The sequence below is a fragment of the Vombatus ursinus genome, unplaced genomic scaffold, assembly GCF_900497805.2.
Source record: "Vombatus ursinus unplaced genomic scaffold, bare-nosed wombat genome assembly UNPS02014175.1, whole genome shotgun sequence".
Classification (NCBI taxonomy): domain Eukaryota; kingdom Metazoa; phylum Chordata; class Mammalia; order Diprotodontia; family Vombatidae; genus Vombatus; species Vombatus ursinus.
The window spans coordinates 80,172-151,928 of NW_020953953.1; the positions used below are offsets into that span (position 1 = coordinate 80,172).

Sequence of the window (71,757 nt, forward strand, 5' to 3'; positions counted from 1 at the left end):
CAGTAGTTGTTTTACATGTAATTTTATTACCCTCATCTTTAATTTTTAGGATTTCTAATTTAGTATTTAATTATTGATTTTTAGTTTGTTCTTTTTCTAGTTTTTTTTTTTAATTGCATCCCCAAATTATTAGTTTGCTCTTTCTCTATTTTCTAAAAACTTATTTTGCACTGCTGTTTGCAGATCAAGTTCTGGGCATCTCAAAGTTTTCAATGCTTCCAAGGTGGTGTGATCCAGGGAGAGGCGTGCTTGCTCTCTCCTGGTCTTTACCCAAAAGGGGCTCTGTTGCAACGTAAGTACTATTGCTCCTCCTGGCCCTAGAAATATGACCAGGTCCTTTACTTCCCTACAGCTGTAATTTCTAGCGTTCCTCTCTGCTCTGGAACTACCAGGGCCCCTATAAATGGCCACAAACACTCCTCTCTGCCCTTGAACTACGATCCAGAAATATATACATGAAAAATATAGTTGCGACTGCTGGCCCTATGCCCACTGTCAGCTCAGGATTCTCCTATAGTCTCTTTCTAATCGGTTTTCCAATCCCCTTACCGTTTCTGAGCCGACAGCACCCAAAACGTCTACTCCTGTGGTTTCATCCTCCTCCAAGGACCACCACTCATGTTACGGTGGGGTGTGCTCCAAGGCAGGCCCTACCCTGGTGCCACAGACCTCTTCCACTCACTCCCTAAGTTGTCTTAGACTCGGAAAATGCCTCATGCCCTTTGGTTAGCCAGGTTGTTCCAAAATTTGATCTAACGCATTATTTTCAAGCTTTTTGGAGGGGAATGTCCGTAAAGTTTGGTTAGGGTGCTGCCTGTACTATGTCATCTTGACTCTCACTCACCTTCCCCAGTTGTCACTTTTTGAAGATAATATATTGATTTCTTAGAAAACCATGGAGAGTTTACTAAAAAATAAATCAATTGAAACAACTAATAACTCCAACAAAGTTACAGGATATAAAATAAATCCACATAAATCATCATCATTTCTGTGTATTACCAATAAAACCCAACAGGGAGAAAGAGAAAGAGATATTCCACATAAAATAACTGCAGAATGTATAAAATATGCAGTAGTCTACATATCAAAATACACTCAGGCATTATATGACTATAACAACAAAACACTTGCTCGCTCTCTTGGCTGAGAACATTATGTCATATTTTACAGAAAACGTTAAGGCCATTTGCCATGAACTCATTTTTCTCCCCTCCTCCTCATCTCCTATCCCTTAGGTGCCTCTGGTAGCTAACTCCTCCTACACTCCTATCTCACATGATGAAGCAGTCTCACTCCTTACCAAAGGTGACCCACCTACTTATTCAAGTGATCCCATTCCACCCAGCCTCCTCCAACGGATTACCCCTCTGTCATCCCCACACTTTCGCTCATTTTAATCTCTATTGGCTCATTTCCTATTGCCTATAAACATGCCCACATGTCAGAGTCTTCTCTGACTTTATTCTTCCATCCCTGTGAACTGTCATCCACTGTCGCTTTGGCTCTTTTGTAGCTGAACTCTGAACAGGCCATCCATAATGGCAGCCTCTCCTTTTGCTGCTCTTACTCTCTTCTTAACCCCTCACAACGCGGCTGCTGGCCTTGTCACTCCACAAAAACTACTCCAGGTCACTAGTGATGTCTAAGTTGCCGAGTCCAACGGACTTCTCTTAATCCTCGTGCTCCTTGACCTCTCTGCAGCCTTTGACCCCGGCGCTAACTCTCTTCTCCTTGATATTCTCTTCTTCCTCATTTTCCTCCCGCCTGTCTGACCTTTCCTCTTTGACGCATCCTCCTCCAGATCATGCTCTTTAGCTGTAGGCGTCCCCCAGGGTTCTGCACTGCGTCTTCTTCTCTACTCTCTCCATGCTACCGTACCTGGTGATCTCATCAACTCCCGTGGATTTAACTACCATCTTATGCTGATGATTGTCAAATCCACCCTCTCTGATGACCTCCAATCTTGTATCTCCGACTGACTTTCAGACATCTCAAGCTGGACATCCAGTAGATATCTTAAACTCAATACATCTACAACAGAATGCATGATCTTTCTCCTTAAACCTGCCCCGTTTCCCATTACTATAGAGGACACTGCCATCCTCCATTCCCTCAGTCTCACAACCTAGGAGTCACCCTGGATCCCCCAGTATCTCTTACTTCCCTTCACCCATGTCCGATACAGTGCCAAGGCCTACTGGTTTCACCTCTGCAACATCTCTCCAATACGCCCCCTTCTCTCCTGAGACACTGCCACTACTCTGGAGTAGGCCCTTATCACTTTACACCTTGATTACTGCAATAGCTGCTGGGGGGTCTATCTGACTGAAGTTCCCTCCCACTCCGATGCTGCCTCCATTCAGCCACTCAAGCAATTTTCCCAAAGCACAGGTCTGACCATACCCCTAACTCCTCAACAAACTCTAGGGACTCTCTAATGCCTCGAGGAGCAGATAAAAAATTTGGCACTCACAGCCCTTCAGGACCTACCTTTCCAGTCTTTCTACACCTTACTCCCCAAGTCATATTCCTCAACCCAGCGACACTGATCTCCTGGCAGTTCCACAAACAAAACACTGCATCTTCCAACTCCAGGTCTTTTCTCTGGCTGTCCCCTAAGTCTATGGCACTCTCCTCCACTCTGACTACTGACCTCCCTGGCTTCCTTGACTTCTTTTAATTTCCTTCTAACTAAAATCTAACCTCCTATAGAAAGCCTTCCTTAATTCCTTTTAATTCCAGTGCTTTCCCTCTTTTATGTCCTCTTTGTTCCATAGATAGCTTACTTTGCATATATTTGTTCACACATTGTCTCCCTCAATCGATTGCAAGCTACTTGAGAGCGAGGACTGTCTTTTGCCTCTTTTGGTATCCCCAGTGCTTAGCATAGTGCCTGGCACAGAGCAGGTGCTTAATAAATGTTTATTCAGTGATTATTGGTTCAGAAACAAAAACAGATCTGAATGAATGGAAAAATACTATTTATAAGAAAGTTAAACCAGTACAAAACAAATGCAAATACAACAAAAAATAATTTACTTAAGTACTTAACCAATTAAAACCCCAAATGATTATTTGTAAATTGAGTACAATAGCAATAAAATGTATCTGGACTCACAAATGGTCAGAAGTATCAAGGGAAAATTAAGAAAAAAGTGGGAAAGAGCTCTAGCTGGAGCAGATGTCAAACTACACTACAAATCAGTAATCATCACAGCTATCTGATACTGGCTAAAAAAGTAGAGATATTGAATAGAGGCACAAATCAGATATACAACATTGCAAGCCCTAAACCTAATGGTCAGTTGTTCCATGACTCCAGACACCAGCTTCTGTAATAAGGATACGCTATTTGACAAAAAATGCTAAAAAACTAGAAAGAATTGGGTATAAACCATTACCACACACTATGTAACAAAATAAGCTAAAAAAAAGATATATGATTTATACATAAAAGGTCACATCATAATTAAAGCAGAGGGGAGAAATCACCAGTTGTATCTAGGAATTCATAGTCAAAGGACAAAAAGTATTTCAAAAGACAAAATGTACTATTTTGATCACATAATTTTTTTTAAAAATTTGTTCAAGCAAAATCAATTGATCTAAGACTTGAATGGAAAGAGTTAACAGAAAAAAATCTTTGCAGCAAGCTTCTCAGATAAATGTTTTCATTTGCAAGAAAAATAAAGAATTGATTTTAATGTATAAGAATGAGACCACTGTCCAACTGATAAATGGTCAGAGTATATGAATTTGCAGTTTTCAAAAGAAGAAATCTAAGCTACCAATGGCTATTTGGGGAAAAATGACTTCAATATCTAATAATTAGAGAAATACAAATTAAAGAATATCTTGAGTTCTACCATGCGGCCATGGAACAGGTAAATTTAACCAAAAATGCGATGTTGGAGGTTGTGTGGAAAAACCAGCACATTAATACACAATTGATGGTATCTCAATTGGTCCCATTAGTTTGTAAAGCCATAGAGAAATTTGAAATATGTCCCTAGATTAACTAAACTGTATATACTTTTGGACAACTTATCACCATGTCTATAGTTATCACGATCACCGTATCGGTAGGTCTATACTTCACAAAGAACAAAGAAAGCAAGAGAACCCGTATGTACAAACATATTTATAGCACTCTTTTTGTGGTGTAAAAGACCTAGAATTTATGGAGACATCCATCAGTTGGAGAATGACTGAATATACTGTGAGGGTCTACATATATATATACACATAGATATGTATACCCCACATGTACATAGTAAATGATGTGTTAAAAATAATTTGTTAAGCAGTAACTATATGCCAGGCACTGTACTAAGTACTGGGGATTTGAAAGACAAACGAAAATACTCTATGCTCTCAAGATGCTTACGTTCTAACGAAAGAAGATAACATATAGAAGGGATTTGGGAAGCAGGATGGGGCAGTAAAGTGCCCAGCAGGATAGTGTAGCAGAAAATAAGAGGCAGACTTGGGAGAAGAATGAAGAATGACTGGCCTGGGCCCCTGCTCAAAGTGGAAGTTCTGGGAGGAACTAACCAATGGAAGGGGCCTGGGAGACAGAAAGAACTTCAAGGACAAGAAGGCTAACAGGGTTAGCAGAATTTTTGAAGCCATAAGGCAGACGAGGCATGGTAATGAAGTACAGAGAGTCAAGAGATGAAATAATGGTTATCTTGGGGCCCTCTTCAAAATGGAGCTTTCAATGGGAAAGGGGGACCAAACAGGCAGAGAGAACTTCCAGCATGAGAAGGCCACAGGAACTAAGACAACTCCCAAGGTGAGAAGGCGGCAGAAGCATGGTGGTCAAGTCCAGGGAGGGATAATCAGAATCAAGAAAAGATTGGAGGAGGGCTATCCTGAGGCTTCCCCAAAATCAAGATTTAGGGAAGGAAATCACTACTTGCAGAAAAGGACCACAGGAGTGGGAACAGGAACATCTACAAAGGAAAGTTAACAAGCCATTTTGATGTAAATGAAGATTATATGAAGAGGGACAAAATGAAATAAAACGAGAAAGGGAGTTGGAAGAATGGTTGTAGACATATTCAGAGACCAAAGAGAGATGAGTGAATTTTATTTTATAGACAATAAGAAGATAGTGAGGATTTTCGAACAAGAAAGTGTCATGGATTGGAGAGGGGAAAGACTTGAGGAGGGAGTCCCTTTGGAAAGTTGTGGAAATGGTCCCCCTATCTCAATCAAGAGGTGAAGGGCTCAGGATGCAGAATGGAATGTACATTTATGGACAAGGCCAATGTGGGGACTTTTTTTTTTTATTATGCATATGTGGTACGAGAGGTTTGTTTTTATTTTTTCAATGAGAGGAGTAGGATGAAGGAGGGAAATGAAATAAAATTTTTAGATAAAAAAGCTGTTTCAGTATTCTATGGAAAGAGTCATGAGGCTTTAAACTAAAGACCTAAGTTTATTTTATTTCTCTTTCTCCCTGTCTTCTCTTTCCTTTTACATGTGCAGAAATACATATGATATTTATCGGCATATCCATCTGTGTATCAAACATTTAGGATCTTTTGAGGGCCAACTATTTGTAAGAACTTCTGATAGCTAGTGCATTTCCACAGAAAATCAAATACTCACAAATCTGCATAAAGCAAACCCTGGTATTGTGAACGACTAGAAGTCCTTTGTACTCTGATTCTACAGGTACTCCTGGCTAAAGTGGATCTCCCTGACATAATCCAGCTGCCTGCACAGTGACACCAGTTTGTTCTATGTATGTTTTTATAGGGATACTTCTTGGTTAATTAGAATCCCTAAGGGCAGGGACAGTTTCACCCATGTTCTTGTACCCTCAGTGCTTAGCTCAGTTCCTGGCATATAAGTAGATACTTTATAAATACTTATTAACTGATTTATTAATACTGATTATTTGATTGGTTCCCAGTGCTGGTTTAGAAACGTGTCTTCAAAGCACCTCCAGGAAGTTGTGTTTGACAATCCTGACACCACAGGTCTCCCTCCTGTCCCTGAATGGTCACTGAGAGCCCTCATCTATGGCAAGACTGTAATTGTAGGGATACTTATTTGAATATGTCAGCAGCCATTACCCAAATGAGTAGAGTCGAAAAGAATAGTATCCTACCCCTAACACCAACCTCCCTGCCTGATAGGGCAAAGCTGTGTGAGAACATCTCTGTAAAGACCTGAAGGAGATATTCTCAACAGGTTCTTCTAAGAGAAATCAAGGGGCATGGGGAACACTCAAAAATGCCCACAGCTTGTGTTATTTTATAGGTCCCTCTGCCTCTGGCGTCAATTCTTGTCCTCAAGATAACAAGAACATGAATATGAATGAAAAATTCATGAGTATCATCTTCTTCTCCCAGACAGGAATTGGGGTCCTAGGGAATTCCTTTCTTACTTGTCTCTTCATCTTCATATATCTCAGTGGACATAGCCTGAGACCTATAGATACTATTCTCACCCAACTCACCTTGGCCAACTGTTTGGTACTTCTCCCTAAAGGGGTCCCTCAGATCATGGCAACTTTGGGTCTGAAGAATTTCCTTGATGACATTGGCTGTAAAATTGTCTTCTACCTTCAAAGAGTATCTCGAGGTCTTTCCCTCACCATGACCTGCCTCCTGAGTGTCTTTCAGGCCATCACCATAGCTCCTAGCAGGTACAGTTCAGTAGAGCTTAAAACCAGAGCCCCCAAGTACATAATTCCCTCCAGTCTCTTCTCTTGGACTTTCCACCTACTTTTAAATGTCTTCATTGCTTTGGGAATGAAAGGACCAAGGCACGCTGGGAACAGCACTGAAGTTCAACATTTTGAATACTGCTCTTATTTATTTACCCCAAGATATCAAGCTGTCCTGCTCTCAATCATATTCTCTTTTCCTGATGCTCTGTGTTTGGGACTCATGGCCTTTGCCAGTGGCTACATGGTATTTCTCTTGTACAGACATCATAAGAAAGTTCAACAAATTCACATTTCCTGCATTTCTGCCAGAATGTCCCCTGAGGTCAGGGCCACCCAAACCATCCTACTGCTGGTGAGTATCTTTGTCACCATGCACTCACTCAGCTCCATCTTCACAACATACATGCATTTTAGGAAAACTTCGCTCTGGCTGACACAGACCTCTGCCTTCCTGACTTTGAGTTTCCCAGTTGTTAGCCCCTATCTGCTCATCAGCAATGACTCACAAGTTCCCAGGTACTGCTATGCTCTTTGTGGGAGGAAAAGACCACATTCTGCCCTCGCAGCAGATTAGCCTCCTCTACCTAGGATGACCCTATAAAAACTCCAAGGAATGAAACCTGAATCTGTCCCTTGATATTAGACTAAGCTCCCATTTATTAGAAGCAGGTGAAGTTTGAAGTGATTGATCATGGGTGCAGGGGGTGAACAAACTCAGACTAATGATTCTCGGGGCTATTGTTCCTAATGGAATCCCTAGAATCCTAGAATATCATATGTGAAGGTACCTACTATTAGGCCTATACCCCATAGAAATCAACATAAGCAAAAGGATCTATATCTACAATAATATTTGCGGTTGTTTATTTCATGGCAGCCTAAATTGGAATCTAACATAGTGTCATACCTATTGGGGAATGGCCAAACAAATTGTAGCATAATATAATAGTGGAATATTCTTATGCAATAAGAATTGGCAAAAGGTACCATTTCAGAGGATGTTGAGAAGACCCTGCAGAAATGATGCAGGGGAAAGGAAACAGAATCAGAACAATTTATATAATGATAAAGACATTATGGAGAAAATTGTTTTTAAAAGACTTTACATCTCTAGTCAAATCAATGATCAACCACACATCCAGAAGACTGGAAATAAAACATGCCACTCACCTCTTATCAAAGAGGTAAGGAATTTAAAATGCAGTAAGAAAAATACATTTTTTAGACATGGCCAATATAGGAATTTGTTTTGCTAGACAATGCATTTAAGTATTTAAGGCATTGCTTTTCAGGGCTTGAAAAAATTTGCTCATTGGAGGTGAGGTTCAGAGTAGGGATAGATAAATAAGAGAAAAATGAACAAAATATCATGGTACGGAGAGGGTGAGGTCTACAGGGTGGAGGGATTTAATGATATTAAAACAGAATATAAAAATGGATGTCCCTAAGAAAGCTTATACAACCTTATCCCTAAGAATGTCATGTAAAACAACCCTGACAATCTGTCACCCACACACAGATCGAAAACCTTTTGAGACCGGAATCCCACTAACTCGTGAAGCAAGTTGTTCCTTTTTGGAATAGATTCAAGTAACAGACAATGCATATTTAACCACCAGGTGGCAGCATGAGCTACTACTCTTACCCACCCAACCGGAGAAGTGTTCATCTGGGATTCCCGACTTCTTCCCACCCTGAGGTGCCACACACTCGGTAGTTGTGTGCTCCAACCCCCGGCGCAGGAAGTGCCAAGGTTTCCAAAAGTTCTCAGCTCCACCTCCCCGCGTGGCTACACTCACGGTCTCAACAGTCCAGGGGCCAGGTGGCTGAGGCGGATTAAACTCATCCAAATTAACTCTCCAACACACACTTACTGGTCTCTGTTCCTCCTCCCTGAGTCTTCTGTGTTTGTCAAGTAAACTGGTCATAACGGAAATGACTTCTCCAAAAGAATAGATGGAACATGCTTAACCGGATGGAGCACTTTTACTTTGTAAACCCGTAAATGAACAAATAAACCAAAATCTTTGTAAAAGGAATAAAGATCCATATCTATAAAACATCTACTGTCCTTCTGTATTCCTGCCGATTCTCACAGACTGATGTCTCCCTAAACGAGAGAGAGAGAGAGAGAAAGGTAGATTTATATAGACTACATACATACACACACACACACACACACACACATACACACACACATATATATATGTGTAAATATATGTTTTAAGGACGGCATATTTTGTTTTATTTAGTCACAGAAAAAAGCCATGCCTTCTATGAGTTACCCACGGTGTATAGAAAATCCCATATAATTTCCAAGTAATACGTGACTCGTAGTGTCCAGTAGGGCCAGTGGCACAGGCATTGGCCAGGCCCTGCTTCAACCTCTGCTAAGATATACTGGTTGTTGTCCTTCATTTTCGAAGAGAACCAAAATGACATCACCATGTTGGAGTCATGGTCCAGAGTGACCAACTGTGACTGATCAGACCAGTATGAGCTTGGAATGTTCTACCAGCAGTCAGGCACAAATAGCCTGTGTGAACCATTGGGTTGGACTCTCTAAGTCTGCATATCTTGTGTTTCTCTTGAGCTGTTCCAATCCTGCTTTGTTCACAGAGCACAGCACCTTTTCTGATGTGGGCACGCCATGCTGAGCGATCCTGAGATATATACCTGGAGAGTGGTAAGAACAGTAAGAATTTCCTTAGATGGGAGCTGGTACAAAAGCTTATAAACCTTATAAAATAGAGCTAATAAAATAGGGAGGGAAAGGGAGTCAGAAAAGAATGGTTGGAAAAGATAAGATTGACATGCCTGAGGTCACATAGACCCTGTCCTAACTATTTCCTGGGTAATGATTTGGGGATAAAATCCATCACAGGGAGGGTGTTCACTGCTCCTTTGAACAAAAGGAGACCCTCACCTTGGATGGCTGCTCTGAGATTGGGATCAGGAATCAACCTCACTGAGAGAAACAGAGTAAGGCACAGAAAGTCTGTCCGCTGGCTACAGGTATTACTGATTCCAATTTTGTATCATGTATCCTTTCTGTATATTTGATAACTCTACCCTTGCCACATATACACACACATTTATTGGAATATGTGTATAGTTTTACATATGTTTATATTTATACATAAAATACACACCCATATACACATGGTTAAATTAGTATATATGTTATATACACACACATTTTTAAAAAAATTTATACATAACACACACACACACACACACACACACACACACAATACTAGTTTATGCCAAGTTAGCCATTTGTATCATTTGCTATGTGGACTTAGCACTGAGCCACCCTGCAGATTTGGAGGCACCACTGGGAAGGTGAAAATAATTGCTAGGTATAATAAGGAGAAGAGAAAGTGCAAAGATTCTATCTCCTGTCTTCAGCGGCGGCCTGATATTAGCTCACTGTGTCTTGTGGCACAAGAGCTACGGACGTTTTATGTTTTTTTTGGTTTTGTTTTTGTTTTTGAGAAATTGCTCTGATAGTATAAAAAGGAGAAACTGAAAACCAAGAGGCAGGGTTCTAAAGATAGAAAACCTTTCCAAGCCTTTAAAACATAGTTATAACTCCATAAGTCTTGGAGGAGACTCGGACTGTTGCTCTGAGTCCCTTGGAAGTGAACTTTCTTTTTTGGGGGGTGGGGGGAGTTTGTCTTACTGTCTTCATTTGGTTATGGGAGAAACATCTTCTCTTTGAATTTGTGTATCAGGTTACTACTGCCACAACATAGAAACTATAAAGGTAAAAACCTAAGTCTTATTATGCTTAAGCACAGGCTCCTGAACAAAGATTAGGATTCTAAAGAGGTTTTTTATAGAAAAAAAATTACATCAGAAAGACAGAGAAATCATTTTTGACACATGGCAGTCTTGTACATGCTTTTAGGTCATAACGGCTGAACAAACTGAGTTAAACAGAATCATAATCTCATACAATCTCTAAGGAAACAAACATAGTTAAATGGATTTTGTAGGCAAACTTAAGTCGGGTTATCAGGTTATCATTTAGAGGCTTCAAAATGGGCTGATTGGAAGGGGAGATTTACAGGCCTCAAAAATAACTACTGAGTCAGGAAAACCTTCCAGCCCTCAAGCAAGTGTAACTACTTTGGGAGTCCTTGACCCCCTTTTTGGCTTCTTCTTTGAGGAATGTTTGAGACCTTAAGTAAATTTTCACATCCCATGGGACAGGTTTCAGCCAGCACAATAACCTATCTAGGAGAAATGGCCCTGAAGCCCCCTCCCCAGTAATAAAAATTAATTTAAAAAATCAAAATAAAAAATTCTTACAACAATTTCATGAGTTAGTTTGTTGCAGAAATCAAACGTATGCAGCCAAAAATTCTGCATTCTTTATCTGGTTATCTGGCTACAATTAGTTATTCTTGTGGTCTGATTAGCTACAGAAAAGAATGGTAGAGTGGCAGCTAGGTGGCGCATTGGATAGAGCCCCAGCCCTGAAATCAGGAGGACCTGAGTTCAAATTCGGCATCAAACCAAACACTTGACACTTACTAGCTGTGTGACCCTGGGCAAGTCACTTAACCCAATTGCCTTAAAAAAAATAGTAGAAGGAGAAGGAGAGGGGATTACAAGTTTCTAAGGATCTAAATAACATCAAAGGATACCGCTTTATCCTGACATTTTAATTCTGGCTGGGTTAAAATGTAAAAAAGACAAATGTGAATATAGGGAAGGATGGAATAATTTCCCCTCTCTCATCTTCACTTGTAACTCATGAATAATCTTTATAGATGAATTTCCAAATTCTGGTGGAAGCCAGTATTGAAATTTATGCTGAGTCAATCTAAGGAACTCCATTTTAAATCCCTGTTTAGTCTACCCACCTGCCAGCACATAGGAAAGGGCAGTCTCATGCATTTTGATCCCCTTTCTTTGTCCCTTTCCTTATCTAGTCATTCAGTCTGACTCTTTGTGATGACCCCATGGACCACAGCATTCCAGGCCCTTCTGGCCTCCACTGTCTCCCAAACGCTGTCCAAGATCATGCTTGTTGCTTCCATGACACTATATCCACTTCACTTTCTGCTGTCTCCCAACATGAGGGGCTTTTCCAATGAGTCTGTCTTCTCAGGTAAGAAGCTTTGGCTTCAGTATTTGACCTTCCAGTGAATAGTCTGAATTCATTTCTTTAAGTATTGAGTGATTTGACCTCCTTGCTGTCCAATGGATTCTCAAAAGTCTTCTCCAGCACCATGATTTGAAAGCATCAAGTCTGAAGCACTCAGCTATCCTTAAAGTCCAATCCTCACAACCATACATAGTCACAGGAAAGAACGTAGCTTTGACCATACAGACCTTTGTCAGCAAAGTGATGTCTCTACTTTAGTCTGCTGTCCAGATTTGCCATAGCTTTCCTTCCAAGGAGCAAGTGTCTTTTAATCTCATGGCTGTAGTCACTGTCTGCAGAGATCTTTGAGTCCAAGAATAAATCTGACAGTTTCCATTTCTTTTCCCTCTATTTGCCAGAAAGTAATGGGACCAGTTTTCATGATCTTAGTTTTTTCAATTCGAAGCTTCAGGTCAGCTTTTACACCTTCCTCTTCACCCCCATCAAGAGGCTTCTGAATTCTTCTTCACTTTCTGCCATGAGAGTGGGATTGTCTGCACATCTGAGATTGCTGATATTTCTCCTGGCAACCTAAATTCTGGATGTTGAGTCTAAAAGACACATGTCATCTAGACAGTCTAGTATTTCACATGATGTACTCTGCATAGGCTAAGTAAATACAGTGACAATACACAGTATTGTCATTCTCCTTTTCCAATCTTAAACTAATCAATTGTTGCATGTTAACTGTTGCTTTTTGACTCACATACAGGTTTCTGAGGAGACAAGTAAGATGTCCTGGTATTCCTTTCCTTCGAAGGATTTTTTTTTTTCTGGAACTCCCTTGCTTTCTTCAAAATCCAGCAAATGTTGGCAATTTTGTCTCTAGCTCCTCTGCCTCTTTGAAAACCAGCCTGTTCTTCTGGTAGTTCTCAGTTCATGTATTGCTAAAGCCTGGCTTGCAGAACCTAACCATAATCTTCCTGGCATGTGAAGCATCATTGAGCAATTTGAACATTCTTTGGCATTGCCTTTCTTTACACTTGGGACATAAACTCATCTTTTCTAATCCAGTGACCTCTGTTGAGTTCTCCAAATTTGTTGGCATATTGAGTACAGCACTTCAACAATCTCATTTTTTAGGATTTTAAATAGCTCAGCTGGAATTTTATTACCTCTACTAGCACAGACTTGTACTACTGTGATGTTGAATGGATTGCCTTGGATACAAACAGATATCATTCTGTCATTTTGGGGATTACAGCCCAGGACTGCTTTTTTTCACTCTTTTACTGACAATAAGGAATACTCCATTTCTTCTAAGGGATTCTTACTCACAGGAGTATATGCAGTGATCACCTAAATTAAATTCCCCCATTCTTGTCCACTTAAGTTCACTGGCACCTAAGATGTCAAGAGGTCAATGTCTTTCCATCTCCTGTCTGATCACATCCAGCTTACCTTGGTTCATACGTCTTATGTTCCAGGTTTTGTGCAATATTGATCTTTACAGCATCAGACTTGCATCATCAGAAACATCCACAGGTGAGCTCCCTTTTGGCTTTGGCTCAGTCATTTTATTAGTACTGGAACTATTTGTAGTTATCCTTCTCTCTTCCACAGTAGTGGGTTGGACACCTTCCAAATGGAGGAACTCATCTTCTGCTGTCTTACCTTTTTTATGATTTTTTTTGCCTTTTCTCAGTGAGGCAATCACGGCTAAGTGACTTGCCCAGGGTCACACAGCTAGAAAGTGTCAAGCATCTGAGGCTGGATTTGAACACAGGTCCTCCTGACTCCAAGGCTGGAGCTCAATCCACTGCACCACCTAACTGCTCCCCACCCCAATCTCTTTTTGAACTCAGGAAGACTCCAGTTCAGATGCTCATGATCTAATTTCATGGTGGTATCCACTAGAAGTTCAGTGCTTTCTCAAGCAAGGGGACAGTCAAAGTGGGATCAAAGTTGAAAGAAAGATCCTGAGGTTGCTGAAGCAACCTCCTTTTACCTCGATACAGCAATTGTAGACAAATATTTGAAGTGTTTTTACATGGAGGAGGAATAAAATTTGTTCCATTTGGCCAGAACAGATAGAACCAGGAGCAAAGAAAGAAAAAATTAAAGGGTCTAGGGTTGGTTTGCTAGAAGAGCAAACATTACAGCTGTTTGGACTGTGCCGAAATGGAACAGTCTGCTTAGAGGGGTAGTAAGTTGTGTCTCATTGATCTTATTCAAGCAGAGGCCGTGTAATCCACACAATCACGAAGTTGGAATTGACCTCAGAGGTCATCTAGTTCACACCCATACATGAAAGGCATCGCCACCATAAAATACCCAACGAGAAATCACCTATCCTCCCCTTGAATTTCTCTTAAAAGACCTCCTGTTGAGTGTCTTATAAAAAGGAATTCTTTTTTTAGTATAATTTAGACTAAATAGATTTGTGTTGAATTCCCTTCTAATTCTCAAATGCTGTGATTCTGTGCATGTATCGTTGCCAGTGCCAGGACACTGAATAGAAAATTAAAAAAAAAAAAAGGCATCCTGGGGTTCTTGAGACATTGTCTAATGGCCAGGCCAAATGGAAATTTGTAGACACCAAATGGAAAAACAAACCCCTAGGTTCTGTGTACAGACACTCAGGCTGCAAAAAGGACTGAGACCTGAGTCCGGAGTTACTGAGAATCAATTATGAATTGGGACCTTTTTTGTAATTCCTATTGCCCACTGACAGAAGGAATGGCCTTCTATCCATCTATCTGTTATATCTGATAGATATTCTATCTATCTAGCCTTTATGTGAGCCTCATGGTTCAAAGGGTCCACCTGAGTCTGTGATAATCTGCAGGGATGTCTCAGGATAGCAGGCATGTTATTGTGTATCGCTGCTTTTACTGGCTCCGTGCAAAGAGTAAAACTTCTGGATACAGTAAGCATGTTCTATCTGATCCTGTGAAGAGGCTGCTTCCATTGTGACAAGTTCACTTGACTCGGACCCAGTGAAATTCAACTAGCTCAGGGAGAAGGAAAAGCAGCAAAGGCCTTAAGGTGCAGACTTCAGAGTTAACTTGGCTTAGTTAAATCCCTATTAACCACCCTGCTTAGAAGGATGACCGAGTGATGCCTCAAAGAGTGGTGAAGCCTCACCAGCTGGTGAAATTAAGAAAGAGGTTGTTTACTCTCTGAGAACTCTTACAAATAAGGAGGGATGAGATACATAGGGAATTAAATAAGAACAATACCCACAATTCTGTTATCTTGGTGATGTTTCCAGTGTGCTTTCATCCATTAATTCCCCAAGGCACAAAGAAATTTAAAAGCATATAGAGATTCCCACAGAAAATACCTGAGAGGATAATGTACTTTGAGGCTCTAGCTTTAAGCTCTGGCCAACCAGAGTAATTGGGACTGTTGGTGCTGGTATGAAAGCCATTCAACAGGGCAGGCCATGCTGAGGGAAAGACCTCAAGCTTACTCTGTGAAGATAGAAGACAATTTTACAAACAGTCATGCAGGTCTTTGAATCTGAAATTTTTCAGACCCAAAGCCATTTTTTTTTTTTTTTTGAGGAATGTCACATGGGAGAAGCAACAAACAGTTGACCAAAGTCAATTGGGTAAAAATTATGTGCATAGATCTCAGTCTACATTCACAGAGAAAGCCAAATAAGACTGGAAAAATAAGAAAGGGGCTCTGTAGAACCCCATTTCCTGTTTGGAAGAAGAAAATACTCAGGACAATGTCATTAGGACTCATGTTTTTGATATCTTGGGGAGAAGAAATGGCACCAGAGTCAGAGACTAATAGAAAAACACAAGTCAATGGCATTTGCCAACACTGCCCTCTCACTCCTGTTTAGAAGAAGCTGCTGAAGACGTCTTCAGTTAGTGACACAGGGTGTTCACTTGTCACAAGGATTGAGAGAGTAGGGGTTGGAATTTGCAAGTAATAGGGAAATGAGTCTAAGAAGTAGCTTGAGAGAGATCTTATGAGGAAGGCAGATGATTAGAAGGTTTCAGTCCTTTCCTGTAAGCCATCCCAACCTCATGGAAGGCAGAGTTCAAAGACTCAACTTCACAAGTGAAAAATCAGGAGGTGTGACTAGAGGGTTCCCTGGAAAAAAAAACCTGGAGTTAACTGCAGATCCAATAGAAATCAATGATGAGTTTAAAGTCTGACTGTGCTATAAATATTCAAGAGAACTGGGAACTTATAGGGGAGGTGGTAGGGTAGGGGATCATTCGCCTTCCTCCAATTTGGTTTTTTTTCTTTTTTAATTCTCAATTTGATTTTTAAAACTTTTTCAAGATGTTATTTTTAAGTAATTTGTTCTTCCCGGTACCCTGCTTCAAATCCCACAATAGATATCTACTTAGACCAGCAAACAAATCCCCATGTTATCCATGTCTGAAATGTGTGTATTTCTAGATTTTGAGCACTTCACCTCTCTGTCCAGAGGTGAGTAGCCTACATTATCATTAAGTTAATCAGAGTTCTAAAATCTTTTAGACTTGTTTTTCTCTACAATGTTATTCACACCCTCAGTTCATTAAGGTCTTCTCAGGTGCCTCTGAAATAGTCCATTTCATCATTTCTTACAACACAATAATATTCCCTTACAGTCATATGAAACAGTTAGTTTAGCTGTTCTCCAATAGGAAAATCTCTCCTTAGTTTCCAATTTTGGGCTATCAAATAGATTCTTATTTCTTTGACTTCTTTGTACTACAGGCTTAGTATTGATATAGCTGGGCAGTTTGGCAACTTTCTGGAAATAGTTCCAAATTGTTTTCAAGAATGGCTGGAGCCTAATTGAGAGGATGGCCATCAACTGGGGAATGCCTGAGTAAGTTGTGGTATATGAATGTGATGGAATACTATTGTGCTATGAGAAATGATGAACAAGCTGACTTCAGAAAAACCTGAAAAGACTTGTATGGTCTGATGCTGAGTGAAGTGAGCAGAACCAAAAGGACGTTGTACACAATAACAGCCACGCTGTGTGATGACTAATGTTGATAAACTTAACCCTTCCCAGCAATACAAGGATCTAAAACATCTCCAGAGGCCTCATGATAGAAAATGCTATCCACATCCAAAGAAAGAGCTATGGAAGCTGAATTACTATTTTTTTTTCTTCTCTTCTGTTGAGTTTTGTTTCCTCTTTCTGATGGTTCCTCCTATTGGTTTTAATTTTTACTTACAACATCACTAATGTGAAAATATGTTTAATATGAATGTAAATGTATAGCCTATTGTGGTGGGGAGGAAGGGAGGGAAATTCTAAACTCAAAAGCATATGGAAGTAATTATTGATAAATCAAAATAAATTAATAAAAAAAGGAGGAAAAAAAAAAGAATGGCTGTACCCATTCATGATTTCACTCTTTCCATAGTCCCTCCAATATTTAGTTATTTATTGACTTTTATTCTTACAAAAACTAATCGGGTCCTTATATATTTTGTAATGAGACTTCATCAGAGAAATTTGTTGCAAATCTTTTTTTGTTACCTGTTTCCTTTTTGGAGCAACTAGGTGGCTCAGCGGATGGAGTTCTGGACCTTAAGTCAGCAAGATTCATGTTCCTGAGTTCAAATCTGGCCTCAGACACTTACTAGCTGTGTGAACCTAAGCAGGTCACTTCACCCTGTTGGCCTCAGTTTCCTCATCTGTAAAATGAACTGGAGAAGGAAATGGCAAACCACTGCAGTATTTCTGCCAAGAAGAACCCAAACGGGGTCCCGAAGAGTCTGACACGACTTCCCTTTTGATTTTCCCTACATCAGATTCTTTGTGTAAAACCTTTGAAATCTCTCATAATCAAAACCGTCCTTTGTATCTCGGGTTCGTGCATGTGGCTTGCTTTGCCTCGGCTCCTCCATCCGCAGACTGGAAAGGTAATTGTCCTCGCTCCTCCTCTGTCCGCCCCGATTCTTTCCCGGGCTCCCTCATCCTTCGGAGCTCATCTCGGCACCTGCTGTTGCCCGGCTGGGGAGCCTGGACCTCGAGGCGCACGTGGCCTCGAGGAGGGCCGCCCTCGAAGACCTGGAGGTCCCCCACCCCGGCCTAAACTCTGTTGCTGCAGAGCGGCCTCCTCCCTTCCCCTCCTGTGGCTGAGCCCTCCGGTCGGGCCCTCGCGGAGCTCGAACCCCATCCACGTGGCGGCTTCTGCTCGGGCCTAGACGAGGGCTCAGAGCTGCCATCGGCGCCTGCGCTGGATTCAGCCCCGCCAGCGCCATGCCCTCGGATCTCCGCCTGCCGGGCCTCCTTCCGGGGCATCTCCCCTCCTTAGACTGTAAGCGCCTTGAGGGCAGGGCCCGCCTTCTTCATATTTACATGCTTAGCAGTGCTTGTCACATGGTAGGCCCGTAATAAATGTTTATCGACGACTGACGTTGTCCACTTTGATTTTAAAAAGCAAGAGGAAAGCGAAATGACAGCGATCAAAAGTGCATTAAAAACTGGCACCGCTCCAAGCCACTCAAGGTTCCCAACCCCCCGTGCGCAGACTCAGGAGCTGGTGGAGCTAAGCCCTCTGGGAAATGAAGTCCACTTCCCTCTCGCAGGGCGGCCTACGGAGTTGAGGCCACACCTTCATATACCTAGACTCCGATTCCCAGAATGCCTCGGAAGGCCCTAGGTGGAATGTGGATGGAGGCGAAGCCAGATGCATTGTGGGAAATGGTCTTTCTCCTGGGCCCGCCTCCTAACCCTTGTTCCTGTGGCTACTTCTGAGAGGAGGAGCCCTGGGGAGGAGGGCGGGAATGAGTGAGTGCGCATGACTGCTCCAGCCCCTCCAGGCTGAGGGAGGGGAGAGTGCAGTGCGCACGCGTAGCGCCGTCCTGCCGACCCCACCCCCACCCACCTCCTCATGTCCCGCCACGTTAGTACGCATGCGCTCAGCAATCGCGGCCTGTGGGCCGTGCAGTTTCTAGTGGACCCGCAGCGTGGACCCGTGAGTACCGGGGTGGACGTGCGTGTGCGCGTGTCAGCGTGTCACTGTGTGTTCGTGTGGCAGGCCAGTGGTGTCTGTGGGAATGTGACCTGGAGCTGCGCGTGCCCGGGCACGAGCGTGCGTGGCTGTGATCACGCTTGGGAGGGGGTGTATGGGGGGCATGCGCGCGCGCGCACACACACACTCTTCATATGATCCCCGTTTTACAGATGAGGAAACTGAGGCAGGCAGGGTTAGTGGCCTGCCCAGGGTGTCTCAGCCCCGGCTGCCCACAGGGTTTGTGGGGATGGACACCTGGAGGCCCCGCCCCCAGAGGGGTTCCCCGAGGGGGAGGGCGGGGGCTGCCCACGCTGGTAAGGGGGCTGGAGACCTGCATTTCTGAAGACCCTACTGTGTGCTGGCTCTGGGCTGAGGCCAGACAGAGGACCCCCCAGGACAGTGACCGTGGGGTCCCGGGGGCTCTCTCCAAGTGTTTCTGGTGGTCATGCCCCCCGTGAAGTGGGCTCTGTGCCCGGAGGCCGTGACAGCTTCAGGAGCCCCTGAGTAACCCGTGGGATGGGGGTGCCTTGGCCCCCCAGACTTACCTGTGGGATGGGGTTCCTTGGCCCCCTGAGTTACCCGTGGGATGAGGTTTCTTGGCCCCCCCAAGTTACCCGTGGGATGAGGTTTCTTGGCCCCCCGAGTTACCCGTGGGATGGGGTTCCTTGGCCCCCCAGACTTACCTGTGGGATGGGGTTCCTTGGCCCCCCCTGAGATACCCATGGGATGGGGTTTCTTGGCCCCCTGAGTTACCCGTGGGATGGGGTTCCTTGGCCCCCCGGGTTACCCATGGGATGAGGTTCCTTGACCCCCCTAGTTACCCGTGGGATGAGGTTTCTTGGCCCCCCTGAAGCATAGCCAGCAGCCCCTCAGGGAGAGAAGGAGCTGAGCCTCCTAGTGCTGGTCCTAGCCAACCTAATCTTGGTTTTGAGCCCCTAGGCCCGAGCTCTAAGGGGAAGTGAAGATGGTGGACCAGAGCCCCAAGAAAGGACACCTGCCCACAAAAAGACACCTGTCCTGAGGCCTTGGGTGCTGCTATGCCCGATCATGGTGGCTGGGAGAAAGGATCTGAGGGGTCAGAAGGTGGAGACAACAGCAGGGAGCCATCATTGACCATGGAAGACGTGGACCTCATGCTTGAGAAGAGAGGTGAAAATCATTTATGTGGTGGGTAGTGGTGAGTCAGCCAGTAAACGTCGATTAGGCACCTACTGGGTGAGGAGCGTGCTCGTGCAAGCACCCACTGCGCGTCCACCTCCCACCTCCTGGCTGGTCCACAGGCCTGGAACGTTCTCTCTCCTCACCGCTACCTTCTGTGGTGTGTCTCCTGTGCCGCCTTCAGCTTGAGACCTTTGCTGACCCTACAGTGGTGAGGCTTCCGCTCCAGAAATGGTTTGTCTGTTTTGTTTTGTTGGACCTCCCCCTGCCCCCTGCAATGCCTGCAGGCAATGACCTACCTGCACCGAGTAGGGCGCAGGTGTTTGGTAAGTGATGAGTGCATTGAATTGATTTCCAATCTAATTCAGTCGAGTAAGCATTTATTAAGTGCCTCCTGTGTGCCAGGCACTGTGCTGTGCTTGGGGATACGATGAATTAAAAAGACAGTTCCTGCCCTTGGGGAGCTCACAGTCTAAAGGAGGAGACACATCACAAAAGGAGGCAGGAGAGGAGAGTGGCAGGGGTGGGACACCAGGGGGTCCCCCGCGTGGGACATCTTGCTGTGTGGAGTTGACGGGCAGCCAATGCCGAGAAGAGTCCGGTTTCTGCCTCTGTCGAAGGAAGGCGTTGGGACGAGGTTGGAACGCTGCCCTCCAGCCCTCCAGGAAGAGAAGGCTGAGGGAGGTAGGGGTCGGTCAAGGCTAGAGTCAGCATTGTGGCGATGCGCTTGTCCTGGGGAGCACCTCTTGTTCTGAAACGGGACTGGGCAGTGGACGCAGAGTGGAGTGAGATAGATTCCTCTGAGACGGGAAGGGGAGAAGGGGAGAAGGGACCTCAAGGGAAAACACAGGGAGGCCGATGGGCACGTCAGACGGCTTTGTCCTTGGATAAAACAGGAAACCGCTTCTGGTTCCACATTCAGGCATTTCCAACTCTCCGTGACCCCTGCGGACTTGTCTATGAGGTTTTCTTGGCAGAGGCACTGGAGTGGTTTGCCATTTCCTTCTCCGCTGTGTCTCCATTTTATAGATGAGGAACTAAAGCAAATAAGGGTTAAGTGACTTGCCCAGGGTCACGTAGCTACTGTCTGAGACTGGATTTGAATTCACATCTTCCCAACTCTGCCACCTAGCTGCCCCTTCTGGGGAAGAGGGCTCAGACTGGGCATCGTGGCTGTTGGCAGTGCCCAGCACGGGCAGTCATGGATTGTCCTGCTCCATACAGTTTCCCGGCTTTGTCAGCAGAGCATGGTAAGCTCAGGAGCAGGGGTGGAATAAAGCAGTGAGCTGAAGGAGTGTGGTGCAGATAGGGCCGAAGGGCTTGAGGGTGCTCGTGAGGGCCTTCGGTAAAGGAGTTGTAGGGAAGGGTTGAGGGGCAGCTGGGTGGCTTAGTGCACAGAGCGCTGGGCCTGGAGTCAGGAAGACCTCAGTTCTAATCCAGTCTCAGACACTTCCTAGCTGTGGGACCCTGGGCAAGTCACTTCACCTGTTGGCCTCGGTTTCCTCATCTGTGAAGGGAACTGGAGAAGGAAATGGCAGACCACTCCAGGATCTCTGCCAAGAAGACCCCAGATGGAGTCACGAAGAGTCAGACTGAGCAACAGCAATGGGGCAGGGTTGAGCCGTCCCGAGACTTCTTTCTGTTGACACGGTCAAGTATCTTCCAGGCCCAGCCCTTCCCCTGGACAGGCCTATGGCGGCAGTGGCGGAGGAAGAGGAGGAGGAGGAGGAGGAAGAAAAGGCCTCCGGGCTCCTGGCAGCCAGCTTGCAGGTGAGCACTACTTCCATCCCCTCTCACATCCCTTCACGTGAATGCGTTTCTTTCCCTTGTCTTAAATGCTGTTAGATTGCCCATGGCCTCTTAAGGATTTGTACCCCAAGGACTCTCCTGCAGGAGCCTCTGGCTCTTTGTGTGCAAACGTTGGTGCTGGAATGTCCTAAGGTGGAAGTGAGTGCATTTCAGAAGGAAGGTGAATCGTTGCACCCAAAAGCCCCTTCTAGCTCTGGAGATATTTTAAGACAAAGATAGTCAAGGAAAGGGTGTTTAAGATGAAAAACATTTCACTCCCTGCTTTCTGAGAAGTTGGATTCTATTAAAGGCTACACATACACACAGATGAGAGGGACAGAGACACATCAGGGGAGGAGAAGACCGTATGGGAGATTGAGACTGGGCACCTAGGTGGCACAGTGAATAGAGCACCAGCCCTGCAGTCAGCAGGACCTGAGTTCAAATCTGACCTCAGACACTTGGCACTTGCTAGCTTTGTGACCTTGGGCAAGTCACTTAACCCCAATTGCCTCACCCTCCCCCCCCCAAATAAAAGAGATTGAGAGAAAAGCATGAGGTAAGAGAGAAAGATGCTGGATAGACAGAAAGAAGGCTCTGTCTTCAGACCCTCATTGTGGCTCTGCACAGCTAGAGTGTTGTGCTGTTTCTGCCCTCGTGTTTTAGGGAGGCCATGGAGAAGCAGGAGTGTTGGGAGGGCACCATCTTGAATGGTGGGTTCATTGAAGAAATGGTATATTTCCATTAGAGAAGAGAATATTTAGGGGAAATATGGTGGCCCACCTTATTGGAGAGTTCTTAAAAGAAATCTGCCGGCTCTCAAGGGAGTTTGACCTCACTGTGCAGAAAGGCAAAACCAAGATGGTGGAAGCCTGTTATCCAGACTCAAATATGCCATTTTCTGGCCTTGCCATAGGATTAGTTCCTAAATACGTATAGTTTGGACAAATAATGCAGATGGGACATATCCTCAACCCAGAACTGAGCAGGAAGAATCGAGAGTGGGCCGGATGGCATCAGAGAAATTGTACTCTGCTCTTTATGGCCCCTGAGCTTCCTGAAACAAAACACGTCTTGTGTTACCAATGGTTTTCTGGTGATGCTGTTACCATGAATCACAGAGCACCTCAGTCTCTGAAGAATGAAGAGGAATGGTCAGCCAAAGGACAGCGGAGGGAAATAGGATGTTTTTGTTTTTGTTTTTGTTTTTTAGGCAATTGTGGTTAAGTAACTTGCCCAGGGTCACCCAGCTAGTAAGTGTCAAGTGTTTGGTCTGAGGCCGGATTTGAACTCAGGTCCTCCTGACAGTGGATAGAGCTGGTGCTGTATCCACTGCACCACCTAGCTGCCCCAAGGGAAATAGGATGTTTTAAAAGGCGTATTGAACAGCATCCAAAAACACGTAAGTGGGAAATGAGTCTGTCTAAACCAAGGGGGCAGGTGTGCCTCTAGAGACTCATGATAGAAGAAAAGTGGGGTCATAGGTGTCATCAGCTGAGAGAGAGCCCCCAACACACACACACACACACACACACACACACACACACACACACACACACACAGTTTGGCACTCAAAGTCCCTCATAACCAGGCTCCCTCCTACCTCTCCAGTCTTCTCTCATCGTACTCCCTAGCACATACTCTTGGATCCAGTGTCCCCAGCCTCCTGGCCGTCCCATAAACAAGACCCTCCATCCCTCAGCCCCAGGCATGTTCTGTGGCTGTGCACCATACCCGGAATGCTCTCTCTCTTCTGCTCCGATCGCTGGCCTCCCTGGCTTCCTTCAAGTCCCAACCAAAATCCCATCTCCTAGCCCTCGTGACTCCAGGGCCTTGCCCCTGGTTATCCTGTGTGTAGCTTACTTGTACATATTTGTTATCTTCTCCCAGGTCCTTCAGGGCAGGGACTGTTTTTTATCTCATTGTATGCCCAGTGCTTGGCACTGTGCCTGGCACTTGCCAGGTACGCCAGTTGCTTAATAAATCTTTATTGACTAACCAACATGTATATTTTGGAGGAAATCCTTCCTTCAGTGCTCTGTACACAGTAGACGGTCTAAAAATGTTTGTTAAACTAACACGGAGTGCAGAATGACCCTAGATCTATATTGTTCAGAGGAAACAGTGACTTGTGGGGGTGGGGGTGAGGTGGGAGGGCCACAGTGTTGTGGAGTGGGGAGAACTCCAAGCGTGATAATGCCATTTTGTGCTCTGCTAACTGCTGAGCCAGTCTGCCGTCATGCCCAGTCATGGCGAATGAGTGCTGTAATGTTGCTGATCGAACTTTGATTGTGATGGCTGACACTAGTGTTGTGTGTCTAACTGTAAGATGCAGGTCGTTTATTCTGATTGTGTGAGTTGGGCCTGTAGGAGTCAAGTGCATGATCTCCTGGCGGCTCATTGGGAAAGAGGATTTGTAAGGGTTTCCTGGAGCATCTCATAAAACTGCACGCTGGGGAGCCTGGTACAAAGAAGGCGTATGATAAGTAGTAATCATTCGTTGTTTGCCATGAGATACTCTTAGCCCTCCATGCTGTAAAAACCTCTGCCTCTCTGTCCGTCCGTCTCCGTGGCTCTGGTGACCTGGTGTAAGGAATAATATTTTTGACTCAGGAATCAGTGACCTTCAAGGACGTGGCCGTGCACTTCACCTGGGAGGAGTGGAGACTTCTGAAGCCTGCTCAGAGGGCCCTGTACAGAAACGTGATGCTGGAGACCTTGGAGCACCTTTTCTCCCTAGGTAAGCAGACCTATCCCTGTAGACAAGCCCCCTTGGACCCCTAGTCAGATTCCTGGAGTGTCTCTGTGCCCTCCTTGCTGTAGGCTCTGGGCCGTCTGAGATGCTTACTTGAGTTTAGACTTGTAGAGCGACATTCACGACCATGTAGTGTGGGAGGAGATTCAAAATCCTTTCTGGCCAGTGGACAGAATGTTTCTATTGCCTGTTTTCAAGTCAAAAGTCTTTCGCCTAAATGGGAATCCCACAGCAGCTCCCCTCCTCCCCGTCCCTCCCTGCTGGTCAGAGATTCTTGCTTATGTCCCGGGGGAGGGAGGAGAACGCGTCTTCCGGGCGACCATCCCTCCCTTCTGTCCCACGTCCTCCAAGGCCTTCCTCTGGTGCTTGGCCTGGCGCCCTCCTTGAGGCAGTTCTCACTTTCCCTGAGAGGAAGCTCTGGAAGGCATGTAGGGACTGTGTTTTACCTCATGTCTCTCCCAGCACCATTTTGTGCGCACAGTAAGCACTGAAATGCTCGGTGAGTGCGCCCGATTGTCATAGCGGAGATCAAATGTCACCAATCTCTCCCCAGGAGCTCGATCCCAAACCCTCTTCCTAGGGGACTGCAGCCAACCTTCAGGCCTATCACCCCGTACTCCCCCTGGGGCACTCTGCCATCCACCCCAGCCGATCTGCTCGCTTTGCCTCCCCGGAGGCATTTCTGACCCGAACTCTGTTTCTGTCATGAGCCTCTCCTGTCCCCTGCTTCAGCCTCGGCCTCAGCTCAGCTGCCGTCTCGTACTTGAGACCTTCCCTTCTCCTCGCACGTACTGGTTCCTCCTCCCTGAAGTTAATTTGTACTCATTTCCTGTCTGCTCCTACATGCACATCCACCCTGGAGAGAGGGGAAGTTCCCTGCAGCCCGTCGGTGACTGTTCATTATTGTTCATTACCCCCGGCGGGGCCTGGCACACAGTGACTGCTTAATAAAGGCCCAGTAGGAGACTGAGATAGGCATGGAAGTGTCCTCCCCTGCTCGCACGAGGGGGTCAGTGGAGCTTGTGTTCTTTCTGAACCTCCTTCAGATATGCGACCCGTCCTCCTCTGAAACACAGGACGGAGTGTGCTCCAGAGGGCTTTCTCACCAGCCTTGGTGCTTTCTAAGCCACCTTCTTCCGTGAATAGGTTTGAATTCTCAGATGGTTTTCTGTCCCCAGCACTTAGCCATTTCTCTCTGTATGAGCAGGGCTGTCTGTTTCCAAACTGGATCTGAACTCCCTATTGGAGAGAGATGAAGCGCCCTGGACCCCCAAGCGAGACATGCCCAGAAGGCGCTGTCCAGGTGAGTGAGACGTGGGCAGATGGGAGGGCTTACAAGCAGCATCTCAGCTGGTGAGTCCTCCTCTCAGAGGCCCCTCGCGCTGTCAGGCATCAGCTGCTGCTTTGACTGAAGCAAAGCACTTTTCTGTCTCTCTAGCTCTCTCATATTTAGCTCCCTGTAAGAGAGAGATGTTCCTAAATTTTTAGTTTTATTTTCAGCAGTTTATAAAGTTTAAAACTATCAATAAATATATTCACACACAGATATACATAGTTTATATACACACGCACATGCACACACACACACATGCATACACATACACACACAAACACATACAGATAAGACTAAAGAATGATCCGAAATAGCTAACACTTACATAGTGCCTTCTGTGTGCCAGGCGCTGTGCTAAGCACTCTGCAATCATTTTCTCATTCCATCCTCACAACAGCCCTGGGAGGTAGGGGCTATCATTATCCTCCTCTCACATATGAGAAAACTGAGGTGGACAGGGGGTAAGTGACTTATCTGGGATCACGTAGCCAGTTTATTCTAAAGTGTAAATTAATGTGAACATCCTAGTAAGAGAAAGGTCCTGTTTGTGTCCTGGTCTGTTTCTGAACTGTTTTCTTCTGTGTCTTTTAGATTTAGCGATTGATGTATTTACTATTTCACATCATGGTGGTTGGTTCTTATGTGCTAATGCTGCTTTCCTCATTCTGTGTCACTTCTAATGAGTCTTCTCATATTATTTATTATTCTCATTTGTATTTTCTTCTGTCATAACTACATACGTTAAGACCATGCAACAGCTTCTTTAGCCCCCGTCATTTGTTGGACGCATGAATTATTTTAAAGTTTTAGTTGTTACAAATAATCTATTATTAACCCTTTTGCAGAAGGACATCTCTGTCCCCCTTGTCAGTAATATCCTTAAGATATCGGTGGCACCAGTAGGCCCACGTATTTAATGGCATCCAAGGGGAGAAACGGTTTTTGTAGTCTTATCGTAGATTACCGGATTGCTTTCCCAAAGGGTGGTACTGTTTCTTGGCTTTAGCAATTGGTAACATTTGCCTATTTTCCAGTCCCACCAGCATTAAAACATGAAAATATAATTTTCTTTGCTATTAAGAACTTGCACATAAGCCAGCATTAACGTTTGTAATTTTGAATTTTTCACATTTGATTTATCTCATTGTTCCTTTCATTTGAATTTTTACAGTTGAAACCTAGAATAGTTTCTTGTGGCTTTGCTGTGTTGTGTTCCTTCTTTAAATAGTTCGTGTTGGTATCTTTTTCATGGAAAGAAGGGAGCTTGATCTCCTAAGTTTTGAATAGCATGACCTTTAACATTCAGGCTGTGTACCCATTTTGAGTTTACTGTATTACAGGGTGTGAGATATAATTACTTCTTAGTGTTCTGAGTTGCTTTGTCAGATGTGGTGTTCTTTCTTGTATAGTTGATGTTTTCCAGTTTATTGAATGCTGAGTTTTTGAATTTTATTGTTTCTGACTCTTTCTACTGAAGACTTTCCTCATAGTTCATGGAGAAGAGACCATTCACCATGAATTCCTTCTCCCCTTGACTGCATCCCAAGACCCCTTGACAGCAGCCCCCCTTCTCCTTTACTGCAGTTTTTAATGAGCAGGCCACTCTTCTGTATTTATCTTTGTTATCTTTGTTCCTCATGCCCTCCTGTCTTCTCTAGATTTCCCCTGCAGTCATCACCTTTCCCTAATTTTCCATCTCGTCCTATTTTTCCTACAGCCTACAAACATAACCAATTCTCTCCTATTCTTTTTTTTTCTTTTTTTTTTTTGTGAGGCAATTAGGGTTAAGTGACTTGCCCAGGGTCACACAGCTAGTAAGTGTTATAAGTCCGAGGCCAGATTTGAACTCAGGTCCTCCTGACTCCTGGGCTGGTGCTCTCATCTGTTGCACCACCTAGCTGTCCCAATTCTCTCCTATTCTTAAAAAACCATTATGAGACCCTACCATCCCCTCCAGCTATTGCCCTTTACCTCTTCTCTTTCACAGCCAAACTCCTTGAAAAAACTGTTTCCACTCCATGTTTCCGCTTCCTCTCTTCTCACTTGCTTTTCATCTCTCCAAAATCTGACTTCTGACTTCATTACTCAGCTTACACTGCCATCTTTAAAGTCACCAGTGACCTCCGATCCTTACCCTTTCTGTTTTCTTCAGCATTTGCTACTGCAGATCACTCTGCCTTCTCGGTCTCTCCTGTGTCTTGTTTTGTGTGATGCAGTTCTCCATTGCTTCTCTCTTCCCTCTCCTCAGCATCGCCACCTTCTTGGCCCGTTGCTGGTTTGTTATCCGTGTCTTTGTATCCTCGATGGTAAGTGTCCATCAGAGTCTCCTGATGGGCCCCTTTCTCTTCTCTTTTTCATACATGTTCTCTTACTTCGTGACCTTATCAACTGTCATGGCTTTAATTATCTCTGTTCTCCACTCTGTGTGTGTGGTGCTTAGCCTTCTTCTGAGCTCCCGTCCAGCATCTCCAAATTCCTATTACATATTTTAAACGGGCTGTCCCCTTTCTCTTTCCCATGAAGCCCACTTCTCTCTGAACTTCCCTATTTCTGTCAAGGACACTGCCATTCTTTTGGTCACCCAGTTTCACAGCCTCTGTTTTTCTCAACTCTTTTTCTCTCCCTCACTGCATACATGGAGTCCATTGTCAGAACTTGTCCTTTGTGCCTTCCCAACGTCTTTTGCTTCTATCCTCTTCTCACGCACCCACACCCTTGTTCAGCCCCTCGTCACCTGGACCAGGGCAGGAACCTCCTCAGTGGTCTCCCTGCCTCATCTCTCTCCTCACGCCAGTCCATCCTCCACACAGCTGCTAAACAGGCAAGTCTGTCCCTTGGGCTTGAGGACCCTCTTTCCTAACTTTCTGTGCTTGGCAGTACAACCTGCCTTGCCGTTCCTCACACAAGACTCTCCATCTCTTGCCTCATGGGAGAGAGCAGACAAGCAGCTACCCAGCTTTAAGGGCAAGGAAGCGGGCCCTGGATACTTCCTGGAGCAGCCCATTCCGCTTTTAGAAAGCTCTGGCCATTAGGAAGGTTTTCTTTGCATCAAGCTAGACTTAGCTCTGCAGCTTCTCCATGTTTTCTGTGTCTTCCTTTCCAGTGCTAATACAGGAGAGTCCTCCTGATAACTGAAGATGACTCTTTTCTCCCCCAAAAGCTTTCTCTTCATCAGTCTAAATCCCAGTTCCTTCTCCTAATTCTAGGATGAGGTGGTACTGGGGCATTCACCATGTTTGCTGACTGCCCTTCTTTGGGTGTTCCAGCTCAGCAATATTCTGCTGTTAATGTGGCATCCAGAAGTGAACGTCATACAGTAGACAGAGTCTGACCAGGGCAGAACTATCACTTTTCACAGTCTGTACTCTGTGTCCCCCTCTGTAGGGGAAGGGGATCTGTTTTCATATAGCACCTTCTATACGTGCTGAACTCACTCTGCTAAGCTCTTTTTAGAAATTATCTCGTTTGATCCTCACAACTCTGTGAGGTAGGTGCTATTATTCCCGTTTGACACTTGAGGAAACTGAGGTTAAGTTACTTGCCCCATGTCATATAGCTAGGAAGTGTCAGACACAGGATTTGAACTCTGGTCTTCATGACTCCAGACCCAGCACTCTGTCCACTGCACTATTAGCTGTTGTAATGAAGCTGAGAACGATCACATCAGCCATGTTTGCTGTGCGAACTTGTGTTTGCTCATGTTGATCTCATGATTTACTTAAACCTCTGATTTTTTTTATGATATATTTATTTTTTTATGATATTTTTTAATGAACTGCTATCTAGCTCTGCCTCCCCTATTTTATATTCGTGGAGTTGTTTTTCAGCTCAAATATAGGACTCACCTCTATTAACATTTCTTCTTCTTATTTTTCTTATATGTTCATTAACATATCTTCTTATTTTTGGATCACTTTTTTTTCTTTAGGCAATTGGGGTTAAGTGACTTGCCCAGCGTCACCCAGCTAGCAAGTGTCAAGTATTTGGTCTGAGGCTGGATTTGAACGGGTCCTCCTGACTTCAGGGCCGGTGCTCTATCCACTGCGCCACCTTGGATCATTTCTAAAGCTTATTGAGATCTTGTTCAGTCCTAACCATCCCCGTGTTAGCTATCCCTCCCAGATCTTTGTCATTGGCAAATTTGATTAGCATGCTATATATGCCTTTGTTCAAGTCTGATCCAAAACAGGACTTGAAAATGTAGCTTATCTATTTCACTTAATTATGATATCTTGTGTTTTTCATTTCTTGTTTAGATAAAAGAACTTGTGCAAATCAAATTGCTATTTGAAATTCTTTGCTTTTCTGCTTAGTGGCATTAAGAATTATGTTATTATATGATTAAAGGTTGAAAATATTGCATCTGTGAAATTTTCCTGAAAAATTCAAGATATTTTTATTCTTCCCAGTTTTGAGGAAGCCTAGTAATTCTTAAATTGTTTCTAATTGCTTGGTCTTCCAGATCTGTCACTTTTACACACAGAGATGCCAAATTGTTTTCCATTTGAGTAATATTTTGAGCTCTGTTTCCCTTCTTTGTGGTTTTGTACTGTTCTATCCTTCAGAAGATAACACACCCAGTTAACAGTTGTTTTAAATAACCTCTCTACACTCTTTAAGTTCCCTGGCATGTAAGTCATTTAGTGCTAAGCAGCTAGGCCTTCTGTTACTATGTCTTCAACTCTCTTTGGCTCCAATTCTTCCTAAAATAGTCTTTTTTCTGCATAGTTTAGATTGAGCATCTTTTTCGTTGATGGAAGAGATAGAAACTAGAACATACTCTGAAGCAGTTTCCTTTTTTCCAGCATAGAGGACAGTGGCTAGTGACATTTCTCAAATAATTTCTTTCAGATTCCCTTCATCAGGAGACACAGTGTGAAACCAAGGACTTAAGTCTGATATCAGACATTTGGATGGGAACCTCATCCAGCAAAATTCTGCCAAAGGATAGTTCCTGGTATTCCATAATAAGGGAAGCTCATTTCAAATTAGAAAGACACAAGGACACCCAAGGGACAGTGTCTGGACAAGTACCAGACCCTCCTCAAACAGCCTTTAATAGAGTGAGTGTGCCTCTCTGTAATACCTTTGCAAGAAGTTTGAATCTGGGCTCGGTCTTTGTTCCGCTCTGCAGAGGTGCTACAGAAGAGAGTTTTCATAAATTTCCAATGCTTGGAAAGAGCTTCTGGGATTTTTTAAACCTAATTACATCTAATGCATTATCTTTAGAAAAGAATCTTTCTAAATATGACAGATACAAGAAGCCTTTCAGTTACCACTCAGACCTAATTAAATTTCATCAGATACGTGTGGGAGAGAAGCTCCGTGAACACAGTGAATGTAGAGAAGCCTTTGACGGAAGATCAGATCTTACTGGACATCAGAGAAGTAGAATTGGAGAGAAACATTATAAATGTGATGAATGTGGAAAAGCCTTTAACCACAGGGGAAGCTTAACTAAACATACTAGAATTCATACTGGAGAGAAACCTTTTGAATGTAGTGATTGTGGGAAAGCCTTCAGTGAGAGAGGAAAACTCAAGAGCCATCAGAGAATTCATACTGGAGTAAAGCCCTTTGAATGTAATGAGTGTGGGAAAGCCTTCAGTGTGAGGGGAAATCTCAACGCACATCATCGAACTCATACAGGAGTGAAACCCTTTGAATGTAATGAATGTGGGAAAGGCTTCAGTGAGAGTAGATTACTCAAAAGTCACCAGATAACTCATACTGGAGTAAAGCCATTTGAGTGTAATGAATGTGGAAAAGCCTTCAATCAGAAAGGAAACCTTATGAGCCACCAGAGAACTCATACTGGAATGAAACCTTTTCAGTGTAACAAATGTGGGAAAACCTTCAACCAGAAGCGTTTCCTTAAAAGTCATCAGAAAATTCATACTGAAGAGAAGCCTTTTGAATGTAACGAATGTGGAAAGGCCTTCAGCCAGAAAGGTTACCTTAAGAATCATAAAAGAATTCATAGTGGAGAAAAACCATTTGAATGTAATGAATGTGGGAAAGCCTTCCGTCGAAAAGGATACCTCATAACTCATCAGAGAACTCATACTGGAGTGAAAGCTGTTGAGTGTAAGGAATGTGGGAAAGCCTTTAGCCAGAAGGGTTACCTTAAAAGTCATCAGAGAATTCATGCTGGAGAGAAACCCTTTGTATGTAATGAATGTGGGAAAGCCTTCAGCCAGAAGAGTTATCTTAAAAGTCATCATAGAATCCATACTGGAGAGAAACCATTTAAATGTAATGAATGTGGGAAAACCTTCAGCCATAAGGGTTATCTCAAAAGCCATCAGAAAATACATGTTGGAAAGAAATTATTTGAACAAAGTCAATGTGAGAAAGACTTCAACCAGAATTGCCTTGATGGCCATCAGACAATTAATAGTGGAATAGAGTCCTTTGAATATAATGAATGTGGCAAAGCCTTTGCTGAGAAGGAAGCCCTTATTAGACATCAGAGAACTCACACTGATGTGAAACCTTTTGAATGTAATGAATTTGGGAAAGGCTTCTGCAGAAAAGCACATCTTGTTACCCATCACAGATTTCAGACTGGGTTAAAACTTTTTGAATGTAAATAAATGTGGGGAAAGCCTTCAGCCAAAGTATATACTTTATTACCCATAAGAATACTTACACTTTAGAGAAACAGTTTTAATATAATAAATGGGAAAAGGGCTTCTGAGAAATGGAGAGCCTTATAACATCAGAGAACTCATCTTGGAGTGCAACATTTTGAGTATAATAAATATCTTTATTGAGATGAGGTTATGCCAAGGTAAATGGCCAGCAATTAGGAAATGGCTAAACAAATTGTTATATGTTAGTATAATGGGGCATGATTGTGCTGTAAGAAATGATGAATATGGTAAATTTAAAGAAGTATGCAAAACATGGATAGAGAAGGAAGTAAATGGCTGTAACAATATATATGACTCCAACAATGTAAATGGAAAGAACAAGAAAAAAGAAACTGAACAATATGTCATTTTAGTATCCAGGTATGGTCCTAGAGAATGAGGGAAAAGCATCTTTCACTTCTTTGTGGAAGTTGGCAACTGTGTGTAATACTGCTTATGCTTTGCTACTTTCCTGGTGTTTTGGTTACTTTTGTTTACTTTTGTTGACTGCTTTTTGTTCCTTTTCCTCCCCTTCTTCATGCCCCCCTCCGCTGCCCTCCAGAGTGGCCCACTGGAGGAAAAGTTGGGGGAAGGATTTATTTGGAAATGAAAGTGGTATAAGAAAAAAAATACACCAATGAATTTATCCTTTAAGAACTATTAAACAAAGGGCAGATTATGCAAGTTTGAAATTAGATCCTTTTCTTGACAATACTACCAAATGTGTAGATTGAGAAATGTTGTAGACATGATTGACTGATGTTTCAGCAGAGCATTTTATAAATCCTCCCAAGAAGAGGTGGTGAAATCGGGGTACACAATGGAACGATCCAATGGATTCAGGACAATTGGAATGACTTGCCCCGCAGAGTAGTTGATGTCAGACTTCAAGCCCTAGCATGAATTGCCCCAGGGCATGCTTGGACCCATACTATTTTAACATCTTTATCTATGGCCAATAAGGTCATAGATGCCATGTTCATAAAATATTCAAATCTAGGAAGGATAGCTGACGTTTCAAATATTGGAATCTGAATCTGGTAAGATCTTTGCAGTCTGGATAATGGTATCCAGTTTTTTTGATTGTACACTTCTAGCAATAAAAATTGGAACATGCTCCCCACATATATGTAAATTCACTTATTTAGCAATAAGTGATTGACTTATCTAGAAATCTTTTACCTGTGCTATTTAATCAATGTAGCTGAGTGGCGTAGTAGATACAGTGCCTGGCAAGTCAGACATGACTAAAATCACTTAATCACAGCTTTATGAATAATTAGGTAAATAATTTTTAAAATACAATTTAAAAAGACAAAGATGAAATATTTGATTCTAAAGTCTGTGGGGGAGCCACTAGAGTTTACTGGGTAGGGGAAGGCCACGGTCAGAGCTTTGCATTAGGAAAATCACTTTGGAAGCTTTGTGTGGGATGAATTTCAGCAGGGAGATCAGTTAGGAGGCTTTAAAGGAAGGTAGGAGGTGATGAAGGCCTGTTGGCTATATGCATAAAAAGAAGGGGACAGATGTAGAAATGTTGTGGAGGTAGAAGTGACAAGATATGGCAACTAATTCAGTGTGTGGGATGAGAGAGGTGGAAGACTAAGGTTATGAAGCTGAATGACAAGAAGGACTGTGGTACCTTCAACAGGAATAGGGAAGCGTGGAAAAGCAGTAGCATTTTAAGGAAATGTAAAGAGCTATGTTTTGGACACAGCTGTGGGACATCAGATTCAGAAAGTTAGTAGATCTTTAATGATGTGGGGTTGGAGAGCAGAATGGAAATTAGGCCTGGATCTTTAATTTTAGGAGTCATCTGTACAGAGATGATAATTAAACCGATAAGACTGATTAAGTCGACATGTGAGTGTATGGAGAAGAGCGCCCAAGACTGACTTGGGCAATATTTGCGTTTAGGGGAAGTCATGTGGGTGATGATCCTGCTACAGAGATTTGAGGAGGAAGTCACAACCAGAAGAACCAAGATGGAGCCTCGGAATGAGAAGTCATCGAGGAGGAAGTAAATCTGGGAAGAGAGGGTAGTCAGTGGGGTCGTGCTGCAGAGATTTGAGGAGGAAGTCACAACCAGAAGAACCAAGATGGCGCCTCGGAGTGAGAAGTCATCGAGGAGGAAGTAAATCTGGGAAGAGAGAGTAGTCGGTGGGTTCGTGCTGCAGAGGTACAGAAGAGTGAGGACTGATAAAAGGCTACGTGCTTTTGGCAAATTGATCATTGGTAACTTTCAAGAGAGCACTTTCATTTAAGTCAAGGATAACAAGGAGGTTGCCTGGCAGACTCTAAGGCTGGAGGTGCCCTTATGGAAAAAGGGATAAGTTTGAGAAAAAAGATAATGTGATCACAACCCATCCGTGCCTATTCATCCTGGGTTACTTCTTTCTCATGAGAAAATGAAGCATGTGGAGTAATACTCCCCTTCCATTGCTCCTGAGGTCAGAGCCCATCCACTGATGGCAACCAAACTCGGGATTTTAATTTTGCCTGTGCTCCTGCCGATGGTGTCTTCTTTGGTTTAGACTTTAGTGGCCCTAGGCAGCCACAGAAGGTAGGCCAGCAGTGAGAAGGGTCAGAATGGGGAAGTGTTGGAGGGAATAGAGTGTGTGGGCTTGTGACAAGCCCAGGACTGTCTTGGGGTAAAAGTGGATACAACCCGTATTTCTCCTTTCTGACTGATCACACGCTGGGGTCAAGTTGTGGCCCACATTGCCACTGCTGACCAAGACTATATGTTCAAATATTATAACTTACATTTGAATTTTTTTTTTAATAATTTCTGAAGTCCAAGATAGGGGAGGAATGGATCAGCAGCAGCTTGCAAAGACTGAATTTTTTTTTTTTTGCTAGATTGCACGCTCAATATGGCAGTCGGGAATCCTAATGCAATCTTGGGGTGCGTTAAGGGGGTGCACTAAAGTTGCGTCATTGTCTGGAAGTAGGAAGTTATCTATTGAACCATTTTACATTGTATTCCACCCTAGTCAGACTATATCTGTGTTCATTTCCATGCAACACAATTTAAGAAGAAAGTAGTATGATGGGGTTTTTTTTCCTCTGGAAAAGGGCAAAGTGGGGGGTGGAGGGCCCTCTGAAGGTGTTCATGCCTTGTGGAGATCATTGCATGGGTCTAGGGATGTTTAGCTTTGAGTAGAGGAGACTCCTGGGGAACATGACAGAACCAGAACCCAAAGAGCTTTCAGGTATGGATGTAGCGTTAGACTTACTCTGCTGGGTAACAAAGGGCAGATCTAGGAGCCGAGGGAAAGTTTCACAGGGACAGCTTTAGGCTTGATACAAGAAGAAAGTCTCCAAATGTGGAACGAAATGCCCAGCAAGTAGAGAATCGCCCTGGCGTGTGGCAGATGATCCTTTTAGGGGCTCTGTGTTCGACTGGATAGCCCAAGGGAGGCTCCTTCTAACTGAAACTAGAATTCTGATCCTGCGACTTAGTGAATATTGGAAGCCTTCACTCAGAATATGACCTTAAATACCAGAGAGCTCATTGGAAAGGAGCCCGTGAACGATAAAAACAAGACTCGGGAGAAAACTTAGGAGAGTCCACGCCAATGGCTGATCCTGCACCTTCCCCATTTCACATCTTACCCCGCTCTCTCCTTCACTCCTGGTTTTGGATGAGGACGTGGCCGTCCTCTCCAAGGCAAACGTCTCTACACAGGTGGATCTCATTCCATCCTTCTCCAGGACTTGCTCCCACTGTCATCCCTATTCTTTCCCCCATCTTCAGTCTGTCTTTGGGTTCTGACTGCTTCCCTGTCACTCACAAACAAACCTGTGTCAGCCCATCCTTAAAAACACTTGATCTGATCTGACCCATCCCTGCCAGCTATTGCCCATCTTTTCTGTTCACCTGGAGTCCTTGAGAACGCGCCACCCTCGGTGCCTGCACTTTTTGTCCCCATTCATTCTTCAGTCCTCCATAGCAGGCCTGCACAACGGTCACCTGCAGCAGGTCACCTGCAGCAGGCGGGCCAAAGGCTTTCCTCTACATACAAAGGATGTTTTCCTCTACATTTTCCGGGGGAACAGCCTGAGGGTTGCAGATTGGGCAGGCCTGCTCTGCAGTCTAACTTCTGACTTAGTTATCGATGATCCGGTGCTTGCCAGATTAATTCTCGACCTTTCCGCAGCCTTTAACATCGTTGACCACTGCGTCCTGAATGTTCTCAAGGTTTTTCAACACTGTTCGTTTCCATTTGTGATATTTGTCAGGCCAGGGACCTGAAGCCTTGGGATGCACACATTTTTGGACGTGGAGGATGTAGGAGGGCTGGTTTTTTCTGTGAACATTTTATGAATGGAAGGAAGAGTGGGACAGATTAATAAAAAATGCTTCCTGCTTGAAATTTTAAAAACTGTGTCTGACTCTTGGTGAGCTCATTTGGGGTTTCCTCGGCAAACATGTTGGAAAGATTTGCCTTTTCCTTCTCCGGCTCGTCTTACAGATGAGGAAACTGAGGCAAACAGGTGACGTGCCCAGGGTCACACAGCTAGTAAGTGTCTGAGGCTGGATTTGAACTCCAGAAGAGGAGTCTTTCCCACTCCAGGCCTGGCGCTCCGCGCACCATGGCGCCCCCTAACGGACCAATTTAAAAATAACAATGGGAAGAAAATGGAGGCCAGTAAGCCCCCCAAAGATTCGAACTCATTGCTTCCTAGAGATCCTGTTTTTCTGGACGTCGCCCCCGGGGGGGTCTGGCCGTCCACACTGGTGGGGGGAGGGGTTGCCTTAGCGCAGCCCCGCCCCTCCTGCCTCGCGCAAGCGCAGACACGCCTGCTGAAACGGGAAGCCGCGGGCCCTTCTGGGAGGTGGAGTCCTGGCCTGCGCCTCGCGCTTTCCCCGACTCCCCCGCCCCCCCGTGACCCTGTGGCTGCCCACGTGGGTGGATCGCCTCCTGCTGGCATGACTACGCGTGCGCGGCGCCCTCCGGCCTCCCCACCCCTATCCATTCCACCGGCCTGGAGCATCGAGTTTTTGCCCACTCGCGGCTCCCCTTCCCCAGGGTCGTCCGTTTGTGTCCCCCCCCCCCCGCCACCTGACTGGGGGGGGGTTTGCGGTTGTGTAGGTGTGTGTGCGTGCGTAAGGGGAGGGTCGTGAGAGGCCGCGTGAGTGCGCGCGTGTCTACACCCGAGTGAGTCCAGGGGTGAGCGGATGTGCACGCGTGAGCCCGTGTGTGCTCTCCACGTGAGAGCTCGGGAGCCTCGGGCCATGCGTGGGCCCCCCCCCCCCCCGGTGCCAGGAGCCGCCCCCGAGCCGTCTGCATCCGCCGGGCGCCCCTCCCCCTCCCCCTGCCGATCCGCCGAAGGCCAGCCACGAACCCCAGGCGTGGACGCAGGGAGGCCCGTCCCGTGGCTTCTGGGCCCTTGTTCTGAGGCCCCCGCGTGGGCGCTGCGCTCGGGGCGACCGGGGCCGTGGCGAGCTGATGCGGATCCCCACGGCCACGGGAGCCGCCCGGCGGAGCCCGTCACGCCCGACGCCTCGTGTCCGAGGAGGGGCCCGCCCCGCGCGGCGGCTGCCGGGCCTCGTGCGTGGGGTGCGCGAGCCGGGCCCGGCGCGGGGGGAGCCGGCCCCAGCGGGCACGTGGCCCAGCTCCCCGCGGGTCTGCGGATGGGCCGGGGGGCTCATCACCGAGCCCGGCCCCGGCCCCGGCCCCGGCAGACCGAGGAGATCGCGCCCGAACGAAGCCCGGCCGCCTGGGCTGGGAGGAGAGCGCCCCAGCGACGGGCAGCTCATTACCGCGGCGCGGGCGAGGAAGGCGCAGAGAGCGAGCGCCGCCCGGAGCCCCGAGAAGGGAGAAGAAGCCTGTCGACACCGCGGAGCGGCGTGAACGCGAGCGGAGATTTCGTTCAGGGATGGCAAGAGGGGCCGGGGAGGAGGGCACGTGGGCCTCGATCACGGCGATGGGAAGGGGCTTTCCGGGGCAGAATCCATCGTCCCGGTGACCCAGAAGCGGGGTCACCGAAGGAATTAGAAAGAAGAAGTGCGGCCGGGAGCTCTGAGGAACCCCAAAAGACGACAGTATTGCAACTAACGGGAGCTTTGTGGAATTCTGTGCCGCGTCGTAAAAGAGAAGTCCTGTGGAATGAGCGCTAGTTATTCCGATCGTTTGGGACGTAATTAGGAAATGCAGGACTCTGCCCCTGAAAGACCATTCCAGGACCACGTTCCACGTGTTTCGGAATCTCGTGAACTCCAAAGCAGAGGGCCGGGAATGTGAGATGGCCCTTTGGAATCTCTCCCTGTCCTTTCAGGCAGGGTTAAAGCTGGAAAGCGTGGGGGGAAAGGGAGAGTGGGGTTAGGTTACCCACGTAAAAGGAATTTATTGGGCTCTCTGGGTGATTTTTGAAAGAAAATAGAAAGTTCATGAAAAGGTGGAAGTGCTGCTGTGAACCTTTGAAAATGAGTGAATTGTTAACGCTGAGCTTTAGATTTTAAAGCCCAGGTGGCTAACAGCCCTGGAAAATCGAGATTTTGATTTTGTGGTTGGAAAGCTAGCTTTGATTGATTGAGGTTTGTCCTGTAACAAAATTATGATGCGGTGAAATGTGTTCTACTAATTGTGACATCGATGTTAAAAAAAAAAAAATAATGCTGGAACCGTACAGGCAAATCTAAGTTACGCTTCCATCGTAGAAGTTTATGAACTCTGTGATCTTAAGCAAGTTATCTTATCTCCGTTTAACTCAGTTTCCTCATCTGTAAAGAGGAAAACAATAATGGCACCCATTTCCCAGGGTTATTGTCAGGATTATAATGACATAATGATTGTGAAGTCTTTGACACAGTGCCTCACGTATGGTGAACACTGTATCAGTATTAACTATTGTTATTGCTTCTTTGATCGTATAATGTGTCAACTCTGGACTGAATGGAGTGGCTCAGTGTGGAGCAATTATGTGTCTTTTAACTAATGGTGGTTGTCCCCTGCAGAATTATTCTGTATTGGATTTTATATAAGATAATTTGGAAACGCATTAGGCCAAATTGATATCATTTGACCGATAATAAGTTTTGTGTCATGTTTTAAAATAGGATTTTGTGTGTTACTATTGTGTTTCTAAATTCTCTTAAATTGTGGAATTTGGAAATCATTGTATCAGAATGCTGTTAGAAAACAATTCCTTTTTTAAAAAAATCTTGATGCTGTTAGATTATGAATTGAGCTATTAAAAATGTGATAAAAATAGATATTTGAAAACTTGAATATTTAATGGGGTATATTTTGTTTTAGAGCAAATAACGTAATAATAACAACAACAATAATGAAACAATAATTTGCCATTTGGGGAAAGCAGTTGCACAGCCCTTTAAGATGTCTTTATCTGTGTGTTCCTTCAGACTTTGTATGCAGACTGGATCGTGAGATTTTATCAGTCCTACTGACTACATGTTACGAAATCTAAAGTGCCGAAGTTTAAGAACCTATAACTGAGAAAAAGGATCCCCTGTCCCCTTTCAAAAGGCAGAAGTGTTCTTTTTACAAACTAGACTCTTATGAATTTTTTTTTTAAAGATTCTTGTTTCTGGTACCGTGTTTAGGTAAAGAAAGAAACAGCAAGTGGCCTATAAAAACTGAAATTCTCCAAAGTGTCAAGTGAATCATGGGTTCCCAATTTGACGTTCTTTTTATAGTTCGTCGGTGATGCGATCAGAACCATAAATCTTGAGCTAGTTTTCACCGCATGAAATAGTTCGTAGAAAACCAAATTTAGGAAGTTGTATTAAAGTGTATTACGTCTTGTTACTGGCAGGTTTTAGCAGAATTATCTGGCAATCTCTGCAAGTGATTTGGAAGCAGAGAAGCAAATCCCCTTTCAGAGGTGTCCTAAGAATGAGGCCTATGCCAGAACATCCAAGAGAAGGTATTTCCGGGGTCAAGGAGACTACATGGGACATTTGGCACTCAAGGAAAAAATCTGACAATTAAATAGACATTGGGAGTGGGTTCCTAGGACACAAGGAAACTTGATGTTATTTAATGTTGATGGTGATCATTGTATTGCTTTGGCCTCTTATTCCACGATGCTTAAGTGTTCTTGGTTACCTTGGTAACATGTAAATCTCCCCTCTGAGCCCTCTAAGATTTGATCTGTAGCTTGACGTAAGTATTTCTGATTATGAATACGTGAAAACCGTTAGAGATAAGTGATTCATAGGGGAAGGAGGTGGCCCAGTTCCCCAAGAACCAAAGAGGGGAATTGTGAGAATTCAGTGAACCACCCTGTGATTCAATTCTGGATCTAACTCAGTTCCCTTTCTATTCAATTATTGGTCTTGTCCAATTTCTGTCTTGTGAGAGAACTTTATTCAATCATGGGAATTGTGGAAAAAAATGTTGCGTTATTTGAACCTAGCCCTGCGTGACTGGAAAGCTGGACCACCTCTACCAGAAACCCAGTCAGATCCAAAAAGTTTTCTCACCATTATACATCTCACGCAAACCATATGTCTTATCTGAAAACTGGCCCCATACTGGTCAATTAGTTCATTTCCTTGTTCCTTTGATTAAATATGGGCACTTGGGGGGTGGGGTGGAGTAGGACACCTTTTTCTGATTTCAGGGAATCACACCTGTTCCCTTTCCCCCTCACGTCTTGGAAAGTCCCTAATCTTTCCTTCAATTAAAAATCAGATGACCTAATCTTGTATCCTGGTTTATATCCTATTAATTAATTGTTTTCTTTTAATGCATGAAAATCTGTCTTCCCCTGTATTCAAGGTCTAATGCCAAGCTGAGGAGGCCTGGTCCTGATTCATTATGCAGTTGGCGTGCATTGCTTACTAAATGGATATTCTCAAAAGCTCGAACCTTTGTTCCCTCCGTTATTTCAGATTTCACCAGTCACAGAAAAGAAATTGAGGCACAAAGTTCTGAGCATGATTAATTTATTAGTATAGCTCACACATAGCACATCCAATTTATTTGGGTGCGAGATCCCTCAGTAGGTAAGGATGCATCTGACAGTCAGAACAACTCTTTTATAACACGTGCATAGCGTCTATACAGATGCATTTCACTTCTGATTGGCTGGTGCAGCTTCTATCAGAGATAAAGGAGGGCAAGACGGCCAATACATGAACATCACCTTCAGAAGGAAACTCGAAAGGCAGATATTCCTTCTCTTGCAGTTTTGGAGGAGATGGCCATATACAGACCACACACACCAGTCATGAGAATGTAATGTTGGTGGTGTGGAAGTTTAGGTCCAAAGGTCCAGTCCTAGAAAAAAAGAGATGGGGCCTGGGAAGGAGATCACCACTGTACCCACCGACAAAAACTCTGACCTTCTCAGCCTTTTCCCCGCTAAGGAATTATAGACCTTAACTCCGATCCACGTGCGAGTGGAGACACCACCCTCGTGATGTCATCGGCCCTCTTTGAAAACAAACAACGAACCTATTATAAAGAGAATGAGAAATTAAGAATGCAGACTGCACTGCTGAACTGGACAGTGGGGCACGAGTGACCATTGGGTTAGAGTCATTCTGGGAGAAACATTGGAAGGAAATGCTTATTCTGCATCTTAAAGGTTTTGGCCTTGGAAGGATGAGTAACAAAAGCCAGACATTAATATCTGCGATATATTGAAGGGACTTTTGAATTCCCTGAAGATATTGCTGACGTCAGCAAGACAGCGGATGGTCTGGTCTGGTGTGCCGGAAGGGAAGGGGAGGGGAGAAGAGGGGAAATGGAGTGTCAGCTTTGAGTAGAATCAATTCCAGTCCATGTAGGATATTAGCAGAATCCTGAAAACAATCGGCTGATTTTCGGTGCCTAGACAGCTTAGCCATCCGTGCAGGCTATACAAGAGCAGAGAAGGGGACAAAGCCGAGTTATCACAGTGAACCGTGTAAGAGTCCTCACTTTGCCGCTTTTGAAGCGGGTCCAGAGGAATGTGACATGGGAAATTCTCTGGTACCAAAGAAGAAGTAGCGGTTGAGACGGGAGTTCAGCAGGAGGAGAGAACATGGTCTCGGTGAATGATGGGGATGCAGAATGTGCCCAAAGACTGTATCATATAGCCAACTTATTGCCATTCCAAAAAAGATCCAGAAAAGGTCCCTTGTCCTTGGGCACATTCCGGAACAAGTATTTCCTTCAAACGTTTCTCACGGAATGACTGCAACACAACGGTCGCTCGTGCTCTACTGGCCAGGACAGGGGCGCAAAGAGGACAGGCGGCATCACGAGGGTGGGGTCTTGGCTTGCACGCGGATCGGATTTATGGCCTATAATTCCTCAGAGGAAAAGGCGGAGAAGGCTAGAGTCGTTGGTGGCCCACGTACACAGCATCGGGGAAGGAGCCATCACTAAAACCATTGCTGCACCCGCTGTGGCGGCTAGTCCTCACTACGGTTGTTGCTGAGAAAATTAAAAGACCTCAGATCCCCAGAAACACCTCAAACATAAGGATTGTGGGCATTGCTCTACCGCAGCAGCCACCACAGTTGGCGCTTCATGGTCTAGCAGGGTGGGGAACCTGCGGCCTCGAGGCCACTTGTGGCCCTCTAGGTCCTCAAGTGCAGCCTTTGACTGAATCCAAACTTCACAGAACAAGTCCCCTTCATGAAAGGATTGCTTCTCTAAAACTTGGACTGAGTCAAAAGGCTGCACTTGAGGACCTAGGAGGCCCCATGTGGCCTCGAGGCCACAGGTTCCCCAGCTCTGGTAGGCCAGCGGCTACGTGGCGCTACTTCTGTACGGGGACCTTAAGCGAGTCCAGCACATCTACATGAGCAGCTTTCTCCACAGCCTCCCCGAGGCCAGAGCCACCCCGTCTGTCCTGGTGCTGGTGAACACCTTTGTCCCCTTCTACTCCCTCAATTCCATCCCCGCAGCAAAGCCACGGCGCTCATTGGTGCAGGCTAGCTGGCTGTTTCCCAGCTTGTAGCTCATTTGTGCTGATAGCAGTGACTCCTACGTTCCAAGCTCTTGCCGTGCTCTCTGAGCAGCCCAGCCTCTTTGGACTTATTTGTAACTCTGCTGCTGAGCAGACAGCCAGGCCTATAGTAAGCATTCAGTAGATACTTGTTGACTAGTCGGGTTGGTCGTTAATCTCAGGGCTATCGGGGTCCTCTAGTCCCCTGTATTATTCTGTCAGGACTCATCTCTGAGGAGATCGTTCCAAGATCCCTTTGCCCAGAATCAAGGACAGCTGGAGATTCACTGACTCTTTGTAAATGAGGTTTGTGACTGGACTTGGGGGGATGGCTCTCAGCATCACTTTTCCCGGTAGCAACTCCAGAATCCCAGAGGCGGAAGGGACCTCAGAAGGGTCCGCTTCTGTGAACGCCTAAAGAATGCCTTTTACAACGTCCCTGACCCAAGGTCACCCAACTCCTGCTTGAAGACTTTCTTGGAGGAGGACCCTACGCTTCTTCCTTCAATGACTCGTTCTACTTTGGGACAGATATGAATACTGGAAAGTTGTTCCTTATTCTTTTCTTTTATGCTTGTTCCCAACCCAGATCTCTCCTCCTCTGTCTCTCTCTCCCACTCCCTGTCTTTTCTTCACCCTCTGTTCATCTCTCCTTCTCTCCCTGCCTCCCTCTTTCTCTCACCCTCCCTCGCTCCCTTTCTCTCTCTGTCACTGTATTTTCACTTCCTCTCTCCTTCGCCCTTTCCCTCTTTCTCTTTTCTCCCTCCCTTCAAATCGTACCCGTTTTCCCCAACACTGCCCTCTGTGGCCAACAAAAAGTTTGATGCCTTCTCCATGTGAAAACTGTCCCTAAATTCTAGGGGCTGTCTTGTCTCCCTAAGCCTGCCATCTTCCAGGGTAAATTTCCCTCATTCCTTCAGTTTGTCCTAAAATGGGGTCAAGTCCAGTTCCCTCAGTCTCCCGGTCAATTGTCTCTAGAATTTTACTGACGTATGAGAAAGGAAATGGCAAACCATTCCGGTATCTCTGCCAAGAAAACCCCCAAATGGGGTGGGTGGCAGCTAATCAGGCATGACTGAAAGATGACTGAACAAAAGAAATTTATAATTATCACGGACTTGGAGTCACTGAGATTACCCCAGAGAATTACTAGCTATGTGAACTTGGGCAAGTCACTTGACCACGGCCTGCCTCAGTTATCTCATCTGGAGAATGGGGATTTGTAAAGTACTTTGCAAACCTTAAAGTGCTATAGAAATGTTAGATACATGCTACAAGTGCATCACAGCATCATCATCCCTATTGATTCTCTTCTGATTCAGTTCATCATTTGAGGTTGTAGGGGATTCTGCACAACACTTGAGAATTCACCGGTGATAACCCAACTTGTCCATTTTCCCCTTTCAGGATCTCAAAGCTGGTTGATAACACTGTGCACTGTGCTCTCCTGCTGGTGGTGCCAGCTTCTCTCTCTGGCTTGGAAGGCTGTTGATGTCTTTACCTGTCAAATCACTCAGATCTTTGCCTTCACCTACTTTTCTATCCCTATTATCCTTTCAAGTTAGGGCTCATTGAACCTCTACCACCATCGTTATTTCATAAAAGAATTTCATCAACATTCTAACCTGTGCTTGGCTTGTCGGTATCAAAAGAAGAGCACGGTACGTAATGAAGCATCACTTTCATGAAATCCTCATTTCAGGCCCTTAGGCATGAAGAAAATCACTACTTGGGGTGCTATCCAACCCTCATCTCCAACAGCCATCACCTGAGTCAAGGTCTGGATCAGAGGTCAGAAGCAACAGTTCTTGGTTGATAATGGTCCCTGTTCCTAGTAAATGAGAAACAGGACATAAGAAATTAACCCCGGGCGAGTTTAAAGAAGCAGCTAGATGGTAGTCAGGAACACTCATCTTCTTGAGTTCAACTCTCGCCTCAGACACTCATTAGCTGTGTGACCCTGAGCAAGTCACTTAACTCTCTTTGCCTCCGTTTGTCATCTCTAAAATGAGCTGGAGAAGGAAATGGCCCACCACTCCAGTGTCTTCGCCAAGAAAGCCCCAAATGGGTCACAAAAAGCAGGACACAACTGAAAATGACTGAACCACAAGAAGTTTAAAGAGGATTGATTTTACAAGCTTGGAATCATCGTTGCACAGGCAAATAAGAGAGCAAAAAGCTGATTCTAGGGATCCAGGCATCACTCTTTACAACACAATTGGATTTCAGGTTGGGGCCATTTCTGCATTTCCCCACCACTGAAACAGGGCCAGGACACTGGTGGGATTGGAGAGACTTGAGCTAACACCAAACACTGCCATAACGTTAGCTGGGGCTGTGGTGAGTGACGAAGATTTGCTAAATCTCTGAAATAGTTTTGTTATCTTTGGCTCCAGAGGTGTTCATCTGGGCCTGAGCTGGGATCCTTTGGATGTGTAGTTAATTCTTAGACTTGGACAAGCTCCTGAGACCCGAGAGTACTTCCTCACTCATTGCCTTAACATTCTTGTCAGTGGTTTTTACTTGCTTTTATCTGCCTAAACTGTTTTTTTTTTTCATGTTTATTTTATTTTTAATTTCTGGAATAAAACAGGAAGTTCCATAACATAGTATAATAGAAAAAAGATGATTGTGAATGAAACTACAAATCTATGATGTACAACTTGCTATCCCTTTTAAATACATAATAAAATTATCATGTAAATTTTTTTCCTTTTTCCCCTTCCCCCCAGACATGTCTACCATTAGGAATGTGTGTGTCTGTGTGTGTGTGTGTCTGTGTGTGTGTATGTATGTATGTTGAGAGAGAGACAAACACACACAAATACACATATACATATACATATATATGTAAAATTATTCTTTATATACTTCTTTTTATCAGTTCTTTCTCTGGATGCAGATAGCATCTTCCTTCATTATGTCCTTTGTAGTTAATTTGGCCGTTTATAATAGTCAAACTGACTTATTTGTTCAATGTTGTTCTTAAAATAGCATTGCTGTTACTGTATTTAATGTTCTGTTGGTTCTGATCATTTCACTCTTCATTATTTCATGTAAATCTTCCCATGTTTTCCTAAGATCATTGAGCTCATCATTTCCTATATCCCAGTAGTATTCCATCATAATCATATACCACAACTTGTTCACCTGTCCTCCAATTGATAAGCATCCCTGTGATTTCCATTTCTTTGCCACCACGAAGACAGTTGCTATAAACATTTTAGAATGTAGAGGTTCTTTTCCTTTTTCCCTAAACATATTTGGAAACACTCATAGTATTGAAATTGCTAGGTCAAAAAGTATAGGTTGTTTAATAACTCTTTGGACATGATTCCAGATTCCTCTCCAAAATGGGTTGGATCATTTTACAATTCCGCCAACAATGAGTTAGTGTCCCGATTTTTCCATAGCCTCTCCAACATTTGTCACTTTCCTCTCCTATCATTTTAGCCAATCTGATAGGTGTAAAATTATATCTCAAAGTTGTTTTAATTTGCACTTCTCTAATCAATAATGATTTAGAGCAATTTTTTTCACAGGATTATAAATTATCTTGATTTCTTCTTTGAAAACTGCCTATTCATATCCTTTGGCCATTTATCCATTGGGGCATGATACATATTCTTATAGATTTGACAAAGTTCTTTATATATTTGAGATATGAGACCTTTATCTGAGAAACTGGCTATAGAATTTCCCTCATTTTTTACTTTCTGTCTGATCTTGGGCTATGTTTGTTTTGTTTGTCCAAACCCTTATTAATCAAATGTAATCAAAATTATCTACTTTACCCCCTCACTCTGCTCTCTATCTCTTGTTTATTCGTAAGTTGTTCACCTATCCATGAATCTAATAAGTAACGTGTTCCATTTTCTTCCAATTTTCTTATAATCTCTCTTTATATCTAGGGCATATATTCATTTTGACTGTATCTTGGTAAATGGTGTAAGATATTGGTCTACGGCCAATTTCTGCTGTACTGCTTTCCAGTTTCCGCTAAATTTTTTTTTTTTTTTACCAAATAATGAATTCTTATCCTAAAATCTTAAGTCTTTTACACTTGTCAAATACAAAGTTAGTATATTTATTTGCTGCTATAAATTGTATGTCTACTCTATTCCATTATTCTATTTCTGAACCAATACCAGATAGTTTTGATACTTACTGCCTTAAAATAGTTTAAGATCTGGTACTGTAAAACCTCCTTCTTTTCCATTTTTTTTTCATTAGTTCTCTTGATATTCTTGACTTTTTGTTTTTCCAAATAAATTTTATTATTTTTTCTAATTCAGTAAATTTTTTTTTGGTAATTTAATTGGGATGGCATTGACTCTATAAAGTAGTTTGGGTAAAATGTCATTTTTTATTATATGGGCCCTGCCTACCCATGCACAATGAGTATTTCTCCAGTTATTTAAATCTGATTTTATTTGTATGAAAAGTTTTTATAATTTCTTTTATATAGTTCCCAGCTTTATTTGGCAGGTGTGTTCCCAGGTATTTTATACTGTTTAGAGTTATTTTAAATGGGGTATCTCTTACCATCCAATTTTGCAGTTTGTTATATATAGGAATGCTGATGATTTTATGGATTTATTTTTATAACCTGCTACTTTGCTAAAATTATTAATTGTTTCAACCAACTTTTTAATTAAATGCCTTTTTAAATATTTTAGGAACTGACTTTACCTGGGAGTACATAAATATGTTCTTATTAAAGAGATTGTGTACTCAAACACTCAGGCTGTGATTGACAATTAGTCACACCAGACACTGGACCCAGTGACAAATAAAGCCTCAAAGAGATTGGTGACCTCAGATACTGGAAATTGGGATTCCAGATTCTGGAATTTTGATCTACATTTTCCAGAAATGCAGTGACTGGAAATTGGGTTTATCATCAATCTGGATTTGGAAGCTATGTTTTAATGGGTATAAAAGTATATGATCCCCTAAACTAAGAATGATGCAGACACTTCTGTGCTACAATGTGCTTCATGACAGAGTTAATTTCCATCTTTGAAGGATCAAGATGGTCCAATTCCCCATGGTTCCTGACCTACTTCTGTATAGCAAATTTATTATACTATCATCCTCAAGGGTTTTTGACCTAGGGTCTACAGATTCCCAAAAGTTTCACAGATTTTACTTCAGGGGTCTGTGAACTTGGATATAGAAAAAAAATCCATCTTTATTTTTGTTAGCTTCCAACTGAAATTGAGTATTTCCTTCAATGATGAGCATAGGTAACATTAATCTGAGAAGTGGTCTAAAGGATTTGCCAGACTGCCAGACAAGTTCATCTCTCTCTCTCTCTCTCTCTCTCTCTCTCTCTCTCTCTCTCTCTCTCACACACACACACACACACACACACACAAATAATAACTCACCTAAGGACAATAGGGTTGCTCTCAGTGTAATTAAAAACTATTCAGGATATAGGAGTCAATTGCCAGTTAAGTTTGCTAATGCTGTCACCCCTATCAAGGACATTTCAAAACAACATTTCCCCCATGGATGCCTTCTACTATTTCCTCTGAACAGAGTACCCATTTGCTATAGAGAAAACTCAGGACCATAATCACCATATTTTCTATTTTCCATTTCCTATACTATTCCCAGGTCACTGGCAGATAAAATTTTTATTAATATAGATTTCTGGGTCATGGCTATGAGTTTGGCTGAATGATTAGGGCCTGAGGAGAAGAGAATTAGATAATTAAAGTTTTCAGACAGGATCAATGAACTAATTTTGCTGCTGATTCTAATGGCGTACAATTCATCACAGAGCAGGTTAGTGCCTATCAGAGACATGATAAACTCTGCCAAAATCAATAATCCAGTTTATCCCCTCACAAGAAAGGCAAAGTTTGGAAATGGACATGGGAGTCATGATGTCATTGTTGTGGTATGTATGGGACCATAAGATCCCCTTGTGATGTAGTCACTTCTGTTCAATGAGGTGCTTCTTGTCAGTAAAAGAACTCACCTTTGAATCATCAATATGATGGGATCTGACCTGCTTCTTGAACTGGCTCGGATTGGCAAATTGATTATATTGGCCCCTTTCATTGATCTAATGGAAGGAAGTTTACCTTCATTCCAGTAAATGCCTGTTAAGCAATTAATTTTGCTACCACTCCAGACATTAGCAAGGTCCTTATAGAACACATTCGTCTTCATTATGGGCCCACTTGTATTATTCTCTCTGATCAAAGTACCATTTTATTTCAAAGAAAGTTTATAATTGTGCTCATCCTTACTCTCTTCCTAGGGTTTCACATTTTCTTTTTTATGTTATTTTTAATTTATGGAATAAAATAAGCAATGCTATAACATAGTACAATAAAAAAGATGAATATATATGAAACTGTAAATCTACTATGGACAACTTGCTATTCCTCTCAAATATACAACAAAATTAGCATGTAAATTTCTTTTTTTTCCTCACTCTCCCTCCCCATCCTAGGGATGGATACCATTAGACACAAATAGATGTGTATGTATGTGTGTGTATGTAAAATTATTCTATACATACTTCTATGAACCTTACTCCCAGAATTGACTCAAAAAGGGAATAATATACACACTCAGTTGGGTGTAGAAATTAATCTTACCATACAGGGAAGTAGGAAGGGAAGAGGATAAAAGAAAGGGGAAGTTGATAGAGGAAAGGGCAGTTTACGGGAGGTAAAAGTCAGAAACAAAATGCTTTTGAGAATGGACAAGGTAAAAGGAGAGAGAGAGAGCAGGATAAATGGGGGAAATAGCATGGAGAGAAATACATAGTTGGTAATCATTACTGTGAAAAAAAATTGGGGTGGCTAGGTGGTGCAGTGGTTAGAGCTCTGGCCTTGGAGTTAGGAGGACCTGAGTTCAAATCTGGCCACAGACACTTGACACTTACTAGCTGTGTGACCCTGGGCAAGTCACTTAACCCCAATTGCCTCATCCAAAAAGAAAAAAAAAAGAAAAGAAAAGAAATTTACAGAGTTTCTCTAATAAAGATTTCATTTCTCAAACATATAGAAAACTGAGTCAAATTTATAGAAATGAGAGCCAATCCTCAACTGATAAATGGTCAAAGGATATGAACATGCAGTTTTCAGACAAAGTAATCAAAGCTATTTATAGTCATTTAAAAAATACTCTAAATCCGGGGCAGCTAGGTGGCACAGTGGGTAGAGCTTTGGCCTTGGAGTCAGGAGGATCTGAGTTCAAATCTGACCTCAGACACTTGACCCTTACTTATCTGTGTGACCCTGGGCAAGTCACTTACCCTCAATTGCCTCACTAAAAAGCAGGAAAAAAATGCTCTAAATCACTATTGATGAGAGAAATGCAAGTTTAAACAACTCTGAGCTACTACCTCACACCTGTCAGATTGGCTAATATGACAGACAGAAAAGGAAAATGACAAATGTTGGAGAGGATTTGGGAAAACTGAAACACTAACGTACCATTGGTGAAGTTGTATAGTGATTCAACCATTCTGGAGAGCAATTTGGAACTATGCTCAAAGGGCTATAAAACCATGCATACCCCTTGAATCAATATTACTATTCGGTCTGTATCCCAAAGAGATTAAAATAACAAAAAGGAAAAGGATCTATGTATACAAAAATATTTATAGCAACTGTTTTAGTGGTGATAAAAAATTGAAAGGTGAGGGGATGTCCATCAATTGGGGAATGACTGAACAAGTTGTTGTATATGATGTGATGGAATACTTTTGTGCTTTAAGAAATGAGCAGGATGATCTCAGAAAAACAGGGAAAGACTTACTTGAACTGATGCAAAGTGAAATGAGCAGGACCAGAACACTGTACATAGTAACAGTAATATTATATGGCAATCTACTACAAAATAACTTAGCTATTCTCAGCAATACAGTGATCCAAGACAGTTTTGCAGGACTTATGGTGAAAGGTGATGTCCACCTCCAGAGAAAGAACAGGTAGAGCCTGAATGCATAGCAAAGATACTTTTTCTTTATTTTATTCTACCTGGGTTGTTTTTGTTTTTTTGAGTCTGATTTTTTTTCTTCACATAATAACATGTGGAAATGTATTTTGCATGACTACACAGCTATAACCTTTGTTAAATTGCTTGCCTTCTTAATGAGGGGGAGTGGGGAGGAAGGGAGAGAATTTGGAACTCAACATTTGAAAAAAAAAGTTAAAATTGTTTTTACATGCGATTGCAGGAAAAAAATAAAATATTAAATAAGAAAAAACCACCTCTTTATAGCAGTAGGAGAGGCTAACACAGGACTGAGAGGCACTTTTGGTTTGGCCTTGTTCTCATGGTCGCCATGGTCACCAACAGTGCTGAGATGGAGGTCACCCCCAAGCTGCCAGCCTACAGGTGGTGAACATCTCCTGTACTAGGTTGGCCATAGGAAGTCAAAGCTGGTGAGGAGCCTGGAGCACACTCCACACCCTTCCAGCAAGGTGGTACTTGCTAGGGTTGCTACTTCAGTTGCACAGTGAAAGAATGAAGGAAGGAAGATATAGGGACCAAGGGGAAGCAATGGGCTTGGCAATACATGTGAGGGAGAGTTCTCTGAGATCATGGAAGGGAATTAAAACATCTAATACAAGATCTGGAGACAGTTTTGGGGGTGCTGCCTTCTCGAGATCGGACATTGTCAACTTCCTCCCTCCCTCTGTGGTTGTCTGACATTCAAACATTCCCTCCCTAGGAACCCAGGAAAGTTTCTCTCCTGGTGGCATGTGGCTGCTTGTTTGACTGTTCTCATTAATCAGGAGTAATTTCTAATCACAATTAGCACCTGGGACAAAAGTTGACTTCTTCTGGGATGTGCCTGGCTCCCCTTGCAGACAGCATCATGACTTCTATAGGTGACATGATAATCACAGCCCTGGCCCCTCCTCTGAGCTAATCATTTGTCTATAACTAGGGCCCTGGCTGTACATGCATGAACACATCTACACACACTGATTGCCAGAGCCAAGGCCTCTCTCCCAGCGGGTGATGCCAGCCTGGTAAGCTTCCCTTTGTGTGGGGGCCTCAGACATAGGGACTATCTTCTCAGAGGGAGAGAGCACACTTCGGGGATGGAGGTGGATAAAGAACTTGGTTCAAATTGGATGTTTGCTGGTGGCAAGGAAGTAGGTGTGAATAGTCTGAGGATTTTATCCTAGAGTCCAAGAGGAACAGAATCTGTTCTAAGTTCTCCTTTGGCTTCTCTGCACTCACCTTGAGGATCTCACTGGGGGGACTCTTTGGTCCTTCTCTTTTCTGTCCCCATCTTTCATGACTTCTTCACTTTATGAATTTAGATACTATAACATTCAGGACGTAGACAGTCAGTGATTGTATTGCTTCACTGTCTCTCGTGCTTTTGAGCATAAGGCCGTTTCCCTGCTTTTCTCTCTTTACCATTGCTTTGTTTGAGAAAAGGATTGCAACTCCTGCTTTTGGGGGGAATCATCCACCACAGCTTCCCATTTTCACTCTATTTTTAGACGTGTTTCTTATATTACACACATTGTTGGGCTTTGTTTTCATATCCAAGCTGCTTTGCTCTTTCTTCCCCTCTTTTTTTCCTACTATTTTACATTTTTCCCCTCCTGTAGTTATTGTATTTTATTGTATATTGTATTGTATTGTATGTATTTATGGTTATGGTATTTTATATCTGTATCCATATACATTTATGTGAAAAATAGTGGGGGGAAATGAACAAGTCTACTTTCAGGTGTTTGGCTAACAAGGCAAACCAATCATGTGGACATATGAGGACCACCAGTCCTCATATGATGACCAGTCATGGCTTTCAATGCTGAGCTAGGTCACAAGCCTGTCCCTGTGCAGACAGGATTGGTAAGCCTAGCTTCACTGGATGGAAAACTTCCCATCTGCCCCACTACAGAGAAATCTCAGCTTCTTTTTGGACTTCTCTTTGATTTCTTTGGGATATAGGCCCAGCAGTGGTATTGCTAAGTCAGAAGGTATGCCCAGTTTTCAGCCTTTGGGCTATAAATTCCAAATTATTCTCCAAAATGGTTAGACCAGGTCACAACTCCACCATCAGTGCATTCGTGTCCCCATTTTTCCTCATCCCCTCCAGCATTTGTCATTTTCTTTTTCTGTCATGTTAGCTAATCTGATAGGTATGCAGTGCTATTTCAGAGTTGTTTTAATTTGCATTTCTCTAGTAAGTAATGATTTAGAGCATTTTTACATGACTATTGATAGCTTAAATTTTTTTCTGAAATCTGCCTGTCTATATCTTTCGAACAATTATCAATTGGAGAATAATCTGTACTTTAATTAACGTGTCCCAATTCCATCTATATACACACATACATATATAGTGTGTGTGTATGAGAAATGAGGCCTTTATCAAAGAAACTTGCCATACTAATTTTGGTTGCATTAGTTTTGTTTGTGAAATAACTTTGTAATTTCATGTAATCAAAATTATCCATTTTACTTTCTGTGATCGTCTCCATCTCTTGTTTATTCATTATTCATAAACTCTTCCCTCATCTATAGAAATGAGATAAATGTTCCATGCTCTCCTATTTTACTTATATCACCCTTTTAAATCATTTACCCATTTTGACCTTATCTTGGTATATGATGTGAGACGTTGGTCTATACCTAGTTTCTGTCAAACTGCTTTCCAGTATTTCCCAGCAATTTTTGTCAAACACAGAGTTCTTACCCCCAAAGCTTGGATCTTTGGGTTTATCAAACAGTAGATTACCATGGTCATTCACTTCCAATGTACCTAATAGATGTACCTAATCTGTTCCACTGGTCCACCACTCTATTTCTTAACCAATACCAGATTGTTTCTATGATTACCATCGTGTAATACAGTTTGAAAGCTAGTACTACTAAACTCCCTTCGTTCACATTTTTTCATTGATTCCCTTGATATTCTTGACCTTTTGTTCTTCCAGATGAATTTTGTTATTTTTTCTAGTTCTATAAAATAATTCTTTAGTAGTGTGAGTATTATAACTTAAGCACAATTGTTATTTTTATTTTATTGGCTCAGCCTACCCATGAGTAAATAATATTTCTCCAATTGTTTAATTCTCTCTTTGTGTGAGAAGTGTTTTGTAATTGTTACTGTATAGTCCCTGGGTTTATCTTGGCAGGTAGACTCCCAGGTACTTTATATTATCTGCAGTTTTTGAATGGAATTTCTCCTTCTATCTCTTCCTGCTGGGTTTCGTTGGTAGTATATAGAAATGCTGACGATTTACATGGGTATATTTTATAACCTGCAACTTTGCTAAAGTTTTAATTGTTCCAACTATTTTTAAGTTAATTCATCTGCAAAGAGTGATATTTTTGTTTCGTCATTGCCTATTTTTATTCCTTCAATTTTTCTTATCTTATTGCTATAGTTAGCATTTCTAATACAATATTGAATAATAGTGGTGATAATGGACTTTCTTGTTTCACCCTTGATCTTATTGGGAAGCCTTCAAGTTTATCCCCATTACAAATAATGCTTGCTGTTGGTTTTTGATAGATACTACTTATCATTTCAAGAAAAATTCCATTCATTCCTATGTTTTCTAGTGTTTTCAGTAGGCGCGGGTGTTATATTTTGTCAAACCCTTTTTCTGGGGCAGCTAGGTGGTGCAGTGGGTAGGGCACCAGCCCTGAGGTCAGGAGGACCTGAATTCAAATGTGACCTCAGACACATGACACTTACTAGCTGTGTGACCCTGGGCAAGTCACTTGCCTCACAAAAAAAAAAGGCAAAAAAAACCTTTTTCTGTATCTATTGATACAATATCATTTTTGTTTTTTTGTTATTGATATGGTCAATTATGCTTATATAGTTTTCATAATGTTGAACCAGCCCTGCATTCCTGATATAAATCCCTCTTGGTTCTAATGTGTAATCTTTGTGATATATTGCTGTAATTTCCTTGATAGTATTTTATTTGTAATTTTTGCATCAATATTCACTAAGGAAATTGGTCTATAGTTTTCTATTTCAGTTGTGGCCCTCCTTGGTTTAGGTATTGAAACTGTATTTGTGTCACAAAGGGAATTTGCCTTTACCTATTTTTTCTTTTCTTTTTAAGCCACCAAATATTTATAAATCCTCCTGTGTGTATCTACAGATACAAAGACAAAAACAGAAGTCCCTGCCCTTAAGAGCTTTACATTCTACTGGGCACCGTGGGGAGAGGAACACATTTGCAAAAAGTGTAGTACAAGGCAGATGGAGGGCAGAAAGCACAAACTGGTGGGGTCAGGACGACTTGAGACTCGAGGTAGATAAGAGTTTCCGAGAGGATGAAATGAAGAACAAATACATTCCGGGCATTGGGAATGACGTGATTTAATGGACAGAGGTGAAAGCAGGGGAAAGGGACCCAGCCAGCAACCCCTGCCCCCAGAGCCTGGGGGGTTCTTCAGCTCCTGCTTCTTTCTATGGGGGCTAGGACTTTAGAGTGGGAAGCCTTCTTGTGAGGAGTAAGTAAAGGGAGTATTTAAGAGGTGATCTTTCCGACTTAGGGGAGTGGTGTTGGGAGGTGATCATAGGGCACCAAGTATTTATTAAATATACTGTGTGTCAGACCCTGTACCAGGAATACAGGGAAACAATCTTTATCCTCAAGGGGCTTACACTCTACAAGTATATATTAGACACATATTAAGTAGCTAGATGCAATGTAATTTTGGAGGAGAAAAGGTTTGATTCGTGAGGAGGGATTCTATGAGGCAGAGGTGAGAGGGAGGATTTCCCAGCACATGGAGAACAGCCAGTACAGAGAGAAGGGAACAAGCAGTTAAACAGTCTACTATGTGCCAGGCACATAGTAGTGCTAAGTCTTTCTTCAATTATCTCATTTGGTCCTTATAAGGACTCTGGGAGGGAGGTGCTCTTCCTGTCTCCATCTGACACTTGAGGAATTGAAGCAGCTAGTCATAATAACTTGTCCAAGGTCACATAGATATTGTCCCAGACCAGATTTGAATTCAGATTGATTCCAGCCCCAGCGCCTCTCCGCTGGGCCACCAGCTGCCTTTGGTAAGATACAGAGACAGGAGATGAGGTATCGGATATGAGGAAGAGAGGTCAGCTGGGTTGGAGCTAAGAGTGCAGGAGTAGGAGTAATGTCTAAAGAGGTTGGAAAGACAGGTTAGGGCCAGGTAGTTAAGGGCTTTAAAAACAAAAGAGATGTCTAATCCTCGAGGAAATAGGAAGGCGCCGCAGTGTGTTGCGTAGAGGAGTGACATGGTTGGATCAGAAGTGAAGGGAAAATCCTTTCAAAAGGAAAACTCTTTCAGGGATCTGAGATATATCAAAGTGGGAAAGATTAAGGTGGGTAAAGAAATGAAAGAGAATGAACATGGTTAACAAGAAGCCGCTGAGTGGATATAGCTTCTGGGGGACACATGAGGATAGACAACTGAAGTTGATATGGGGTAACTGCTTCCTTTCCCAGCAGGAGCTCCCATGGCCACAGTCACCCTCTGATCTAGACAGCATGGATGGTTGATGATGCCAGCAGTGACTGGAGACATTGGCCGAGATAACTGAATCATCTATAGCCTTGGAAATGTGGGAAATGATTCTGACTCATCCTCTAGCTCAGGGGTGGGGAACCTGAGGCACGTGGCCTTCATGAATGAAGTTTGGACTCAGTCAAAGGGCTGCACTTGAGGACCTAGAGGGCCACATGTGGCCTCATGGCCACAGGTCCCCCACCCTTGCTCCAGCTTATCCCAAGGTCCTGACCATCCTTATCATTCACCCCCTATTCTTTTCATCCTTTCCCCACCCCCAGATAGCTACCCCCACACTCCAGAGCCTGACTTTGAACCTCATTCCTCGTTGGTGGCCACTGATTTCCACACTACCATGGAGTCCTCAGGTCCTGGGACGTTCCTGGCCCCACCTGGATCCCCACCTGGATCCCCACCTCAGTCGCGGCTCTATTTTGGGGGAGGGGAGCATCTTGTCTGGGTCTCTCCAGCTAAGCACCACCCACTACCCCCATTTCCCTATCAAGCCCTGAGCTGGTGAACCACCTCCTAAGCAACCTCCCACCCTGGTGGATTATGTAACCCACCTCCTGTTCCTTCAGCCCCAACCTTCCCCCTCTACCTGCCCTTGGGCCCCTCAATAATGCTGCTGCTGCCTCATCTCCTGGCCTCGGGACTCAGCCACTGCCTGGGCATCTCCCTTCCCCCCATGCTATGGGGCAAGGCATGGGTAGACTACCCCTGGCCGCGAGAAAGGCACTACCCGGCTCCCTCACCGCACCCGCTCCCTGCAGTCCTTTCCTCGGCCCCAGCTTCCCAGCTGAGGGAGGCTTCTGCCTCCGCCGCTGCATCGGCCCCCTGCCCCGTACCCTGCTTCCCGGGCGCTGTCCAGTCCCCCGCACTCCTTACCACCCCGGTCATCTGTGGCCTCCCAGGCAGCCTGGAGCCAACCTCGCCCCTAACGGCCAACTGGGGGCCCACGTGGCGGCTTCCTGGTTCTCCCCAAAGAGCCCAGGACCCAGCAGCAGCAGCAGCAGCCTAGCGCCGACTACCTGGAGGGCGCACCTGGCCCTGTCCTCCTTGGAGGGTCCCGGCCATGGGCCACCGCGGGCCTCGTCTCCCGCCTGCTCCGGGGTCTTCAAGCCAGGCTATCGGGTGTTGGGGTCCTCTGGACGCACAGCCTCTCAGCTCGGTCCAGATGAAGCTGGAGTCCCCAAGATCCCTGCGCCCCTGGGGCTGGATGTGCCCAGCCACGCCCTTTACCTATTTCTAAAAATAGTTTATGTAATATTGGCATTAATTATTTCTTAAATGTTTGGTGGAATTCACTTGTGAATGCATCTGGTTCTGGGGATTTTTTTCTTAGGGAGGTCATTGGTGGCTTGTTCAATTTCTTTTTCTAAGGCAGTGTTGTTTAAGTATTCTTTTTCCTCCTTTGTTAATCTGGGCAGAACATATTTTCGTAAAAATTCCTCCATTTCACTTGGGCTGTTATATTTATTGGCATCTCATTGGACAAAATAACTCCTAATAATTATTTTAATTTCATCTTCATTGGTGGTGTATTCACCCTTTTTATTTTTAATACTGGTAGTTTGGTTTTCTTTTTTAAAATCAAATTAACTAACGATTTATCTGTTTTAATGTTTTTTTATGAAATCAGCTCCTAGTTTTATTGATTAGTACAATTTTTTTTGCTTTCAATTTTATTAATATTACTTTTCACTTTTTTTTTTTTAGGATTTCCAAATTGCTGTTGAATTGGGGGGTTTTAATTTGTTCTCTTTCTAGTTTTTTTTAGTTACATTCCCAATTCATTGACCCACTCTTTCTCTCTTTTATTGATGTACATGTTTAGAAACATAGTATTTCCCCTAAGTGCTGCTTTGCTATATCCCATAAATTTTGGTATATTGTCTTGACGTCATTATCTTTAATGAAATTATTGATTATTTCTATGATTTGTTCTTTGACCCACTCATTCTTTAAGATTAGATTTTTTTCCAATTAATTTTTAATCTATTTCTACAGCCCTTTATTGAATGTAATTCCTTATTGCATTATGGTCTGGAAAAGGGTGCTTTCAATATATATGTTTTTCTGCATTTGGTTGTGAGAATTTTATGCCTTAATACATAGTCAGTTTTTGTGAAGGTACCATGTACAATTGAGAAAAAATGTATACTTCTTTTTATTCCCATCCGGTTTTCTCCAGAGGTCTGTCATATCTAACTTTTCTAAGATTCTATTTATCTCCTTAATGTCTTTTTTATTTATTTTATGGTTAAGTCTATCTAGCTCTGAGAGGGAAAAGTTGAGATTTCTCTACATGTATAGTGTTACTGTCTATTTCCTCCTACAATTCATTTAACTTTTCCTTTAAGAATTTGGTTGCTATGCTATTTGGTGCATATATGTTTAGTATTGATATTACTTCATTGTCTTTTTATGCTTTTAGCAAGAAGTCATTTCCCTGCTTATCTCTCCTAATTGGGTCTATTTTCGCTTTTGCTTTGTCTGAGATCATGATTGCTATCCTTGCCTCTTTTATTTCAGCTAAAGCAGAATAGATTCTCCTCCAGCCCCTTATTACTTTAATTCTATTTGTGTCTCTCTGTTTCAAGTGTGTTTCTTGTAAACAACATATTAGTGGATTCTGATTTCTAAGTCATTCTGTCTGCTTCAGTTTTGTGGGTAAGTTCATCCCATTCACATTCACAGTTATGATTACTAACTGTGCATTTCCTTCCCTCCAATTTCTTCTGTTTATCCTCCTTTTGACCTCCTCATCTTCAGGTGCTAGAGGTGATTTCTACTGGACCCAGAGGTTTGAGCTGTGGCTACTTTGGAATCAAGATTAAAGGAGGGATGGGGCTGCCAGCCAATCTAGCCTAGAAGCTCTGGGAATCCAGGGTGCCTGGGACCTAAACCCAAAGGAAGTTTTGGACTTGGAACTGGGACTGTGGTCTGTAGGAACCTGTCTAAGATGTGAACCTAATTCCCTTCCCCTCCCCAGAGAATTAGGTGGTCCAAAGGTGGTGAGATTACATCTCCCATGTTTTGGGGGAGTAAATTTATATATTTGTGATCATATTTTCTGAAGAAACTATTTCTATGTCAAAGCTAATCTGTTAGTGGCCAAATGGAAATGGGTCACAGGGCATCCCACTACACTTGGGAAGAATACAGTTGGTGAGGGCTGGCACCATTTGCAAAGACCCTCAATCCCCTTAAGAGAACCTAGGGGGAAGAGTGAAATGTAATATACCTGGCCTTCAGGTGGTGGTGGCCAGGGGAGCTAGTTTTACCAAAATAAAGATGGACTTTTTCCAATCCAATATCTCAAACCCCACAAAATCTATTCACTGGATCCCTGGACCCCATGTTAAGAGCCTCTTCTTTTCTATGAATTCCCCTGATCTATCTGACTTTCTCCTTTCCTTGCCCTTCATCCCTCTATGCTATTCCCTCCCACTTCCCCCTACTGTAAGCCCTTCCACGATGATACTGGAATTAGTAAAACATCTTACCTTCTATGGTGTCAGTTCCCACTTTGTTACCTGGCTGAAGAACTGTCTCTTCCTTTCCTTCCTAGTGTGGCCTGGGCAGAGAAGTGTTTGGGTTCCAGCGTAGGCATAGACTGCTACTGTCCTTTCCTCACAGTAGCCTGTACCACCCTGTCTTCTCCTCTTGGGCCCTTGGGAAGTGAGTGTGTTGTCCGAGTCTCAATGGTAACTCCCAGCAATTGAGAGCCCTTGTGCTCCACTGTGTCCTATCTCAGTGAAAGTAGAAAGCTACTCATCCCAGTTTATGAACCCTTGTGATTTTTAGACCCTTTTACTACTAGAGCCTGAGGGATGGACTAGAATTATTCATCAAAAAGCCTTTTCTCAGTATTTATTATGTCCCATGTATCATGCCAAGCTGTTGTTTGTCCTTCGTTTTCAGAGAAGACCTGTGGCATCATGAGGGTAATGTCTTGACTTGTGCACGAATTGGACTTAAGTGAACAAAAATTGCACAAAGTCATCAGCCTGACTATCTCTTCTTGAGTCATCAAAGTCCAGTGGCAGGACAAAAGTCAGGCAATTTCCCAGGATGCAGTGGAGGACATTGACCTCTTTGATGCCTGACCAAGCTCTTACTGTCCCCCGGCACCTGCTTCAGCCTCCTTTATGGCCATTGGAACAAACTGGCCTCATTTGTCCACTCCGTCAGGGGAAGTCTTCACATGGTCGGGGTGGATGTCCCCCTAATTCACCGATATGTTTGAGACCTGTTGGTTATTCTCATTCAGGTTTAGCCTGGTCCCAGTGAGAGCCAGAAAATGGAAAGAGTGAGAAAAGAAAAGATTTAGGAGGAAAGCAAGTGTGTTGATTGTGGATGAGACATCAAGAATTGAGTGCTCTTGAGTGAAAAGGGATCGATAGGGCTGAAGTGGGATATCTGGTGGGGGTTGAGATGGGGAGGATAGAAATAAGGGACCAGGTAGTAGAAGAAGGGAGATAGGATTTGTTAAAACAGGTCTCAATTCAGAATTAATAGGATGGGGAGAAGTAAGTTAGATAGCCTATATCGAACTTTGAAGAATGAATCAAGGCAACGTATCAGTAGCTAGAAAGATGTCTGTTGAGGGAGACAGGTTATTACATTGTTCAAGGCCCTCTTTGTAGGTCAAATCTCCTGGCAAATGGTGCTGTGTCTGGTGAGGTCCAGGGAGGTCACTTCACATTTGAAGTGAAACAGGAACAGTATGGACTAGAGAAAATCTGAAGAATAGACACGAAGTGACAGTTTGACTTAAGTCTTGTCTAGAAAAAACTATGAGAGAACTGAAAGGCCAAGGATGAAGTCAGTGGCTGGCAGGTAGTTATTCTGGATCCAGGACTGATGCAGGGCTCATCGAGAAGTCCTGGACTGAACACAGAGGCCAGGGGCTTGTGTCTGGTGTTGACTTAGGGCTTGCTGTGAATTCTGCACAGTGAGAGGTGTGTAGGAGCTAAAGGTCAGGACTCCTGACAAGGGTACATAGTCTAATGATGGGAATGATGTGTGTGTCGGCTTGGTGGTAAGGAATAAATGCCACTTTTGGGGAGGTCACAAGTACCAAGTAGTTCTAGGTGAAAGTGTTGCCCTCTTCCCTTCACCATATCATATCTGTCTATTTTGAAATTTGCAGGAATGTCATAAATCCAATTTCTATACAGGCACATAGGGATCTCCCTCTCATGACATTAAGAGCATGGATTTTCATGCCATCTTCTTGAGTACTGTCTTCAGCCTCCAGACTGCAATTGGATTTCTGGGGAACTCCTTCCTAGTATGTATCTTGATCATTACATTCTTTGCTGGACACAAACTGAGGCCCATAGACACAATTCTTGCCCAGCTGGTCTGGGTCAACTCTTTGGTGCTCCTCTTTAAGGGCATCCCTGAGACAATGGCAAATTTGGGCCTGAAGAATTTCCTGGATGACAATGACTGTAAAACTGTCTTCTACATTCACAAAGTGTGTCGTGGTCTTTCTATTAATATGACCTGCCTTCTGAGTGGCTTTCAGGCCATCACCATCAGTCCCATTAGCTACAGATGGGCAAAGTTTAAAGACAAAGCCCCAAAGTCCATCATCCCCTGCAGTCTTCTCTGTTGGTTCTTGCAATTTCTACTCAATATAATTGTTCTGAAGACAATTCAAGGCCCAAGAGCATCCAGAAACAGCTCAGAAATACACAGCTATGGATACTGTTTTACTTTAGAAGCCACTAAAATTAGTAGTGAATTGTTTACAGTTGTGATCGTACTCCCTGATGCTGTGTGTGTGGGGCTCATGGTTTTTGCCAGTAGTTACATGATGTTGCTTCTGGGCAGGCACCATAAGCGAGTGAAGCATATATACATGACCAGCCTTTCCTCAAGAGCCTCTCCTGAGACCAAAGCCACCCGGTCTATCCTGCTTCTGGTGACCACCTTTGTCTTTTTTTACTCACTCAATTCCATCTTGTTCACATATATGTATTTCAAAAAGCCAAGACCCTGGCTGGTACAGTGCTCTGTCTTCCTGGGTTCCTGTTTCCCAACTTTTTGCTCATTTGTGCTGATCAGCAGTGACACCCAAATTCAAAGGTACTGCTGTGGTCTTTAGGGAAGAATCATCCCATGACTTTTGATTGTGATTGCATCTTCAATGCTAAGCACAGAACATGGCTAATAGTACATGCTTAATACATATTGACTGATTGGCAGGTGGATCTTTAACTACAGGATTCCCAGGGTCTCATTTTCCCCCAGGGTTCACATGTGATGGCTCTTGAAAATATCTTCCCAGCCCTTTGACCCAGCAATAGCGCTTCTAGGGCTATATCCCAAAGAGATCATACAAATGGGAAAAGGACCCACATATACAAAAATATTCATAGCAGCTCTTTTTGTGGTGGCAAAGAATGGCTGTCCATCAACTGGGGAATGGCTGAGCAAGTTGTGGTATATTAATGTGATGTAATACTATTGTGCTATAAGAAATGATGAACAGGCTGACTTCAGAAAAACCTGGAAAGACTTGTATGGTCTGATGCTGAGTGAAGTGAGCAGGACCAAGAGAACGTTGTACACAATAACAGCCACATTATGTGTGATGAATGATATTGGTAAACTTAACCCTTCCTGGCAATACAAGGATCTAAGACATCTCCAGAGAAGATGGGGAAGGTGGTGGGGAGGAAGGGGGAGAAAAATTTTAAATTCAAAAGCATATGGAAGTGATTATTGATAAATCAAAATAAATTAATAAAAAAAGGAAAAAAAGAAAAAAGAAAATATCTTCCCAGGACCTTTTTCCCAGAAGCATGCCTATCTAGAGATCCCTTGAGGTATTTTGAGGTCAGTGGCTGAACTCAGGAGGATCATTCTCTGATTTATCATTTTCAGTGTCAGCCCCAGAATCACTGGATACCAGGGTTGGAGGGGACCGAGGAGAAATAAAACCTGGTGGTATGAATACTTGAAAAACCAGTTCCTCAGTGTATTTGATGAAGGTCTTATAAACACTACTTGAAAACTTCCAAGGAGAAGAAACTCACAACTTCCTTTAGCCAATCTTTGCTGGGACAGAAATAAATGCTGGGAAATGTTTTGTTTTTTTCCTGAAACTGAAATCTCCTTGTCTCTGCCACTTGTATTCTTTTCTTTTAGTTTTGCCCTCTGAGCCCAAATGGAACAAATTTCATTTCTCTTCCATCTGATAACTCTTCAAATATTTTAGGAACTAATTTATCTCACTAGGCCTTCTATTCTTCAGGCTAACCATCTTTCATTCAGCCACCAAAGTGATTTTCCTAAACTGCAGATTCTACCATGTATCCCCTCTACTCAATAAATGCCAGTGGCTTTCTACTGCCTCCAGGATCAAATACAAAGTTCTCTGTTTGACATTCAAAGCCCTTCACAATCTATCTTCCTTTTACATTTCCAGCCTCCTTATACTTTACTCCCAGATATGTACTTTTTGATCTACTGATGCTGGCCTCCTGGCTATTCCAGCAATGAGACACTCCACGTCTAGGCTCTCAGTATTTCTCTGGCTATCCCTGCAATGCTCTCCCTCCTCACATCTAATTACTGACTTTTCTGACTTCCTTCAAGTCCCAACTAAAATTCCACCTTCTACAGGAAGCCTTCCCCAAACCTTTTTAATTCCAATGCCTTTCCCCCATTATTTCCTATTTATCCTTTATAGAGCTTGCTTTGTGAATATTTAGTTGCATCTTGTTTCCCTCATTAGATTGTAAGCCCTTTGAGGGCAGGGTCTGTGTTTTACCTCTTTTTTATCCCCAGGTTTTAGCACAATCTCTGACTAGTAGACACTTAATAAATGTTTATTGGTTGGTTGAATTCATAAGAAATGAATTGCACAGTGCCTGTACATCTCCTGGAATCAATCAAAGTCACTGTAAGTGAGACTTGGTTGGAAGAACTTGTATGTCAGTGAGATGCTCCCTCAGAACCAAACTGATATTCCAAGAGTCTGAAAGCAGAGAGGAAAAGGTGGGATTATATGTACCTGAGTTGGAAAATACCCGCCCTTGAGAGGCAGCCAACAAAAGGAGAAGAAAATGAAGATGACTGAGCTGAGCAGAGAAGTGAGCTATCTATGAAGCTCACCAACCTTTCAGGCATTTTAGAGCATCACATTTTAATGTGTGAAGTAAATTCCCCAAAGCCCCAGAGTTGGGAACTCCGTGAACCTTCAGGTCCATTCAATTGCTTCAGAATAAAACGCAGCTAATTATTGTAATAGGTGATTACACCATTGTTATAACACCATGGTTACATCTGCCAATCCCCTGCACTGACACATGGTTAATTTCAGAGGTTATATCCATGTGTTAAAGGCTGTCATCATTGGAGCATTCGTAACTACAAGAGGACATGTTTGACTGTAGTGTATAGAGTCTCCCAGGGTCCTTATCATTTATATTTATACTTATTTATTATTTATTTATATTTATACCCAAGGCAGTTTACTATCTGTAGTTCTTGCTCCTCTAGGCATTACGGATCTCTGGAGGCACGTTAGACAGATGAATATATGAAAAAATGACCCACTAGACATCTAGATGGATAGTCAATAATCAATAGTTTTTAAACATTTATTAAGTCCCTCTATGTGTCAGGCACTGTATTAAGCATTGGGGCTACAAATGTGAAAAAGTTAGTCCCTGTCCTCAGGGAGCTTACAATCTAATGGGGGAAGACAACACACGAAAGAAAGCCGAAATATGGGGGCATTATGGAGAAGCAAAAAAAAAAGTCCCAAATTAGTATAGTCAGGAGGGAAATGAGGAGATTCTGAGGTGATATAAGTCCTGCCCCCCTCCTTAGAAAAATTTATGACTTCATACTCTAATCAGAGGGATAGGGTAATACTAATAAGATATACTCATGAGGTTTAAGTCACAAGGTTGATTGGATCTTACAAGATGGTGAGATTTCCCAGTGATGAGTTTACAAGAAGCATGATGGAGAAGCCAAAGAAGTCCAAAATAAATACAGCCAGGAGGGAATTAAAGAGGTGTTTGGCTTAATATTTATTAAGAGGTTGAATTCCTAGGGGCAGCTAGGTGGTGCAGCGGATAGTGCTGCAGTCTTGGAGTCAGGAGGACCTGAGTTCAAATCCAGTCTCAGACACTTGACGCTTACTAGCTGTGTGACCCTGGGCAAGTCACTTAACCTTGATTGCCTCACCAAAAAGCAAAAAAGAAAAAAAAAGAAGTTGAGTTCCCTACCTAAATTCATGTTTTTTTAGTGAATTTATTTATTTTTAGTTTTCAACATTCACTTCCACAAGATTTTGAGTTCCAAATTTTCTCCCCATCTCTCTCCTCCCTCCACCCCAAGACTGCATGTATTCTGAATACCTCTTCCCCTGATCTGCCCTCACTTCTATCACCTCCCCCTTCTCTTTTCCTCTTCCCCTTCTATTTTCCTGTAGGTCAGGATAGATTTCTATACCCCATTACCTGTATATCTTATTTTCCAGTTTCATGTAAAAACAATTTGTAACATTTGTTTTTTTAAAACTTTGGCTTCCAAATTCTTTCCCTTCCTCTCTGCCCACCCACCCTCACTGAGAAGGCAGGCAACTTGATACAGGTTATACATGTGTAGTCATGCAAAACACTTCCATAATTGCCATGTTGTGAAAAACTAAGTATATTTCCCTTCATCCTATTCCACCCCCATTTATTCTATTCTCTCCTTTGACCCTGTCCCTCCTCAAAAGTGTTTGCTTCTGATTACCCCTCCCCCAATCTGCCCTCCCTTCTTTCATCCCACCCTCTCTTATCCCCATCCTCCCTATTTTCCTGTAGGGTAAGACAGATTTCCAAACCCAATTGAGTGTGTATGTTATTCCCTCCTTAAGCCAAATCCAATGAGAACAAAATTCAGTCATTCCCTCCCACCTCCCCTCTCTTCCCCTGCATGGGTAAAAGCTTTTTCTTCCCTCTTTTATGTGAGATAATTTACTCCATTCTACCTCTTCCTTTCTCCTCCTCCCAGTACAATTGTCTCTTGCTCTTTAGTTTTATTTTTTAGATATCATCCCTTCACATACAACTCACCATGTGCCCTCTATCTATATATATTCCCTCCAACTACCCTAATACTGACAAAGGTCTCATGAGTTACAAATATCATCTTTCCATGCAGGAATGTAAACAGTTCAACCTTAATAAGTCTCTTATGATTTCTCTTTCCTGTTTACCTCTTCATGTTCCACTTGAGTCTTGTGTTTGAAAGTCAAATTTTCTATTCAGCTCTGGTCTTTTCCATAGGAATGCTTGAAAGTCCTCTATTTCACTGAATGACCATATTTTTCCCCTGAAGGATTATACTCAGTTTTTCTGGGTAGGTGATTCTTGGTTGTAATCCTATCTCCTTTGCCTTCTGGAATATGATATTCCATGCCCTCTGGTTCCTTAATGTAGAAGCTGCTAAATCTTGTGTTATCCTGATTGTGTTTCCACAATACTTGAATTGTTTCTTTCTGGCTGCTTGTAATATTTTTTCCTTGACCTGGGAACTCTGGAATTTGGCCACAATATTCCTAGGAGTTTTCCTTTGGGGATCTCTTTCAGGAGGTGGTCAGTGGATTCTTTCAATTTCTATTTTGCCCTCTGGTTCTAAAATATCAGGGCAGTTTTCCTTAACAATTTCTTGAAAGATGATGTCTAGCTCTTTTTTTGATCGTGGTTTTCAGATAGTCCAATAATTTTAAAATTCTCTCTCCTGGATCTATTTTCCAGGTCAGTTGTTCTTCCAATGAGATATTTCAAATTGTTTTATATTTTTTCATTCTTTTGAAATAGTTTTACAGTGTCTTCATTTCTCATAAAATCACTAGCTTCCAATTGCTGTATTCTAATTTTTAAGAAAATGTTTTCTTCAGTGAGCTTTTGGACTTCCTTTTCCATTTGTCCAATTTTGCTTTTTAAGGTATTCTTCTCCTCATTGGCTTTTTGGACCTCTTTTGCCATTTGGGTTAGGTTATTTTTTAAGGTGTTATTTTCTTCAGTATTTTTTGGGGTCTCATTTAGCAAGCTATTGACTTATTTTTCATGATTTTCTTGCACCACTATCATTTCTCTCCCCAGTTTTTCTTCTACTTCTCTTGCTTGCTTCTCAAAATCCTTTTTGAGCTCTTCCAAGGCCTGGAACTGATTCATATTTTTCTTGGAGGCTTTGGATGTAGGAGCTTTGGCTTTGTTTTCTTCTTCTGGTTGTATGTTTTTATCTTCTTTGTTACCAAAAAAAAGATTCTATGGTCTGACATTTCTTGTGGGGTTTGCTCATAATCCCAGTCAATTACTTGAGTTATAAACTCTTTATTAAGGTAGAGGTCTGCTTCCAATGTGGAGAATGTACTGTTCCAAGCTTCACGGGTTTTGTGCAGCTGTTTTCAGAGATAATTCTAGGGACCTGTAAATTTTCAGTTCTTCCAAGGTGGTATGATAAGGGGCAAGGTGTTTACTCCTTTCCTGGCCTGTGCTCTGGTCTATGAGTGACCACAAGCACTCTTTTCTGTCTTGGAACTTTAAGGAGGATTTCCTCTCCACTGCCAGTACAAACTCTACCACGCCAGCACTCCTCCTAGCCCCAGGACTGCCCCTCAAGACTATGACCCAGATCCAAGCACAGGCAAAGTAAGAGATTCCTGCAATTCCTCTGTGATCAGCCACCCGATTCCCCCTCAGTCTGTGGGTCAGAAATTCAGGAGGCAGCCGCCACCCTGGGGCCATGCTTGGGAACTGGGATCATGCTTCTCTGTCTCACCACAGAAACAGACTTTTCCCACTGACCTTCTAAGTTGTTTTTGGCGTTCGTGGGTTGAGAAGTCTGGAAAATGCCACAACTGCCTGCAATTCAGTCCTCTGAGGCCTGCTCCAGGTTCACTGAGTCCTGTTTTGCCTGTGCGCCTATGCCAAACTGTGCTCCTCTCCCTACCTGGCACAATATACCTTTCCAATTATCCATCCAGGCTGTCTTGGGCTGCAAATTTGTTTCACTCTTTCTTTTTGTGTGTTCTGTTGCTTTAGAATTTGTTTAGCGCTATTTTTTACAGGTATTTGGAGGGATTTGGGGGAGAGCTCAAGCAAGTTGCTGCTTTCACTCCACCATCTTGGCTCCACCCTGACCCACTCATTCTTTAGGATTAGATTGTTTAGTTTCAATTAATTTTTAATCTATCTTTCCATGTCCTTTCATTACATTTAATTTTTATTGCATCATGATCTGAAAAGGATGCATGTAATACGTATGCCTTTCTGCATTGGATTATGAGGTTTTTATGCCCTAATACATAGTCAATTTTTGTGTTGATGCCATGTACAACTGAGAAAAAGGTATATTCCTTTCTATCCCATTCTGTTTTCTCCAGAGGTCTATCATATCTAACTTTTCTAAATTTCTATTCACCTCCTTAACTTCTTTTTGTTTATTTTGTGGTTAGGTTTATCTAGTTCAGATAGGGGGAGGTTAAGGTCCCCCACTAGTATAGTTTTCTTGTCTGTTTCTTTCTGTAACTCCCTAACTTCTCATCTAAGAATTTGGATGCTATACCACTTGATGCATATATGTTTAGTAATGATATTACTTCATTGTCTATGGTACCTTTTAGCAGGATGTAGTTTCCTTCCTTATCTCTTTCAATTATATCTATTTTTGCTTTTGCTTTGTCTCAGATCAGGATTGCTACCCCTGCTTTTTTTGTTTAATTTCAGCTGAAGTATAATATATTCTACTCCAGCCTTTTACCTTTACTCTGTGTGTATCCCTGTGCTTCAAATGTGTTTCTTGTAAACAACATATTGTAGGATTATAGGTTACAATCCACTCTGCTATCCACTTCCATTTTATGGGAGAGTTCATCTCATTTACATTCACAGTTATGATTACTGTGTCTTTCTCTTAATTCTATCCCCCCCAATTTATTCTTTTCTCTCTCCTTTCTCCCATTCCTTCCTTAATAGAGTTTTCTTTTTGACCACTGCCTCCCTCAGTCTGTCCTTCCTTCTATCCACCCCCTCCCTTTTCTTTCCCCTTTCCCCTCTTACTTCCTTTAGGGTAAGTTAGATTTCTATACCTAAATGAGTATGTTATTCCCTCTTTGAGGCAAATATGATGAAAGTAAGTTCAAACAATGCTTATCTCCTTCTCTTCCTTCCCTTTACTGTAATAGGTCTTTGTGCCTCTTCATGTGATGTAATTTACCCTTTTCTGCCTCCTCCTTTCCTCTTCTCCCATTACAATCCCTTTTTGCCACTTAAATTAGAATTTTTATCATCACATCAAAGTCAACTTATACACACGCCCTCTGCCTATGTATATCCATTCCATATGTTGTAAATAAAGATGTAGTTCTCAAGAGTTACAAGTGTCATCTTCCCGAGTAGGGATATAAACAGTTTGCCTTTATTGAATAGCAATGTTTTTTTTTCTTTTCTTTCCTGTTTGACTTTTTGTGCCTCTCTTGATTCTTGTATTTGAAGATCAAATTTTCTGTTGAGCTCTGGTCTTTTCATCACGAAGGTTTGGAAGTCTCATGTTTCATTGAAAGTCCACCTCCTCCCTTGAAAGATTATGCTGAATTTCATTGGGTAGTTGATACTTGGTTGTAATCCAAGCCCCTTTGCCTTACAGAATATCATGTTCCAAGCCCTCTAATCTTTTAATGTAGATGCTGCAGAGTCTTACATAATTCAGACTATGGTTTCACAATATTTAAATTGTTTCTTTCTGGCTGCTTGTAGTATTTTCTCCTTGACCTGATAATTCTGGAATTTGGCTACAATATTCCTTGGCGTTTTCAATTTGGGATCTCTTTTAGGAGGTGATTAGTGGATTCTTTCAATGACTATTTTACCCTCAGGTTCTAGGACCTCAGAGAAGTTTTCCTTAATGATTTCTTGAAAGATGCTATCCAGGCTCTTTTTTTTTTTTATCATGGCTTTCAGGTAGACTAATAATGCTTAAATTATCTCTCCTGGATGTTTTCCAGGTCAATTATTTTAACAATGAGGTATTTTCTGTTTTCTTCTTTTTTTTCATTCTTTTGATTTTGTTTAACTGATTCTTGATGTCTTATAGAGTCATTAGCTTCCACATGCCCAGTTCTAATTTTTAACAAATTCTTTTCTTCAATTAGCTTTAGTACCTCCTTGTCCATTTGGTGAATTCTACTTTTTAAGGACTTTTTTTCTACAGTTAATTTTTGTCCTTCTTTTTCCAAGCTATTGACTCTCTCTTGCATACCTCTCATTTATCTTCCCAATTTTTCTCCTACCTCTCTTATTTGACTTTTAAAATCCTTCTTGAGCTCTTCCAAGAAGTCTTTTTGGGCTCTAGACCAGATCATAATCCCCTTTGAAGTTAAAGATGTGGGTATATTGACAATATTGTCCTCTTCTGAAATTGTGTTTTGATCTTCCCTGTCCCCATTGAAAGAATCTATGGTCATTATCCGTTTCTGCTTTTTGCTCATGATGTTTGCCTATTTCCTGACTTTTAAAGTTGAGCGCTCTTGCTAGAGCACAGGGGGCTCTGACCCAAGCTTCTTGTGCTGGGGGCCAGGGACCTGGTCACTGGTGTGTGCTGGGGCCTCAGGTGCTGGCAGCTGGAGGCGATAGGGCTATAGCTTACCTGGTACTGAGCTGGAGTTGGCAGCATTAAGCTCTCATGGTAGGGTGGGGTCTAGCCTGTGGAGGACACCTGCTCGTCGTGAAGCACTGGAAGGTTTGGCTGCTGTAGGATGCCTACCTGCCTGGAGTTGTACTTCCTAAAGCTGAAGCAAGGGGAGGTTTGGTTGCTGGAGTCTCCTGGTTCCTCTGCCTGTGCCAAGGCA

At 43.1% G+C, this 71,757-nt stretch overlaps 2 protein-coding genes and 1 pseudogene across 7 annotated transcripts; all 3 read left to right on the forward strand.

Annotated features, from left to right (window-relative positions):
• The first annotated feature begins 6,344 nt into the window (after window positions 1-6,344).
• LOC114041551 (vomeronasal type-1 receptor 1-like) lies at window positions 6,345-7,262 on the forward strand. The gene has a single exon (XM_027860063.1). The coding sequence runs from the start codon at window positions 6,345-6,347 to the stop codon at window positions 7,260-7,262; it is 918 nt and encodes a 305-aa protein (XP_027715864.1).
• An 11,405-nt stretch (window positions 7,263-18,667) lies between these two features.
• On the forward strand, window positions 18,668-36,841 carry LOC114041530 (zinc finger protein 260-like). 6 transcript variants are annotated; one of them, XM_027860015.1, is made up of 6 exons: window positions 18,668-18,742; window positions 19,714-19,948; window positions 21,606-21,709; window positions 24,341-24,467; window positions 25,690-25,785; window positions 30,667-36,841. In XM_027860015.1, the coding sequence occupies exons 2-6, from the start codon at window positions 19,819-19,821 to the stop codon at window positions 32,409-32,411; spliced, it is 2,202 nt and encodes a 733-aa protein (XP_027715816.1). In that variant the 5' UTR covers window positions 18,668-18,742; window positions 19,714-19,818; the 3' UTR covers window positions 32,412-36,841. The 6 variants fall into 6 exon arrangements, with proteins under 6 accessions (XP_027715816.1, XP_027715815.1, XP_027715817.1 ...); XM_027860014.1 differs by having other exon boundaries at window positions 18,670-18,742; window positions 19,721-19,948; XM_027860016.1 differs by having other exon boundaries at window positions 18,670-18,742; window positions 19,721-19,930.
• Window positions 36,842-62,103: 25,262 nt separating this feature from the next.
• LOC114041552 overlaps window positions 62,104-71,757 on the forward strand; it is an 11,071-nt pseudogene continuing 1,417 nt past the window's right edge.

Bases quoted from the DNA above. Each gene is read 5' to 3' on its own strand.
- LOC114041551 (XM_027860063.1), top strand. From the start codon at position 6,345: ATGAGTATCATCTTCTTCTCCCAGACAGGAATTGGGGTCCTAGGGAAT.
- LOC114041530 (XM_027860015.1), top strand. From the start codon at position 19,819: ATGCCCGATCATGGTGGCTGGGAGAAAGGATCTGAGGGGTCAGAAGGT. The intron at 19,949-21,605 runs GTGGGTAGTGGT...AGTATCTTCCAG, and splicing joins AGGTGAAAATCATTTATGTG to GCCCAGCCCTTCCCCTGGAC. The intron at 25,786-30,666 runs GTGAGTGAGACG...AATTTCTTTCAG, and splicing joins GCCCAGAAGGCGCTGTCCAG to ATTCCCTTCATCAGGAGACA.